Genomic DNA, 72,089 nt, shown 5'->3' on the forward strand with positions numbered 1-72,089 from the left:
CCAGAACAGTATCTGGCCTATAGTCAGGACTCAAAATTATTTGAGGTTTTCTTTTTTTCTTTTTTTTTTTTTATGTTGTAAGGATTTCCTTTCCCTTTTCATTTTGAACAAATGTTAGTGTTACAGAAAAGTTGAAAACATAATACAGAGTTGCCTTCTATCTGTCACTCCATTTCCTGTAATGTTAACGCCTTAACATTACCTTAGTGCAGATATCAAGAATATAAAATTAACATTGGTACGGTCTTATTAGTTAAACTACAAACCTTACTTGAATTACACCCATTTTTTTCCCCGCTAATGTTCTCTTTCTGTTTTGGGCCCATACTTAGGGTTTCACATTATATTTAGTTATTATGTTTTCTTAGTCTTCTCCAGTTCTGTAAAAATTCCTTGATTTTTCCTGGTGTTTCATGACCTTGACAGTTTTTATTGATCCATTATTCTACAGAATGTCCATCAGTTTGGATTTGTCCAATGTATTCTGCTAATTGGAGTGAGGTATTGCGTTTGGGGCAAGAAAACCAGAAGAATGATGTGCTCTCATCTGTGCACCACATCAGGGTGTTCATGATGTTGATATGTCTTATTGATGGTGATGTTTACCTTGATCACTTGGGTGATGTGATGATTGCTAGGTTTCTCCATTATAAAGTTACTTTTTTATCCCTTCGTCTTACTGAACACCTTTGAGGAGATTTTTTTTGGAGAAGATGCAAATCTAGTCTCCCCTCAAGCTTTGCCCACAAATTTTAGCATCTTTTTCTGCTGTACATTGCCGTATGATCCATTTGGCCAATCGCTACACTGTTGGCCTCAGTTTTTATTCTTCTATGACCCTCTAGGTACTTGCACTGGAGTGTGGATAAGAGACAGTGAAGTGTGCATATATTGTACATCTACTACCTATTTGCTGGTTCAGATAAAGATTATTTTACTGACGTGTAATTAAATTCCCCAACTGGATCTCTCTGGACCTCAATTTGGATATTTTTAAAGTAAGAAACTATGCTCTGAAAAAAATATTGGAAGCAAATTTCAACAGTAATGAACGGAATAGGATCCACCCTCTTCTATCCATTGAAAATTTAAAGAGACATTGTATTTGCAAAAATTTACCCAGTATGTAAACATTAGAAATCATAGGTAATCATAAAGAAAAAAAAACCTCATTAATTCTTCCTTGAACTCTAACCTTTGTTAAGATCATGCCAGTATCCTTTATAATTTTCCTATGTATATATACACATATATTTAAATTTCTGTTTTAAGAAGGCTTATATTGCATATATCATGTTAAACTTGATTTGTGTACTTAAAACATTAAATAATTCTTAAGAGCAGTACAGTATTCATTTACAGGATGCAGCAGGATTTCTATAAATAATTCCTTATTATTGTATATTTTCAGTTGGTTTACTTTTTAAATTTTAAACGTATCAGATGATAGTTTGCGATAATATTTGAGGGCTACTTGCCCTCTTGATGTCTCAGATCCACCTCTAGGCTTTCTGTGTACATCGGCTTCATGAAGAAAGAGAATGCTCTGGGCAGTGAAGGGGTTCCTCAATGGATTTTCTAGTTAATAGCCTTGAAAGTCAAGCTTTTGTTTGCATATGCCTGAATTTGGGAGACCAGGCTTTTTGAATTTCCAAGATTTGGCACTAAAAATGCAGGATGCAAACCATGAGAGAAGCAGAATATGCAGTTAATTTGACACGTGTGTGTGCATTTCTGCTGAGTACGTATATAGTGCTGAAACAGCTTATGCACAGACTTATAATCAGTTTGAGATACTGCCAGAGAGTATCCCAAAGTAGAGTTTGCACCAGCAATGTATGAGAAGTTCTTGTTCAAATCTTTTGCACATTTTTCTATTGGGTTTTCTTTCCTTTTATTACTAATTTGTAGAACACGCTTCATGTATTTGGATAACAGATCTTTGTCATCCAATAATTGGATATTGTCATCCAATATTTTGTATCATCCAATATTGTAATATCATCACAATATTTTTTGCAAATATCTTCTATCAGTTTCTGGCTTATGTTTTCACTCTCTTGAAGGTGTCCCTTTGATGACCAGAAAGTTCTTAATTTTAATGGAATCAGTTTATCAATCTTTTCCTTTACGGCTAATGCTTTTTGTTATCTGTTCAAGAAATTTTTGTCTAAACCTAGTTAACGAAGATATGCCCCATTGTTATCTTCTAGAAGTTTTAGTGTTAAATCATTTCCCTTAAGAACTATAATCCATCTGGAATCTATTTTTGTGAAGGCTGTGAAGCATAGGTCAAACTTCATTTGTTTAAAAGAAGTATGGCTATCCGTATTCCCTCCCTCTTCCCCTACTTAGTGGTGTCTTTGTTTTAAATAAAAATCAAATTGGTTGATCTGTTTCTAGCTTCTCTATTCTGCTCTATTGGCCTGTTAGTCTGTCCTTCCACTAATACCACTCTTAATTTCTATAGCTTTCTAAGTTTGGCATCTCCTAATGGAAGGCTCCAACTTTGTTTTTATATTTCAAGGTTGTCTTCTTTTATGTATATAAATTTTTATATTTGTATATAAATTTTAGAATTAGCCCATCAGTCAAGGGGAATTAAGGAGGACACTTGTGGGGATGAGCACTGGGTGTTATATGTAAGTGATCAATTACTAAATTCTATTCCTGAAATCATTATTACACTACATGTTAACTAACTTGGATATAAATTTTAAAAAAATAATAAAAAAAATATGGGCAGAGGACATGAATAGACATTTTTCCAAAGAAGACATATAGATGGTCAACAGGCACATGAAAAGATGCTCTTTATCACTAATCACCAGGGAAATGGAAATCAAAAGCTCATTGAGATACCACCTCACACCTGTCAGAATAGCTAAAATCAAATACAAAAAAATAACAAGTGTTGGCAAAGATGTGGAGAAAAAGGAAACACATGTACTGTTGGTAGGAATGCTAGCTGGTGCAGTCACTGTGGAAAACAGTATGGACATTCTCCCCAAAATTAAAGATGAAATTACCATATGGTCCAGTAATTCTGCTACTGGGTATTTACCCAAATAAAAGAGATATTATGTGCCCCGTGTTTATTTCAGTATTATTTATAATAACCAAGTTATGGAAGCCATCCAAGTGTCCATCAATAGATAAATGGATAAAAAGATGTGGTTTATATATACACATACATACTATGGAATACTAACTACTCAGCCATTAAGAAAGAATGAAATCTTGCCCTTTGCAACAACATGGATGGAGCTACAAGATATAATGCTAAGTGAAATAAGCCAGAGGAAGACAAATACCACATGATTTCTTTCATTCATATGTGGAATTTAAAAAACAAAACAAATGAATAAAAGAGAGCGAGAGAAACCAAAAACCAGACTCAAATATAAAGAATAAACTGGTGGTTGGTTCCTGAAGGGGAGGCAGGTGGAGGGATGAGTGGAATTGGTAAAAGGACTAAATACACTTATAATGAGCACTAAGTAATATACAGAATTGTTGGAATCATTATATTGTACATATGAAACATACAATACTGTATGTTAATTATACTTGATTTTAAAATGTCTAAAAAATTTAAAAAAAAAATCAGCCCATTAGTTTACAAATACATACACATAAGTTACTGGATTTTGGTTGAATAGCAAAAAAAAATCTATGAAAAAATTTTGAGGAATTGACATATTTCCAATATTTAGTTTTCCATCCATAAGCATAATAAGTCCTGCCATTTAGACTTTCTTTCATGTCTCTCAATTACATTCTTTTAATGTTCTGTGAAGAGGTCTTGACCATTCTTGGATTTTTGGATCCCTTTATAAATGTCATCAATATTCATATTTGCTGATTCAGAAAGGAAAATGTCAGGGCAGACGATGAGATTTAGAGTCATGGACAAGCCTGCTAGGGAAGACTCATTTCTGTGCTGTCCTGTCTCTGTTTTGATTTATTTGTTTTGCTTTTTTTTCTTGTGGTGGTGGTTGTTTTTCAATGCCTTGAGGTAGGTGTGGGATCCTCTGTGGCCAAGTATCCAATCCATTTTTGAGTAGAAGAACCCTGTTTTATTCACCAGTTTGTAACAAAGCCACCCTGGGAATTCACTCTTCGAACACTTTGCCAGTGGTGTCTTGGTGTAACTTCTGGTACCCCTGGTTTTTAAGACCTTTTTTTTTTTCATGAAGTTCCTCACTCTAACATGTCTTCTCATCTCAGGAAATCTCCTTCTAGGGGCTTTCTGCCCTTGTATCCATCTGAATTTCTAGGTTCCACTGGAATGCTGCTTTCCAGTTCCACCAGTCTGCAGCAGCAAAAGAGGGTCCATGTGAAGCCATTCTCCGCTGGTCATGTCACCTGATTCTCTTCCTCCACTTCTTTCTTCTATTTTCATGTCCAGGAGGGGAGTGCAGGGTCCCATCACTTACTCCCTCTGAGTCACTGCTCCTTGTGATAGTGATTTGCAAGTGAACCCTGTTTATCTTTCCCTGGCACTTCTGGTACTTACATAACTCTCTTCCCTGCCATCAATGATGTACTTTTTATCATTACAATTTCTTACAGAATTTCCATTAACATTATATGGGGGATGGGATGCGGGGGTGAGAATTAAATGTATGTTTTCAAATCTCATCTTTTCCCACAGCTTTAACACCGTTGTACTAGTTAATACATTAGAATCTGGAGAGGTGTTATCTTCAAAACTCTTCCACCTGCTTCTGATGTTGAAATCTCTTAAGGGATCGGGGCGCCTGGGTGGCTCAGTCGGTTAAGCGGCTGACTTTGGCTCAGGTCATGATCTCGCGGTCCGTGAGTTCTAGCCCCGCGTCGGGCTCTGTGCTGACAGCTCAGAGCCTGGAGCCTGTTTCAGATTCTGTGTCTCCCTCTCTCTGACCCTCCCTTGTTCATGCTTTGTCTCTCTCTGTCTCAAAAATAAATAAACGTTAAAAAAAAATCTCTTAAGGGAAAAACTCTTTCCTCCAAGATCAGAGGGATATCCAAGTATGGGTTTCTCTGGGAAAGTGATTCTGATAAAGGTTCAGATTAAGAAGTAATGGCAAATATCACTGCTTTTGAGGTAAGAACAGGTTTTGTTACTGGGGAAGGGGTCAAAACCTAAGGGAGATTTGGAAGGCATTGGGCATTTGAATGGGAGGGAATGAGGAAAAGGGATGTACTCATACTTATACCCTAAGTCTAGCCTTGGCAATGGGTCTGACTCTTCCTGTATCCATAGGGGTGAGTGTGTTTGTGGTGAGAGGGTGAGGGGGTACAGGGGATGTTGTTTCTATAAAAGACTAGTGACCTTCAGATAACTTACTGTATTTTGCCATGCTTACCCTTTCTAACCTGGAACTTACCCCATGGACCAGGGCATCCAGTAAGATGGAGACTGGGTATCCCCAGCCCAAATAAATGGAAATAGAGAACAGAAGTGGTTCCATAAATCAGTGATGATGGCTGACTTTATTTAACACAAGCAGGGATGTCTCCTTATTTCAGCACACAGACACGACATCTCCATGTTCCACTGTCACAGGGCCATAGCTGTATTTAACGACAAAAGCAAAGTGACAATAATTTTGCGAGGTGGATAGGATTTTTATTTTCCATATAGATCATGGTGCAATGCAAACATGAAAAGTCTTCTTTCAAAAATAATTTAGGAAATGTGCAGGTGGATATGAAGGATGTTTATAGTCACGGCCAACCAAAAATACTGCTTGGACCACAATTAATTAAGCACATATTTTTCAAATGCTTACCAGGTCTCTTACGTTATATTAAATCTTTGGGATTTTAAAGTAGCATGGCTTGCTTTCTGTGCTCAGGAAAAGATCTTATAGGAGGGACTTAGAACTGACAAGGTAAAATTGTATCTAAAAGGTAGAACATTCAGTAAAATATATGTTGAAAACATATTATCAAGAATGAAAGAAATCAATATGGGTGCATGCTCATATAGAAGATGGTGAAAATGGGGAGACTTGACATGGACCTTGAGTAGTGGGGTAACATGTAGATAGAAGAGTATTATAGGTACAGTTCTCATTATAGATACAGATTTTCCAGGACTGCCTCAATCTGTTATTACATTAATAACACATTTATTAAATGCCTACTATATACTAAGTACTTTGCGTATGCTACCTATAATCCTCTCAACCATTAATTCTCCCTGTTTTTCCCCATTAGTAAAATCCTCCCCATTTTTCAAATAAGCAAAGCAAGACTTAGAGAGCTTGCCAAAGGTCACATGGGTACAAGGTGAGGAGCTGGAATTTCCAGTATACCACACCCTTCTGTATTCTGCCACCAAAAGTGTGCTTCCCAGAAGACATATCCTGATGTCTGGTTCGGAGTATATGGTCTCTGCCGTGTATTGGGTCATCCGTGTTTCTCCAGAGTCGCACATTGCCATCTGTCATTGGCAAAAACCATCCATGTGTTGCAAGCTTATCTTGAGATCTGGGACTTGAGTCGTTTCATCATCCAGGGACACCATTTGAACTCTAGATAGTGAGTGCCCTCGGAATGGTCTCAGTCCTGGGCAGAGGACAGGACTGTCTGAGTCCTGCACCTGGTGCTTGGCCCCTCTTGGCTCTGGCTTACCCTCATGTGCATCCCTTCTTTGTGTTCTATTCTGCTGGCTCTGATTCTTGGCTCTTGACTGATAACCTGCCCAACATCCAGGTACATACAGGTTAGATGGGGATGTTTTCTTTCTGTGGTTTACTTGCTCATGAACAAATAGTAGGATGAATAACAGACACTATGGCACCACCCTAGGCTTCCTGCTGAGCAGGGGGCTGCCGTGTGCCTTCCTGAGCTGGACAGGGAAGCCTAGTTGGTATGCCTCTTTGGTGTCCCCTCCATGATTTTCGTACTAGTGCAGTCTGGGAGGGGGGAGGGACTTCCGTGCATTGCTGTCACTACTGCTGCTGTAGTCACCGGCCTCTCCCTCAGGGGTTGAGCCAGTGGGAATTCTGGAGAACTTTCCCTGGACCTTGGCAGAGGTGAGGTGGGAGGAGTGAGGAGTCAGGAGGGAGGAGGCAGGAGGAACCTGAGCCCATCAGTGCAGGTGGCAGAACTGCAGTGGGAGGAGGTAAGTGGCATTCTTATGCATGCTGGGTTATTCTAGAGTATTCTCAGACACCCTAAAATGGATGGCAACCCCCAGAGCCTGAGGGCTGTCTGTGTGAGCATTTATCTGCCTTCAGAGGAACAGCTTTGCCTCCAGCATCTGGGTTTCTGGAAGCCAGACAATGACTTGCTTGGTAAAACTGTAGCCTTCTCTTGCTTCCCTGAAGGCATTGTAAACTCCCCTGTCCTTCTCTATTCTCTTCAGGGTTGTTGTAGAGTGATTTTGCAATGAGGATGACAGTGAATGGCAGCCTCTATCCCACTGGCCGACATATTGGATATAGGAAAATCAGCTTTGTTCTTTACTGTGTGTGAAAAATGCCTGCCAATTGCAGAACAAAGCCATGCTTATAAAAGATAACTTATGCACCGAATGAATATACGAATGAATATACTTAATGCTTGCATCTGGGCTTTGTATCCCCCAGGCGTAACGACATGAATAAATATGTGTGAATGAATGAATGGATATTTACAAGCTAGTGTTTTCTACTTTTTTTTTAACAGCAAATGATCTAAAACCCTGATGACAAGTTGCATTCCCCCCCAAAAGTCTGCTACGTGTTAGACGCTCCCTGTTGATGATATTTTCATTATTATCAATGATATTTGGCAACTTCTAGCAACAATGGTGAGAGGCTTGAGCTTGTTGTTGTTGTTTTTAGTAATGTTTGGAGCTTTTGAGTACTTGATGAACTTGTTCAGAATCAAAAGTTCTCCAAAAAAAGCCAAAGCTGGGTACAGCTGAGCTTTAGAAGGTCTCTGTACTGTAAATGTTGTCTTCTATAATAATTTATAGCCTGGATATCTCTGCTAGTATTTTTACATTCGATAAAGATGGACTAGGGAGTGGGCTTCTCATGGGGCCCCCAAACGGCATGACACAAGAGGAGAGGAAGGAAAAGGACTTTTTAATTTGTGAGGCCCTGACATCTGCGGTTAGAACAGAACTACAACAGGAAACCTTGCATTTAATCAAAGTTGTAGCTGGAAGATTTTGATCCAAAGTCTATGGTAGAGTTTCAGTGCTAACATATTTGAAGGGAAGCTTATATTTATGTTGATAAATCAAGTTCCATTTATTCCTTGATAGGAATGAAGTAAAACTATTCTGGAAGTTTATCTTAGAAAAGAGATGTGAAGTCTTTTGTAAGGCTGAAAAGTGCTTGGAGATCCATATAGAGCGGACTGAAAACCTCAGTTTCACACTAGGGAAGTGTGCTATTTTATTCATGTTTCGTGACAGAATATGGGGTCTGGGTTTGCTCCAAAGCAAACACAGATTTCCTCCTTTATTCTTTGAGAAATAATCAGATTATGTTTTCCTGTCTGAACTTGGTAGTGTTGCCATAGGTGATGCTACCTGGAACACCAGCAAATAGATAAAAAGCTCTACCTGTGACATTTTCTAGGTACAAGCCCTCTAGTCTTAGAATGTTCCCCAGAGGTGCAAAGATGGGATAAGGCTGGTTGTCCGGGCCATCCAGAGAGAAGCTGGAGCCCCAAGGACCGTAGTGCATGAGATTCTCTGTGCCCAAGCCCTTCCCTCCAGCTCAGTCAACCTCACTGGCTTCTCTCCTTCCTTGTTCCAGAAGGAGTTGGAGCATTGTCTCTCCTGGAAAGCCTCCTGCAGTTAGTTGCTCTGCCTGCCCCAAAGCTCTTTCCAAGTATCTCCAGCCATCACAGAGCATGGACTGTTGGAAGGAGGCAGGGGAAATGTTAGTAATTTCCTAGTGCCCACAGTGTTCAATCTGAAGTGTTGAATTGAGGTGGCATTTCAGGCCATAGCTAGAGGCTTCCTGGTTTTTTTTTTTTTTTTTTCCTATTTCTGACATGAAGAAAAACAATTTTTCTATAGTTCTTTTCTTCTCATTTCCCCTCCTCTCCCCCACCTTTTTCCCCCCAATTTTTCTTTTCCTATGAGAAGTTGAGAAATTTTGGGGTTAGAGGAGGCATGAATAGGGACAAAAATCAGGGATAAGATGAGAAGGACCCTGATTTCTTTCTACTGGTCCCCTTGGCATTACAATTAGTCTATTTTAATGGCAGACACTGGAGTTTGCAGGTTGACTGAACAGAATTCACTTACAACAGTATCATTTTAAAGGTGAGTTAGTGAGGCAAACTTGAAGAATTTTAAAAATCTTTATTCAACTATGGACAAGAATTGTATCACATCACCAGTAAAAAGTCTACAGTTCTCTATATAAAGATCATTGTAATGGTTGACCAGTATGTTATTACCTGTCACCAAAGGTGGGAACAAATAGCAATAACATTTATTGAGATAAATATTAGGGATTTATACATGAGCCTTTGAAGTTTAAAAGTAGGAAGGTACTCATCTCAGGGCACATGATGTTATGTAATGAGAGCATGCCGTAGGGGATACAAAGTAAAGACCAGAGCTGTTTTCTCACACCTGTTGCTACCTGTTTTCAGGCTCAGATTATGAACTTTGCTGTGTGCCAGGTCTCATAAAATCATTACGCGTAGTGGGTTTATGAAATGTTTCAGCAAAGTGGTTGGGAATGTGTGTTCCTGCACATGGACAGTGACTGGCCATTTCTGTCCGTGGGGCACAGAGCATCCATTTATGAGTGGTTTGCTGCCAGCCACACCCACAGGACCCGCAGAAGGATCCACTGACAACACCACAATCTAACAGCAGTCCCAGCCCGGTCTCTTGTTAAAGGTTGTGAAAGCCAGGCAAGCCATTCATCTCGTATGACAAAGTGGGTCTGGACCTCCGCTCCATCACAGTTGAAATCAGGGTGGAGGATAAACAGAGGTTCCTGCTCAGTATTTTGGGGGGAGCTGGTGAAGGAGATTCTGTGAGATTAGAAGGCATCAATTACCTAGGGTGGTTAGGCTTGGCACTCCAAGACTTCCTGGCAGCTTCCTCCAAGACTCCTGTCCTACATTTTAGATTTTGCCAGTTATTTCCAGAGTTTTGGGGGGACTCAGAGTGTGTGTGTGTGTGTGTGTGTGTGTGTGTGTGTGAGAGAGAGAGAGAGAGAGAGAGAGAGAGAGATAAGGAGGAGAAAGAGAGATGTGAGGAAATGGAAACACAAGGACTCTGATTTCTTTGTAGTTGTCATAACAGTGAATTAAGTCTTTCTTTTCTCAAATTCTCTACTGCTTCCCAGGTTAGTCACCATTACCATTTTGAAAGTTTCTGTTCCGTGTTTTGAGTTAGAAACATAGAAAGTTTATCTTCCTTGCCTAGGAAATTTGGTTAGCTACAAAACAAAAATTTGGATTCTGGATTTTCTGATTCTTATGGAGTCAAATGATTGTGCATAAATTCTATTTATTATAGCATGTGTACCCTTGGAAAATCAATTGAATCGCTTGAAATTTTCAGCTGAAAAATAGGAATACCAATAGTGACAATAATAAAATAACGATATTGAGGGATATGCTTGTGAGGGTCAAGAGAGAGGCTAATTTGCTGTTGCCTTTTTATAGTTTTAGTTGGTGTAATAGTTTTAAGTTATAAAGTTGGATAGAGGTCTGTCAAGAATCAATTGTGTGGTTTGCCAAAGTCTTTAATCTCATTGATTTCCAGAGGGCCATTTAATGCTTTAGGGTAGGAGTTGGCAGACTTTAGCTCTCAGTCCAAACCTGATTCTGTAAATCAAGTTTTAGTGGAACATAGTCATGTCCTGTCTGCTTTCACGCTACAGCTGAAAAATTGAGCTGTGAAAGATGGCCATACGGCACACAGACCCAAAATATTTACTGTCTGGTCGCTCGCAGAAAAAGTTTGCCAACCTCTGCTCCCAGGAGTTCCTGATGAAATAAACGGTCTCGAAATTTCTGCACTGCAATACTCAGTCTTTCATATAATTGTCAACACTGGACACCACGCTTAGCAAAATATCAACAGAGCTCCCCTTCGAGTTCACAGTCTAGTTTGCCTCTCTGGTAAGTTTTAGTTTCTGAGGGGTGCTTTCCTGTTCGCTTGTTTGTCCCTCAACTGCAAGTGGCTTTACCAGGAGGGTGTGTTGCCCACATATTCTAGTAATTACTTCTTCAAACCTTCAGTGTCACATTGCCACATTCTCATAGCACCTGGCCCCGCCCCTGTCATGCACACACTTTGTACAACTGCCATCGCTAACTTTGGCCTACGTGGCAGGCAACAAATGGCACGATTGGTGTGACTTTAAAATATTTACAGATATAAAGCCCCAGAAATCTTTATTAGTATCATGACCACAACTTAGCCCAACTGCCTACCTGTGCCCAGAGCCTGACACCATCCGCGGAGATGAATTCTTTTTCCTCAGATATTTGTGCATGTCCTGGCTGATGAAGAGTGGCACATGGGACTTAAATTTTATAATAAATGTTCACTGCCTAGAACGGATTAGTTAATGTAAAGTGAAGCAAAAAGTCATGAACTCCTTTCTTAAAGATGCTACCTGATTCACCGAAGCCCTCAGAAATAGAACCACTGTCTAGAAACTGGCTCTAAACACCAATGACTTGGCTCTTATCATCCAGTCTCAAGTCTTCTGTGTCTGGCCCCTGGAGACACAGTGGTTGACTGTAGAGAGAAGTTTCTGGGACAGTTACAGGGAAAAGATGCTTTAGTGCATGGGCACGTTTAAACAACCAGATCCTCCTAGCATCTGGATTTTTGGTATATGTGACATACACAAGACTGTCATGGAAACCCTGGTGGCAGTGTGTGATAGGCTTCCCTCCCTGACCCTCCCTCCAAGGTGAACGACCACTATGAGGCCCCTCCTCCCCACCTTTGGCACAGAGCCCAGCTCTTCAAAGGCATTCTCCCAGCGTCCAAGTTCACTTAACAGCAAAGAGCAAGAATTTTACCTTTTGGCCAGGGTCCAGGAGCTTTAGTAAGCCCTAAATATTTAAGAAAGATTTCAAAGGGATGCCAAGACTTGATTGGAATCGTCACTGGACCCACTTCTTGGTGGGTGGCTATCAAGCAGTTGTAATTGATCACATGCATGGGTACCCATGAAATAATACTTGCCCTTCCTGTGAGCAGTGCTTTATGATCTATTCTATTTGTTTGTTCTCATGTGTCCTATACTATTCTGTCTTATCATGTACCAATGTATTTCTTTTTTTTTTTAATGTTGATGTCCATCCACTAAATTTATTTCATTTTCCCCAGTGGATTATAATCTGCAGTTTGAAAAGCAACGTTCTAGGTACATTACTGACTCTTGCCTACTAAAATTGATGGCTAGGAAACAATATATATTTTCTTTCACACATGACACAGCATGACACAGGGACCTAATGGAGCACTCAGGTCTCTCTGGACATACACAACTTTTTTCCTTCTACAACTGGATGGGTTAATTTAAAATCCTGATTGTCTTTTTAATTTCATTATCTAGCTTTTTCTCTTCCTCTCTTATTTCCCCTAGTCTTTTTTTTTTTTTCTTTTTTCTTTCTGCCTTTGACCAGTAGTTCCATCAGCCACTTAAAGGGTTGCCATGTTCCCTACTGTCCCTGAACACTTGCATGTGTGGCTCTGGCTTCCTTTCTTCCCCTCCAGACTGGATCAAGTCCACTTGTCTCTGCTGGGTTTCCCTGCTCCCTCTAGTTCTCAATGAACTCTATTTCTTGGTTGTTCAGACAACACCCCCCTGTGGCACTTTTCATGCTGCCTTGTAATTGCTCATCAGCTGTCTCCTTTACCAAACTTTGGGCCCATTGAAGGCTGGGACGGTGTTTTAATTTACCTACCACAGCATCCCCACGGTGTGGTGCAAGCCTAACATCCAGTTGGCTGGCCCTTGATGAAAATTTGTTGGATCAATGAGTAGATAATTTGGAACTGCTGACTGGAGGGGGAAGAACCACTAGATGAAGGATTTGAATGGGCAACCATATTAAAATAGTTCTATGGGGCGCCTGGGTGGCTCCATTGGTTGTGGCTCAGGTCATGATCTCACGGCTTATAGGTTCCATCTCCACGTCTGGCTCTGTGGTGACAGCTCAGAGCCTGGAGCCTGCCTCAGATTCTGTCTCGGTCTCTCTGCCCTTCCCCTGCTCATGCTCATGTTCTGTCTCTCTCTCTCAAATATAAATAAACATTAAAAAAAATTGGTTCTGTTAATAGTCTTCTTTGGTTTTGTGAATGATGCCAAAATGTCCATGGAATTTCCTCCCAAAATAAGACTGTGCAGTTTTTTCCCTCTTATCTCTGGTGTACAGTCTTTGCATCTTCATTCAGGTCATACTTGCCCAAGACATTCTACTACTGCTGAGTCTGACTTAAAGATTGTTATGTGCATTAGTATGTGGATCAGATGGTAGGAGACACAGTGGCCTCCTAGACATGTTTGTGGGCTGCAAGGAAGTGGGAAGAGATTATGTGCATATTAAGGATCCTAGCTTCAGGCACATTCATGAAAGACTGCGTGTGCCAAGGATCTGATCTGCATGGTTTTCATTGGCATGGTTGTGGATTGGGTATCGTGGCTGTCTCAGCCAGTGCACATGGGGGTTGGTGCATGCAAGCAACTGGGCTTGTTCTCCAGCAGATCAGATATCTAAGAGGAAGTATTTTCCCTTGCAGTGGCATTTTCATCTCAAATTTTGTATCGATTCAATTGAATTAATCCTATATCTATGGAATATAAGAATATAATTCATTTTATCAATATTTAGTTAAAACTTAACTTTAATATGGTTGATGGCTTTCAACTAATTCAACATGGGAAACGCCACTTCTCAGAAAACTCACCAACAAAAGGAGATTGTTTAGTCCTCTCTTCTTTCTGTAATTTCATTTATGGAAGGACTATTGTTAGTTTCTACTAAGATAGAAGTTATTGTAGTGATACAACAGACACAGGCATTGCCTTCATGGGGCCTAAAGTATAAAGGAGAGACAGACATTAAACAAATACACATATACATAGTTTTAAGCTCTTATAGCTTAAGAGCTATAGTTGTCAGCTCTAAAGGCATATAAGCAATGATGGTGGTTTGGACTAAGGTAGTCCAGGAAGAGATGATAAGAAGTGGATAGACCTGGGATAGGTTTTGAAGTAGGAGTTCACTGTAGGACTTGGCAATGGATTGCATAAGTATGGGGGAGATGGAGAATTCAAAGGTTACCCTCAAAATTGTGTGCTGAACAACTGGACTAATAGAAGTTCCATTTACATAGAAAGAAGGGCTGAAAAGGAAGAACAGGTTTGGGGAAAGATCATGAGGGAAGATCATGAGATGCTTGTGAGATGTCCAGTAGACATTAGAATATAGGAATTAAAGGAGATCTTGGGTCTGGAGATGCAATTTTGGGAGTCCTCGGTGGTGGGTGACCATGGAAGTAATGGGAGTGGCTGAGATCTTCCAGAGAGAGGGTGGGAAGAGAGGACCAGCATTTACAGCAGGAAGCAAACAGGAGGATCCAGCAGAGGAGACTGAGGATGGGTAGAGGCTCCACTAGACTTTCATCCACCTCTGAAGATGTCCAAGGGGCAGGGGCACGTGCAGGAGACAGAGTGAGAGGCCTGAGTTTTGTTGATCCATTTGACCCTCACTTGTTCTGTGGTTTTGAGCATTTTCTCTCTTCACAACCAACTGCTATGAACACTTAACTTTTTAAAACAGATAGGTAAAATAAGGGCTCTATTAAACGTGGCCTCTCCAGGTATGAATATTTAGGAAGAGAAGAGTCACTTAACATAATGACACATTTCACTATATTCAGTGGCACATTCTAGATTTATTTTTATGTATTTCACCATAAAACAAGAACTATATAAATATCATAACATTTTAAATTAAACATTGAATTACTCTCATGCCTATAATATTAGCAGATAATTGTGAATTAGGAGGCTGATAAGATATGTTTGAGGTTAGGTCAGATCCTTACTTTCAGACTCCATCAGAAATAAAGGGAGGGGGGCCCAGCTACTATGGTCTAGTGTTAAACATATTCTATAACCTTGGGAAGTGGGTGGATGAGGTTAGCCACAGACTTACTTTGTAATTATGGAAAGGAATAAAAGGATGGATGAAAGTCCAACTCCAGAAAGAGATTGAGCACCCTAACCAATATCACACAAATCTCTGCTTTTCATTATCAAAATATAGACATCATTTTTCTGAACTGCTACAGGGAATTGTTGAAATCTTTATGTCTTCTCTATGTAGCTTTGTGCTACAAACTTTCTTGCTGCTTATGTTTGAGATAGTCTAGTTTCAATATTGAAAAAACTGGTAACTAATCCACTTCAAATTTATTAGTGGGTCTAAAAAAGGCCCACTCATAAATAATTTTATTTTAAAATAATCCTGGGGAAGTTACAGCCAAAACTAAATTTGGTAATGTTCCAATTCATCAGCTGCTTGACCTAAAGGATTATTACTTGTCCACATTTTAAGTAGTTGTTGTTAAGGTGTTAAGGGAATATAAAGCATTTATGTAGAGTACTTTAAATAACAGAAAGTCAGAGAAAGGTTAGGGGCTGGAGCTAGGAGAGTTGCAGGTGTTAGTGATAGCTTTGATTTGGGTTTAGTGAGACAGAAATTAGTGGCCATTGGGCAAAGAAGACTATAACTAGCTTCCTTTGTTAAAAATCGTGTCCTTGGAACATGCACTAAGTTATTTTACTAACATGCACTAAGTTATTTTACTAATTTTTGGCAACTTGAATTCTATCATCTCACCATGCCATGCTTTGGGACTTGGGAACATATTCCAGGCCAAGGAACCCAGAAAAGAACAAGTTTGACCTGTGTTTCTAAATGGGTCACTATAAAGAATTGCATTACAAAACAATTACAGTTGTGTAGTATTTCCCAAGTTATGAAAACAGAAACTGCATGCCATTTACGTGGTATGAGCTGAATTGAAGGCAGGCCCAACAGTGAAACTTACCCAACCTTAAGGGTAAAAGAAAATTCTCCCAAGACTTGGACTCTTATGAGTGATGGATGATCTGACACGTTTGGGTGAGTTGTTCTCCGTCACTTACAGCCTTGGCCCCAGGATCTGGAGTAGAATAATGTGAAAGCAGATGGGATTTGGTTATCTAACCTACGAAGATGCCACCTCTGTTCTTCTGCAGACTGTACCCCAGTGACACTGTTTTTGGATGTTTCACGAGACCAAATTTGTTTTCTGTCTGATTCATATTCAGGTAAACGTGGAGTGACTGAATAGTCTGGCCCTTTGAAGGAAGTCAGGTCTCTGCTTGTTTGAGTTCTGTCTCTATCTCTTTCTACATCCCGTGTATGTTCTTTCCTGCTCCTTCCAAGCTGCTGATGGAAGTGGCCTGAGGAGCCTTCATACTAGTCTTCCAGGAGTGGCTGTCATCAGAGAAACAAGGCTAGTCTCCTTAAGGAACACATGACTCAATGTATTTTTAAAATCACAGACATTAATTCCACTATACTCTGTAATGGGATGTTTTTCTTGACAAATAAATCTAAAATTCTGTAGAAAATTTAAGTGAATTGAAAATAGTCAAGACTGTTTTGAAAGCGAGGAGCAATTGGAGGGACTTGCCTTAGCAAATACTGAAACACACTTTCATGAAACAGTTTTAATTCACTGCAAAGAAATGGACAGATGAATGGCATGGAATAGAATGCAGAAATAGACTTACATAGTTAAAACTTAGCTTGTGATGAATGGGACTCACCCAGATTTGGAGGGAAGAGAGTTTAAAGGAATACTAGTAGGATAATTGATTATTATTATTATTAAATATGTAGATCTTCATTTCATACCAAAAAATAACAGAAAGAAACAAAACAAACTAGCAGAAGACATGGGCAAGTAGATATTGAATCTCAGAGCACAGAGGGAATTTTTAAACATAAGAGCAGTAGAAGAAATCCCGTATTTTTAATTGCATAAACATTTAAAATAGGAGTGGGGAGGAGGGGAGGAGGGATGTGTAGGCAGAGCACAGAGGATTTTTAGGGCAGTGAAACTGCTCCGTGTAATACTGTATACTGGTGGCTATGTGTCATTATACATTTGTCCAACCCACAGAATATATAATAAGAGTGAACTCTAATATCGACTATAAACGTTGGGTGATTATGACGTGTCATTGTAGGTTCATCAGATGTAACAAATGTACCACTTAGGCGGGAGACATTGTTTATGTGGGAGGCTAGCTATGAATGGGGGCAGGGTGTATACGGGAAATCTGGTTACCTGCCACTCAGTTTTGCCGTGAACCTAAAATTTCTCTTAAAGAAAAGTCCATTAAAAAAATTTCTTTTGTGTATGAATTGCCTGGTCACGACTTTTCTACATTTTTTCCATCAAGTTTTTGGTCCTTTGCCCTTCACATTTAAGACTTCTTTACATATTCGAAGTATAGACCTTTTGTCTGTGGTGTATGTTGTTAATGTTCCTATAGCTTGACTTGGTTTTTGGTTATTTTCTGACACGCATTAATTTTAATTTTTTAGTCACATTTATTAATCTTTTCTTTTACTGTCCCTGGATTTTTACAAAGCCTTTTTCTTCACAGAAGTTAAAGAGGAATTGACCAGTATTTTTTTTTCTAGTACTTCCATGATTCAGTTTTTTACATTGAGATCCCTATCCATTTGGAGTTTATTCCTATAGATGGGGTGAGATATGGATCTAATTTTATCTTTTTCTACATGACTACCCAGTTGTCCCAGAGTTGCTTATTTAAATGTCCATCTTTATTCCATTGATTTGAGATGCTGCCTTTATCATATTCTGATTTTCCATAGGTATTTGGATGTAACTGTGGACTTTCTTTAATGTTTCTTTTATGCCTGCTACTTCATTGAATTCTTTAATTGTTTGATTTGCTCTTATTACTGATTATCTGTGGCTGTCCAGCTATACTATTATAGCATCTAGAAAATACAGGTGATTTAACTTATTTTTTTCATCCACTCTTATTCTTCTGATTGAGTTCTCTTGTCTAAGGGAATTTGCTCCTACCTTCAGTGCAAAGCTGAGTAGTAGCAGAGATAGTGGACATCTTTTTTCTTCAGCATTTAAATTATTTTTTTTTAATCACGAATGGATATTAAGTTTTGTCAGTGGATTTTTCATCATACGTCCGGATAATCATAATATTTTTTCCTTAGATTTATTAATATGGTATATTACAGCAGTAAAGTTCCTAATATTGAGCTAACCTTGCCTTTCTGTAATAAATTCCACAAGGTATTGGCGTATTGTTTTCTTAATGTCGTATTGGATTCTATTTGCTAATATTTTGTTTAGAATTTCTGCATCAATATTTGTGATGTGTGGTATGTGTCCCCTCCCTGCCCTACTGTCTTCCTCTGGTTTAGGTATCAATGTTACACTTGCTTCAGGGAAGGAATTGGGATGTTTTCTTTCCTTTCAGTGTTCTAGAATAATGAGCACTGGAACTCTGGTCTTTGGAAGTTTGGTAGAATTCTACTGTCAAACCATCTGTACCTGATATTTTTTTGTGGAGTCGTTCCTTAATAATGCTATTTCTCTAATGGAAATTGGTCTGTTTAAATTTCTCAGCTCTAATCTGGTTTTAGTAATCTGTATTTCTTTAGGGAATTATCCAATTCATCTGGATTTTCCAGTGTATCTGCATTTATTTGTTTGTGTGTTTTCTATTTCTTACAAAAGTGTTTGAAACTGCTAGTTGTAGCATTTTCTAATAGCTGTTTCAAAATCCTCATTTGGGGCACCTGGGTGGCTCAGTCGGTTAAGCATCCGACTTCGACTCAGGTCATGATCTCACAGCTCGTGAGTTGGAGCCTCACGTCGGGCTCTGTGCTGATAGCTCAGAGCCTGGAGCCTGCTTTGGATTTGTGTCTCCCTCTCTCTCTGTCCCTCCCCACTCACACACACTCTCTCTCTCTGTCTCTCAAAAATAAATAAATGTAAAAAATATTTAAAAAAAATAAATAAAAATAAAATCCTCGTTAGATAATTCCAACACCTGTATCATCTTGATGTTGAAATCTATTAATTATCCTCTGTCATGTGAATTGGGATTTTCGTGGATTTTGGTATGATGATTAATTTTGAATTGTATCCTAAACATTTTGAGTATTTTGTAAGGAGACTCTGGTTTCATTTCAATCTTCTCTTTGGTAGGATTTAACACATTTATTATTACAAAGCACGTCCTGGCTCCCTTTGGTAGGCTGTGGTTTTAGTGTCAGTTTAGTTGCCACAATCTTTGCAGTACTATTCTGGTCTGCCCCACTTCTGCATTATCCAGAGGCCTGTGTGAAACTGCACCACAATTCCCTTCTCTCAGTGTTTGCTTTATTGATTCTGTTTGGTTTTACAGATGAGTGGAACAGGGGTGTGTGCCTGGGGCTTCATATACAAATTTGAAGGATCTTTTTTTTCCATCTCTTGCCTTTGTGTGATCCTTCTCAAACTCTCTAGTTGGGAGAGGAGGGGGCTACTTGTTTGTTGGTTATTGTATTCTTCATTTTCCTTCCTTCAGGGTGGTCAGAGTGGACAAGATCCCACCTCAAAGACTGTGTTCTCAGTGTAAATGGGAGGGAGTAGGGTTCTATTTTCTGTGGCTGCAGCCACCACCAGTGGCCAGACGTGTGACACTTTGCTTGAGGTAGGGTGGGGGCGCTCACCGTGGTTTCACCCCACTGTCTCTGCCGCAACCAGGCCAAGGTGAGGGGGAGTTGGGGCATTGCTTCCTTCATGACAGCTGCCTATAATTGTTTGGGTGCGGTCTAAAGAGCTCTGTCCTGCCGGGCTACCCTCTTCCTAGACCTCTGGCTGGAGAGAACAGGCTTTCCTTCAAGATTTCTTTCCTGTCCCTGGTAGTACTTCCAAAGTATGGAACACAGGCTGGAATGTATAGGAAGATAAAGACCCAGCTGTGCCTCTAGTCCTGAGGTTCTAGCCTTTCTTCCTCCTTTTTTTCCCACCATTCACAGTCGTCTCATGGCTTTTGTCCAGAGATTTTAGTTGTAATTCATAGGAAAAAATGGGGTGGGATATGTTTTTCCTATTCTGACTAGAACTGGAAACCAGTGTCATTATTATTATTATTATTATTATTATTATTATTGTAATTTCAGTTTCTATTTTCCCTTTCCCCTAGGAGTTAACAGGATGTTTACTATCTATGTGGAAGGGTCTTTTTGTGCTCTGTTTTTGTTCGTAAACTCTAGTTTTGCTGTGATGGGATCAGAAGGTGTTGTTTGCAGTACTCCCTTTGTTGAAGCCACTGATGGATGCTTTCTTTGTGAGCCAGTATATGGTCAAGTTCTATGAATTAGCCATGGCATTTGAGAAGAGTGTATTCTCTGTTCTCAGGATATAAAATTCATATAGGTCCATTAGATTTACTCTGATGACTATGCTGTGTAAATATGTTAGCATCTTACCTTATTTTATTGCCATTTCTTTCTCTGTCTCACACACACACACACACGCCAAAGAATGTTACCACCCTTCACCAGAATAAAGGGGGATGATAGTCTCATGAAATGTAATCAGAGTGGGAGAGAAGCTGAACTTCCAAAAGATGTGCATGCACTTCGCATGGTGGGGAGGAGCGGTGGGTCCCCGCCGTTAGGTGTTACTTAGGCGGGGATACTGCAATCTTGAGTAAAACAGGAAGGGGTGAATGGAAAGTGGGGCATAATTGTGGTGAGGAAATATGTATTTGTGATACAGGGAAGGATATTTAGCTGCTGCTGTGAGTGAAAGTTTGGGGGTGGGAAGAGAGATCTAAAAAGGATCTGGGAGGGACTTTTTGTGTGGCAGGCTTTGCGAAGTCCTTAGAATGGTCTCTTTAAGGAAGCTAATAAATGGAGTGGGATATGTGTTTTCTTTGAATGTGACTTTTTTTAGAGTTTATTTATTTTGAGAAAGAGAGGGAGAGAGAGAGCAGGAGCAGGGGAAGGGCATGGAGAGAGGGAAAGAGAGAGAATTGGGGCCCAATGTCACAACCGTGACATCATGACCTGAGCCAAAATCAAGCGTTGGATGCTTAACCTACAGAGCCGCCCTGGCGCCCCCAGAACCATGATGCTAAAGGATGAGGAAATAAAAGGTTATAGAAAAACTAAATACAAAGGTTTCCCCTGCTATCCTTTTGTAAGCTGAAATGGCCTCAAGCGAAGAAGAAGAAGAAGAAGCGATTACTATTAATTTACATGGCAAATATTTGAGTATTCCCTGACCCCAAAATAACCCCTGTTAGGCTTTCCTGGTACCTCAGGACACAGATGCACCAGTAAATGGAGTCAAAGCCCAGATGCTCACACACACAGTTCAAAGGTCTGGGGCTTGCTGCTGAGACGCCTTGTGCGGTTCCCCGGAAGGAGCTGGGCAAGTACCACTCTCGCTGCTAGGTTAGCGCTGCCTCTACAGTGGCTCCTGCAAAACTCATTTTGTACCTTTTCTCATAAAAGAGAAACTCCTCTTTGGAATTATTTCGGTTCGACCTACTGATGCAGGTCTTTCCTTAGAAGCCAAGTGGCTTAACTTGGAGAAGTGGGGGATGTCTGTACATCACTTATGTTCAGCTTGACCACCAAAGTTGTTCAAAGCTTAATGAGTCTGCGGATTTAAATCTTTATTTTTCATGAAAGATAGGTGATATTCCAGTTGGGGTGAAAATATAATTCAGGAAGTCAAATGGGGCCGATTATTGCATTTATTTGGGAAATTGACATTCTGAGATGGAAAAGTGGACTCTAATTTGCTTCTTAAGCTAGAACTAAAAGAGTTCAAATAGGAAAGGTTACTAAGAAGCAACAGTGATGACTCAATTCTTTGGGAACTTACCGTTTATTATTCTGTTGTTTGTGACCATGACCCCAGTGCAAAATGACATGACAGAAATAAGTGGAAACCAATAAGGCCTCCAATATTTGAAATTCTCATGGGAAAAGATTGTAGGACGTTCCAATGACTGCATTCATTGAAATGTCGGAGGAGAATGCTCCAGCACGGTATTTATGGCCAGGTGAGAGCTAAGCTCATTCATTTCATAAATAAAAGGGGGAAGAAGAAAGTAGAGGAGGAAGAGCAAGAAAGGAAGATTGGGTAAATACATGTAAATAAGAGATGTAGACTAATGGAATTCTTTTGTGCCCTGCCCATCTCGCAACAACAGAGAATACAAGAAATAAAAATAGACCTAGCATTCAAAGCATTTAGGATGAATTAACCATGACGCAATATGATATTAAGCCATGGAACTTGCTGCTGCAAGGTTTTACTCAAATAGATAACTTAGATTAGAGGATTAGATAGGGTACACACAGTTTATAATAAAATTTCAGTGTCTGCAATTCAGAACAAACGAACGAAACACCAAACAAAACAAAACGCAAATGACTTCAGCTTCCAGGGAGGGAGTGTTGTAATCTATTTTAAGATGTGTAGGAAATTTCCCTCAAGTAATGTTTTATTGCTATGCTTTTTGATGGATTTTAATAATAACCTCCAAAACTAGTGCTGCTGAAGAAGAGGCAGAAGCGATGCAGTATGAATTCGTTGCTTTTCAAAGGAAGTGGCCATAACTGTATTGTACCAGTTAAAAATTGTGTAAAGAGAAACTTCAGGGAGAAAAGGTGAAAACATCGTTACGTCAGTAAACAGTTTAGTGTAGTGAGAGGAATAAGCATTTTGGAGGTCTGCAAACTTCCTCCCAGTTTTCCTCCTACTCTCTCGCCTCTTGCTTCTGCCTTGAATACTTATTCGATTGAACTGAAACCTACCTAGCCCACCAACGAGAATTCAGCAAGCCCGTGGATTGCAAAACATAAACCTGAAATGACAGGTAGATCTTGATTAGACTATTTGCATACCTCAGAGTGTTCCCTGCCAACTCTAGGAGCTCACAGAGGAATATTTGATGCTGAAGAGGGTGACGATGATGGTTGTAGTAGAGGAAACAGTCAAAATACGGCAGCCTAGTCCTCAGGGGTCTCCTACAGGTCTCTGTCCCAGCTCTCAAACTTGACCTACACATGAATGCTATAAGGGACCCAAACTGGTCTCTTTCCCCTTCAAGCAGTGAGGACATGAAATGTGTATTTTATCCTTTTTTTTTTTTTTAACTTGATTTAATGGTGTACTATTGTTCTCTTCCTAGACTGTCGTTCCAGTAGACATTTTAAATTGTCGTTGTTGTTGTTTTTAATATTTAAGAGAGACAGAGACAGAATGTGAGTGGTTTAGGGGCAGAGAGAGAGAGAGACACTGAATCCGAAGCAGGCTCCAGGCTCCGAGCTGTCAGCATGGAGCCCGACGCGGGGCTCAAACTCACAAGCTGTGAGATCACGACCTGAGTCGAAGTCGGATGCTCAACCGACTGAGCCACCCAGGCACCCCTCCAATAGACATTTTAAAATCACATTTTATTGTTTCTGAAGCACATGCAGAGACAGAGAGAGAGAAAGTAGTCTAAAGCAAACCCTGTATCCACCAACCAGATTCAACAGATTCAACACGTGGCCAGTCTTGTTTCCTCCCCACGTCATTCTGCCACATCGTGGGGTTATTTTGAAACAAATCCTTAATAAGGTGTCAATTTTAATGCTCAGGTCAGGTCTTTCCGATGCGAACATCCTCTCCCGGAGTAGCCTTCCTGCTTCTCTTCATTCTAAACACACAAGTTCAAAACCGGCATCGTCCATGCCGCAATCATGACAACTTCAGACTGCGAGGATCTCAGCCTCTGTCCACTTAGACTCTAAACTCTATACACTTAGACTGTGTATTATTTGTCAATGCCACTCTGTATCTCTCCTTCTTTGTATGCATTTTAATGTCCTTTCACCCTAAGTATACTGAAAAGTCCATGAGGACAGGGACTTCTTTTTTCACTCCCTGTATGTGCTTTTATCATGCCCCTTTTAGAATCTTACTATGGAAGGCACGTAATAAAGAGTTTTTGTTCTGTTCCTTGGGAAAGTCAGCACTAAGCCGTAGGCCAGTCCCCTTTCAGAGCACCCTTCTAGATTTGCACCCTCCAGTATGCCCTCCCCGTTAGTATTCTTTCACCACAGAAACTGTGTATTCTCAGCCCAACTACAGAGCTCTCTAATCAGAGTTCACAGCCTCCTCAACCCATACCTCATATAATCCTGAATTTATTCTGAGTACTTGCTACAAATTCTTCTCAATGGAAGCTGTTTACTCCCTATGAACTCCTTATCTGAGGCCAGGAGAAGAAGGTAGGAGGTTTACTCTGGCTCCTCACCATCATTTTCAGAGAATTTTTCTATCTTCTTGTATTGCCCTTTCGCCTTTCTCCCATCTGCCAGATTCTTAGTTACCCCCTTAGAACTCTAGAGGACTTTGGCATCTTAGTTACTGTTTTTGATTTTGCTTCCAAGCGTTCCTGGCTTGAACATTCACGTTGGTATGCCATCTAATATCTAGCCTCCTGTCTTCCTCAGCTGCCCATTTCTCTGAGCACATGTGGACCTTGTTATCTGCTGAAGAGGGTCCACTTCTGAAGTTTTGAGCCCTTTACCCCAGTCACATGTACTGACCTTTGTGTGGCCCACATTCCCAATAAACATGCTTAGTAACATCTTGTCTTCCAACATAGTGATGTGCATAATCTTATGTTCCATCATTTTTTAATAAACATTTTTTAAAATGTTTATTTATTTGTGTATTTATTTATTTATTTTGAGAGAGGGAGAGAGCACACCCATGAGTGGGGGAAGAACAGAGACAGAGGGACAGAGAGACAAGGAGAGAATCCTAAGCAGGCTCCACTCTGTCACTGCAGAGCACAACACAGGGCTTGATCCCATGAACTGTGAGATCATGACCGGTGCCTTAACCAAGAGTTGGATACTTAACTGACTGAGCCACCCAGGTGCCCCACATTCCATCTTCTCTGTAGCCCGCCAAGGCTCACCATGCTCAGGGCAGTTACAGGAATTTCGGGTGGGAGCCCCATGTGTTGATGTCCATGGTTCTGAAACAGTCTCTGCTCTGGGATATTGTGAAGATGGTCATGCTCTCTCTTTACTACGCTATGTCTAACCTGAACTCTGTGCTCCACCATTTCAACCACACTTTCATCAACACTAACTTTGAATCCACCTCATCTGCATTTAAAATTCAAAACCCAACCATTTTTTTTCTCTGTGCTGCTCTTGGACTTCCTGCTGCTACTGCGGAGAAGTCACGCGACCTTGCTACTTTGCTCCTCTTCGGGTATTTAATTTCTAGCCACAGCTGGTTGCCTGGACTTTGTAAGTCTCATTAGGGGTCTAGATCCTTGCTGTGCTTATCTTGTAAATGGAGAAATGTCTCAGGGATCCTTCCCAATGAGGTTTTAGTCTTCTTGCTCTGGACCCTTTGTCTGGTAATCTCAGTCATGGTTTTAGTTACCATCCCAGTGTCAAAGATTCCTAAATTCGCATCTGCATCGCCAACTGCCTCTTTCATAGACAGACCTGAATTTCCAAGTACTTTTTTTTTTTCCAGCTGGATGTCCTCTAGGCATCTCAAATTCAACATATCAAAAGCAGACCTTGTTACCTCTTCTTCTCCTGTCCCGCATACTCTTCCTGCTGGGTTCTTTGTCTCTGTTCATGACATCGTCCGTCACCTATCCAGGCCACAGAGCCTACGGGGCCTCCAGCCCTCCATGCCACCTCACTAGGTACTTGCCGGGCTATTCTGAGAGCACACTGTGTACAGCACTTCCCAAGGGCTTGCACTCCTGCTGTTCTGTCTCCCTGGAATGCCTCTCACTTCCTCCATTTCCCAAGATCCAGCTCAAATGCTTGCTCACTTCTGAGGCCTACTTAAGAGTCCCACTTCCAATTAATTATTCCTTCCGTAGAGCTCTCACTTGTTTGCTTTTCTGTCATAACATTAATGTTACCCTAAGCTCTTTCATTAATTCAATAGTATTTATTAAGGCGGAATGAAATACCAGACGCTATCATAAACATGAGGGAAGAAAGAGAGATGCCTTTGGGTCTAGATAGACTACTTTGTTTTATTCCCCAGACTTCTGTTGGAAAGAGTGGGCATTTTATTCACTTTATATTATGCCTTTAAAGAGAATATATGCCTAGTGGGCCATTTGAGGATAGTAACAGAAAAACATGCTTCAGATAAAGCCTTTGTATTAAATGTTAAAGATAGAAAGTGCAGTAGTTACTTTAAAGAAAATGCAGACATATTTGGGTCATATGATGGCTCGGTAGTCCCCCAAAGTGCTTACTTATTATTGTTTAATTGAGGCAAGGAGCCTATCCAAAGGATGTTCATGCATAGGCATTTATGGGCACCATGGGCGAGTGAGAAAACAAGAACAGAGGAACCTCTGTTATTCGTCTGGTCCTAAGGATAAGCATCAGCCAAAGAAACTGTTAAGATGACAAATCCTGGGAGATGCATCCCTGCTAGCTGCCTGGCAATACAGTATAATATGAGCAGGGAAGGGACCTTCTTCCCATTTCTTCATGGGGCCAAGTGAAGATGTTGAAAACCCCTCCATGACAGTTGTGAGGGCACCAGGAAGGTATTCTTGGTAGGGACACCACTGCTCCCTCATTGAGCACCAGCAGCAGTAACAAGGGTGAGGGAGCCTCAAGGATCCTGGAGGTTGAGGATGTTGATGAAGGTACCAGAACAGACAAGAAATATGGAAGGCTTATGTGGTGGTTCCAGCTGATGAGCAAATTTGTTTCCTTGGGAACCCTCAAGCATCATAGCAGGCTTCAGTCCTGGGTAAATAAGTGAGGGCAAGAGACAGTCAAATTTAGCTTATTACAATTTATGAAACCTCATCTGTACTCATGAACTGGTGAGGCCTTTGGAAACTGGGGTTGTTGACGTGTGGCAAAGGAGAAGAATTGACGTGACACACCAGTTCCCATGGCTGAACTTCCTTCCCAGACTTACGTCACTTTGGGATTGGTTAGTTCTAAATAGCCTATTGCAAATACGGTAGTAAGAGAGTTGCCTGGGTTAAAGTGGAGAAGGAAACAATGATGAGAACTTTAATTATGATTGACTCTTGGTAATTCCAGGAGGATTGGCCAGTTTATGTGTCACTCGAATCTCTTACCTTTTACCTATTGGCTGTTTCACCACTTGGAAGTACTTTCTGCCTACAACAGGTAGATAGATGGTAGGAAGAATTTGGAATTCAGCGTATTTCAGCTCTGTGCAATGAGAATACAGAGAACAGGAAATCCATCTGTAACCCTGTCTTCCGTATTAACAACAGCCTTCTCCATCAGAAAATTTATTGAAACTGCTAAGTCAAAATCAAGTTTCCCGGATTCATTGTGACTTTATTTTTCTCTACTGTTATATTACTCATAGACCGTCATGGAAATAAATGATCCATTTGATTTTGGATAAGCTAGTTGGATCTCCTTCTTCCTGGGAAAGAAACAAGACTAGACAAAATTGACAAGCCACTGTAAGATTATGGCCCCTTCAGATTCCAATAGCTCTTTACAGTAGAGGATCCAGTAATTTGGGTAAGCGTTGGCGACTCTTTGGAAAACATTCAGCGAGAAGAACTAGGCTTGTAGTTCCTTTTGTGCACGGCAGACGCGGGTGGATACAGCAAGGAGCTCAACCATGTGATGTTAGCACAGACACTGGAATGTATGCCCCAGTATGGTATGTTCTGATGGTAAAGGTGTCAGCACCCAGTTGGTCCCAACCTACCTTTGTCTACACGTGGCCACTTAAGCAAGGGGCAAACCCATTTCGATGAACTCTAGCCAGTATTCTAGGAGGGAGAATCTAGGTGTTGTAGATGTGGCTTTCCATTGCCAGATCAGAAGGGTGGAGAAGAGTCTGGCTGAGTGACAAGAATGAACTAACACCCCAAGTTTCAGCTTCTTCCTGAGGCTGCTGCATTCAGGTGTGCATCTAGAGAAGCCAGGTGGGATTACAAACCCAACAGATATGTTTCTGGAAAATTCCAGGCCAGAAAAAAACTGGGATAAAGGGAAAGTAGGGGAAGGATGGAGGACAGGACAAAAAGAAACCAGTGAAAATAGTCTGAGGTCCAGATGAACATCTGAGTCTGAGGAATGATGAAAATATTGTATTAAATTCTATTTTAGGCCCTTAAACTAAGCACATTTACACAGGATAGGGTTGAAAGAAATTAGAGGATAAAACTTTGTAGAAAACTCAGAGTCTCTGCTGTCTTTTTTTAATCTGTTGATGATCCTTCTCACAAAGGATATGTTTTGAGACAGGCTGATAAATACAGTAGATCCTGAATTTCTTTTTTCATGTTTACATTAAAACCATTGGCATTGTAAAGAACAGAGATGGGCAAGTTACACCTTTACATTTTGGGGCACCAGAGTGGCTCAGTAGGTTAGGCGTCCGACTTCAGCTCAGGCCATGATCTCGTGGTCTGTAAGTTTAAGCCCTGTGTTGGGCTCTGTGCTGACAGCTCAGAGCCTGGAGCCTGCTTCAGATTCTGTGTCTCCCTCTCTCTCTCTGCCCCTCCCCTCCCCCACTCACACTTTCTCTCCCCCCCAAAGACAAATAAAAATTAAAAACAATTTTTTAATTTGACTCACATACAAACTGAGTGAATCCCATAATGACCGTCTTTATCCAAAGACTATTCTGAAACCTGGGGCGAAGGTCTAAATGCTTGTTAGCTTCTTTAGAGACAGTGCTTGCTCTGAGTCACAGGGAATCCATCCCAGAAGGTAAGTCTACACATCAATAAGCAGGTGCTTGGGCCAGGAGGGTGTAGACTGCACCCGCAGACAGCCTTTAACACCTAATCCTAAGGTTTTTAGAAAAAAATCTACTTAGGGACGCTTGTTTCTTTTTATTGGCGGGTGGTGACTCAGGCTTTCTTTCAGCTTGCCTCTTTCAGCTTTTGTCCTCTTCCTAAGTGCGCAGGGAGCACATGGAGGCTGAACAGTCCAGAGCAGCATGGAAATATTTCCTTTGTGAGAATGCATCACTTTGAGAAAGGAGATCAGATTCTCATCACTGCATTTGTGCACTGGGGATGTGGGTATGAATATGCATTATTGATTTGCATATTCAAAAGACTTCTCCCATTTCTGCTGCAGTAGGGAAGAGGAAAGCTCCCTGCTGAATCTCCAGAAAGATGTAGAAAAATGGCCAATGATCTCATGCAGAGGCCTGAAATCTCTCCAGGTCACTTCTCCGGAGGGATTGCTAGGTTTGGGGTTGCTGGCGGGAACACGGGGACCCCTCGTCTCCATCATGCACTGTGTTGGTCTGGTCTCTTGGCCTTCTCTGACATCCTACTCTTTACCTCATTGCCACTCTGTTTATCTTGGGCTCAGGGTCCCCAGCCCATCCTCCATCAAAATCTGCACTCAGGAATGGACCAATTATCAGTTAATGTACAATGCACTTGCTCCTATTTCGGAGATATTTTATTTCCTTATGTATTTTGACCGACTTTTTAGGGGCGCCTGGGTGGCGCAGTCGGTTAAGCGTCCGACTTCAGCCAGGTCACGATCTTGCGGTCCGTGAGTTCGAGCCCCGCGTCGGGCTCTGGGCTGATGGCTCAGAGCCTGGAGCCTGTTTCCGATTCTGTGTCTCCCTCTCTCTCTGCCCCTCCCCCGTTCATGCTCTGTCTCTCTCTGTCCCAAAAAAATAAATAAACGTTGAAAAAAAAATTAAAAAAAATAAAATTATGAAATATAACTTGGATACATACAAGTACATACATACGTTTTATGTATGCATATTTACATATGCAGTTGTATATGTACACAGTTTAACAAATAGAACATTTTCAGAACCTCTGACACTCCCTCCTCGTTCTTTTACCAACAAAAACTTCCCTCCCCCAAGAGGTAAGTAGAGCTAAGTAAAGGGAATCATTCCCTTAACATACATAGTCTGCCCATCTATGTAGGCATCGTTAAAAATGCAATTTTTCTTGGCCGGATCTTTTCATAAAGGGAGTCATAATGTGTGTAGTCTTTTGTGCCTTACTTCTGACTGTGGCTTGGGACCCCACCAGTCACGGTGATTTCAGGCATCAGTGAGCAGATGAGGACATATTCTGAGCGTCAGGAATACATGTGTGTCTGAAGATAGTTTGAGTTGAATGACCATGACCTGCTGTGGAGCACAGTTTTGGGGTGTGCTAGATGAACAACGGTCTGGGAACTGTCCTTGCATCCAACCAGGACTGAGGGGGTCCCAGGATGTGGGACTTTCAGGCAAACTGGAACCAATTGAATACTCAGTTCTTTTGCCCACATATCAAGCTCCATGCCAACAGTGGTCCCTTCCCTCACTCTTAACTCTCAGCTTTCACTCCCAACTGCCCACTAGTCCTAAAAGCCTTCCCCATTCCTCCTATGAAGGAGGATGAAAATCTCTCAAATATTTTGAGAGAGAGAGAGAGAGCGAGAGCAGGGGAGGGGCAGAAGGAGAGGGAGAAAGAGAATCCCAAGCAGGCTCCAGGCCCAGCAGAGCCTGACTTGGGGCTTGTTCCCACGAGACCATGAAATCATGACCTGAGCTGAAATCAAGAGTCGGATGCTTAACTGACTTAGCCACCCAGGTGCCCCCCCAAATCTCCATATATTATGTATCACTGTATTATTTCAGAGGGATGGAACTATAACACTAGAGGGATAGTAGCGGTAAAACTCCAGATTCTGGAAGGCAGAATGCTACATAAAAACAGTTGAAGTGATCCAACTTCTTATACTGTGTGTAATCACAGGTAATATGATATCGCAAAGGCAAAGTGAGCATTGAGGAGGATTAACATTTTCGAGGGCCCATCCTGCAGCCAACGCTGTGCTGGTGTATGTAGTATCTACGTATGTGCACATGCATTCATATGTTTTCAAATAAAAATAAAAATAGAACTGATCTGAATTCTTATTTTACAGACGGGAAAATGGGGGGCTCAAAGAAATGAAGTTATTTGCTCAAGGTCACACAGCTAGTTGAGTTGCCTGGCTGGACTGTATTCCTAGATCTAGTATTTTATCCATCTATTTGCCAAGTTCATATAGGATCTAAGCAGTGAATGGTCTCTAAAGGAGACCAAGGAGACCTCAGAGCTGATGGAGTAGACCAGCAGTGCCCTCCTCCCTCCCCCTCTCACCCTGCTTCTCCCATAACAGGAAAAACAACTCTCAATGCTTCTGTTTTTAAAACCACTTCATTAAAGTATGATTGATTGTGGTGGTGATTTCATGGGTGTATACTTATCTCCAATCTCAAGTGCTTGTATCTTTCTCCAGACATCTCAATACCATGCTAATGTTGCTTGGTTTTTTGTTTTTTGTTTTTGGTTTTTTGGGTTTGTTGTTGTTTTATTTTGTTTTACATTTCACTCTTATGGATTATCTGTAGACTTCGTTTTATGGAAGGAAGATATGCTTCCTGGATTCCCCATTCCCCTCCCACCCCCTACAATTTCCTCCCAGCATCCTTAGAAATCATGAGTCTTGTTTAGATCAGTACTTGGTTGTTTAAATCATTACAACTAAGAGAATATTATCCACAGCTGAACTATAAAGTGCAGTGGGGGGGGCGGGGGGCGGTGCCTGGGTGGCTCAGTTGGTTAAGCATCTGACTTCAGCTCAGGTCATGATCTCACTGTTTGTGAGTTTGAACCCCATGTCGGGCTCTGTGCTGACAGCTCAGGGCCTTGAGCCTGCTTCAGATTCTGTGTCTCCCTCTCTCTCTGCCCCTCCCCCACTCACACTGTCTCTGTCTCTCTCTCTCTAAAAAATAAATAAACATTAAAAAAAAGTGTAGTGGGATATATGTTTCATTGTGGAATCTATGCTTTCTCACTAATTAACAATTATATTCCCCCCCACCCTTTTTTGTTATTTGTTTAGTTTCCAGGGTTCCTATCACCAGCTCATTCCTCTCTGGTGGAGATAGGTATTACGCCATGTTTTATATACGTTCTAACACATCTATCCCTCTGATGGGATATTCACCTTAGAGAACTTTCAACTTTCAATGATCAGGAGATCAGGATATTCCCTTTTAGCATTAAAACATACAACTAAATGAAGGCAGGGTGGGCGAACGCTTGTAGGAATAGCGTGTAAGGCAAAATGAGAAACACTATCTATGTGAAGTAAAACCTGACGACTCCTGAAAGACTGAGCTCCCCTGCTCTCCCAAAAACAGAAATCCCCAGTCTTGGGGCCAGAGCAGTGCCTCCCCGCACTCTGTCCCCCAGCTCTTTGCTCTCTGCCCTCCTCTAGGGAGGAAGCCTTTCCATATGGAAAAATACCAGGTGTCCCACGATACATGAATATTTACATATACTACATAAAAATACGATGTGATGTTAATATCAAATTAGATAAAATTCCATGCTAAAATTTGACTATTAAAACCTATCTGTTTTGACTACTTTGAATTGGATCTGTAGGACATATGTGACACATTTCTCTTCATTTGCTTTATAAAGAGCCTTAACATAATTGCATTTTAATGCCATTATTTAAAATTTCCATGGTCATCACAAAAGGAAGCAGGGAGTGTCTGAGTCAGAGGCTTTATATTTCAGAGTAACGCAAGGAACTCTTTCAGACTCACCCAACCAGCTGCTAACTTCCTCTATGAAGAGAGTAAGGTAAATATTTCTGAAGCCCACAACTTAAAGTCTGGCAGACACTTTGAATGAGAGTCAAAGAGGTTAAGAGAGAAAGGTAGAGAGAGAGAGTGCGAGAGAGAACAGTGGCTGTTTCACTGTACCTGAGGGTCTGAACTCATCAAACAACATCAAAGTCATTGTCTAGTTCTGTCGTCAGCTTCTCTGTCTTCTGGCTTGTCTATGGCTGAGTGTATGTGGTGTCGTGGGGAGGATGGCAGGCACCATCATGCAGGGGATCAGCGACAGGTTGAATACCTCATATTCCATTTTGGAATAGAGAAACAAATAGCAGGTGGGGAATTCTGTACAAATCTAGATTCTGTATTTCCATTGTTTTTCTCCAAGGCATTATGGGTTGGAATATACTAAGTTTTGAGATGAGAACTGAACTTTAAAAATCACTCAGCAAGGTTTTTGATGACAGAGTTATCAAAATTTGAAACCATATTCTGAAAGAAATAGATTTGAAAATACTTGGGTAGAAAAGTAACTACTGATAGCCTTACATCTGATTCATATGATAGGAATAAAAATTAAGCATGCTCAATAGTAGTTTTTACCTACTGCTTCCCCCCCCCCCCAGTATGTGTATTCTAATTCAGTAACTATAGGAGTTTTTATTTTCTTCAACAATGTACCATGAAGTAAGATTGCTTTTCCTTGTATAAACAAAATTATCCTGAGATTAGGTAATATTTTGATCAATCATTTAAGGCACATTATTTATCAATCAAGTATAGTAAGTTTGGGTCCATAAAATATCACTATAATTTCATGGGGTTTTTTAGTGTGTTTTGTCCCTAGTTTTTCCTATGCTTTATTTAAAAATTATTTTTCTTGCCTTTTATTAGGCTTAAAAAACTTCAGTGAGAACATATGTATCCTTTTGTTTTGACATGAAAAATGTAGTTAAGAAGGATAGCACATCTCTTGGATTGAAATATACTATTAAGTAAGCGAATGGGCTTTGGGCTCCCGTGGACTTTTAGATCCTGAAGTTGGATGTTTGGGATTGAAAAACCATCATGAGTCTTTGTTAGTTTGTGTTAACCTGTAAATTGTAAATTTCATGTCTGTACATTAAACTAAAATGTTTGTGTAAAGAATGTAAGAATACAGTATATCTTTAGTGGAATGAAAAATTAATCTGAAGCCAGATTCTGTCATGATTTGGAAAGAATATTCCTTCGTTGCTATGTCTGGACCATGGCCTAATGGGTAGAGTCATGCTGACATTTTCTGTGGCTTCACGTAACTTATTTTCTTCTTCAACTTCCTTCAGTTATTTAACTGGGACCCAAATCACTGGATACTTGTGCGTATTAACTTATTTCTGTTGGTGCTTGTTTATTTCTTTAAAACTTGCTATGCAAAGTAATTATAGGAGAAAGGAAAATCACACTTTTCCTTATAATAATAAGGAAATAATACTCCAATAAATACTAATGCTAGTATTTATTCATGTCACCAGATGGAATCTGGGGAGTGTATAAAAAGTAATTTGACCTTAAATATAGTTATCTATTTGCCAATGGGATTTAGACTTTATATCAAAAGAGAAGGAAAGAATCTTGCTTTCATTCCTGGAAACTAACCGTGCACCTGTGTAGAGAAAGATAAAAACAAGTATGTGAAGTGGAAACATACTATTGGCATTTATTTTCAAAATGCATAAACATGTCTGTACAGGAATGTTTAAGGATAAGCGATCTGGTACCATTAATTAATTAATTAATTTTGAAGTTTATATATATTTGAGAGAGAGAGAGAGAGAGAGAGAATGAGTGGGGTAAGGGCAGAAACAGAGGGAGACACAGAATCCAAAGCAGGCTCCAGGCTCTGAGCTGTCAGCACAAAGCCTGATGAGGGGCTTGAACACACAAACTGTGAGATCATGACCTGAGCCGAAGTCAGTCGCTTAACCGACTGAGCCACTCAGGTGCCCCACCGTTTATCATTTTAAAAGTCATTGCTTGAAAATTTAGAACTCGGAAAGTCTGAATTCATTTTTAAACATTTATCTAGGATGGTTTTTCTCTGCCATAAAATTTATCTAATTCATAAAAATGTGTACTCAGTTGCCTCAGTGAACACATTCCTTGTAGCTTCTCTTCAATATAGTGATAGCTTTGTGAAAAGTCACCAGGATGATTAAAAAATCAGAAAATGAATATTCATGGTTATTGCTTAGAAAATAATTTAAGAAATGATTTTTAAAAACACGAAAAGTTCTCCCCTCACCCCCTCACCCTTTACTTTTATAAAGCATCGAGAAGAATCGGGGCTTGACCAAAGAAAAGAGCACTGAAATTTTGTTCTACGTTAGTATATACCACCAAGTAGCTTCCAGACCCCATTTGGACACACAGGCGGGTCCCCAAACAGGGCCATTTTTAAATCTTTTAATTTATCAGGTCTTAAAGATTCAAATTATATTGAATATACCAAATATATTCTTTAGAATATATCAAAATGAACCCACAATCCTCTAATTTTCACTGTGAATATTTGGAAATGATTATTATAATTTTGCTTTTAAAATTACTTTCCTAAGAGTAAATAATTTCATTTACTGTGCTTTTCAGCAATCGACCTGAAGTCTTGGAAATTGTTTAAAGAGACAGAGTCCAGCACACCATTTCTCTCTAACTTTAAAGAACTTCTTATGAGTAAAAAATTTAATATAGAAACCAACTTATGTTTCAATTTAAGGATATTTACCTGTATATTCATTAATTTCAATTTTGTCATTTTTAAAACTATTTTAGAAGCAATACTTACCTTTCGATGTAAAATGTGACTTTGAGTCCCTGAAAAGTCGGGGGGCTTAGTCCCTGCCAGTACTGCTCATTAGATAAAGCTGTCTGACATGTCTCATCCCGTGTCCTCTCCTTTTTCTGGTTCCTTCTCTCTTTTGCTAGAAGGAAGGGGTTTCTTCTGTTCTTAAAATCACAGCGGCCACTGCTCTTCTCCCTAGTTTACATGGATGTGATGTGAAATCATTACATTTTCTGGGTAGCTATTAAAAAACATAGATGTTCTTTCTTGGAGTGAAGAGTGTTTGAGTGTGAATGATTTTTTCACCCTGTATTTCTGGGGGCATAACTGAGGAGTGGAGACCTATTATGAAAGCTGAAGTTGACCTTGCAAAACAGCATCATATATGGCCTTGTGCCTCAGTGATGTTCTCTTGAAATTACGAAGTGTTGAATATGGGTTCCTCAGGAACATTCTGGAAATGTCCAATTTGTGGTCGTTTAGGAAGAAAAAAAAAATCATTTATTGATTTATTTAAAAAAATTTTTTTTAAATGTGTATTCTGAGAGAGAGAGAGAGAGACAGAGCACAAGCAGGGAACAGGGAGAAAGAGAGAGAGATAGAGAGACAGAATCCAAAGCAGGCTCCAGGCTCTGAGCTGTCAGCACAGAGCCCAACACGGGGCTCGAACTCACGAACCGCGAGATCATGACCTGAGCCGAAGTTGGACACTTAACTGACGGAGCCACCCAGGCAACCCTGAATAAGATGAAATTTAGAAGGTTACGGAAGTGAAAGACTTGACCCAGGTCATACAACTGTTAGTAACAAGTTTGGGATTAGCAGTGGGTCCCTTAAGGGACTCTTGGAACCTGCCACACCATTAGGTGTAATGTCACAGAATATTCAAGGAGAATAATTTGGAGGATCCATGTTAATTCATTTAGTCAGGACAACCCCACCTGTGGGACTGGGGATCAGTTTTTGAGCATTGTGGAAAAAGTCTGCAAAGAAATACCAGAGCAGATATCTGAAGAATTCCATGCTGGTGGCAGCCTTCCGTATTTCGGAAACATTATCAAGAATTTGAAGACAGCCTCATTTTCATCCTAGATTCTAAATTAGCTGTTATACCTTAGGTTCTCCGGTAAGAGATAGACCTCTGTGTTGGAAGGTCATGTGAGTGTTTGCGATTCATAATATGGTTAATAGCACTTCCATTCCCCCTAAATTAGAAAAAGGTGTGAAAATAACAACTACAGGATTAAGGATGCATAATATTTGAAATTGGGGAAGTCCTGAAAAGAGTTAGGATATGGGATCACTCTAAGCACATGTATGGTGGCTATACTGGAGAGTAAGAAATTATGTGTTCAATCTCCAAATGTTAACCTTTTTTAAAACTACAGATTTAGAAAGCAAGGACTATAGCTTCTTTACTAGACTGTCTAATGTCCTAATATTTGTTTTACTGCAAAGAGCACTTTTGCTCTATTTCAGCTTAGGAAGTTGAGGTGATTCACTAAACGGCCCCAGGAGGGGGTCTGCTTAGGAGGTGAGAACAGAACTGTCTGAGGCCACCGGTGCTAGAGATGCCCCATCAAGGACAAGTGGGAATCCGTCCTGGATGTGAGTAGGAGAGCAGAGGCAGAGACATGGAGACACTGCACTAACGTGTGTCCGTGTAAAAAAGATGAATGTATCATGATGTTGCCAGGAGGGATCGTTTTAGAGTTGTTGGTAACAAGGACACTGGACCAGAGGAAGTCGTTTTCTTTTTGTTCTAAGTTATTTGATGGATACCTCCAAGGCTGAAGAAATGAAGCTTCAGATCTAAAACAACAGATGAATATAAAAACCTTCTTACGTCCAGAGGGTGTACTTGGAACTCATCCCGTTTCTCTGCGTTCTCTAGGCTGCGCACCGTTCCGCAATGGCCTCCCTTGCTGCAGCAAATGCAGAGTTTTGCATCAACCTGTTCAGAGAGGTGGATAACAGTCAAGGGAATGGAAATGTGTTCTTTTCTTCTCTGAGCATCTTCACTGCCCTGGCCCTGGTCCGTTTGGGTGCACGAGGTGACTGTGCTTCTCAGATTGATAAGGTCAGTCTCGGGTTGTGCCACTGCCCATGGTTCCGGCAATGAATCTTTTAGGGCAGATTGTTTTCTGCAAGAGCATATTCTACTGCAATGGTCCCATGTAAATGAGGCCATCTCAAGGAGGCGAAGGACACACACTGCTCCTAGCGCTTGGGTTTGAGATGAGAGACAACAGGAATATTCTCAGAACTGTCGCTTTGATTCTTTACCTTGGTCAAGTGGTTCTCGAAGTGTGTTTCCTAGACCAGCTGCATCAGCATCACCTGGAGAACTTGTTAGTGTTTATTTATTTTTGAGAGAGAGAGAGAGACAGACAGAGACAGAGCGCGAGCAGGGGAGGGGCAGAGAGAGAGGGAGACACAGAATCCGAAGCAGGCTCCAGGCTCTGAGCCGTCAGCACGGAGCCCGACGCGGGGCTCGAACTCACGAACCGCGAGATCATGACCCGAGCCGAAGTCGGATGCCTAACCGACGGAGCCACCCAGGTGCCCCCTGGAGAGTTTGTTAGGAATGCAAATGCTTGGACCCCACCTGAGACCTAGTGAATCAGAGATTCTGGGGATGGAGCCCAGCAGTCTGTGGTTTCATAGACTCTGCAGGTGCACGCGAAGGCTTGGGAGCCTGTGCCTGAGTAGAAGTAGATGAGAAAGGAGCACAACCGGAAGATGCCAGAGTCCCAACTTAAACATGAACGACCTGGGCACAATTGATGCAATAGCACATTCCAGGTAACAGCAGCCTACCTGAGTGGTTTTCACATTGTCACCAACAGCCGTAGAAAGCGCTTTTTACGTGACCCTTCGTACACTACCCCGAACCAGGCTGGACGGGGAAGTGAAACGATCATGGTTTCCCTCTCCTTCGGGAGTTGTAGGAGCGTGATGGCAGGTGAGACAGCAGGTCCACGCTGCACATGGAGGTCTTTGTCATCCCTTTCTGCCCCCTCGTTCAAAAATTGGAGCTAGAGGAAGCTGGTCCGTGTTGTAACCTTTCACAACTAAGCACTTGTTAAAGAGTGTTTGTGCAGGTAATTTAGAATTACTCATTAGAATATTGTTAGAATAATTCATTTCTCTCTCCTGATAGCTCAGTGAATATTTGCTGCTAGGGAATAACCACAGGCCTCAGGGTGCCATTTTTTTTCCAAGAGCCAGAGTGAGTCCCAGCCAAGTACACTGAGCACCTTTAATGCGATGACAGCAGCTATAACTGCTGAGAACTTCGTCAGTGTCAGGCTCTGGGCTAAGCTCTACAGATATCTTATTTGCAGCTCGCAATGACATCAGAGTAGGTAACGTTACCTTGATTTTGTGTGTTCCCGTGCCATCTTGACTAGCAAGTGGCAGAGCTATGATTCAAATTCAGGGTGACCTTCTAAATCAGGGTTTCAAAACCTTGGACGTTTTGGGCCAGATAGTTCTTCATTGTGAGGGGCTTTACGCCACTAGATACCCTTCGGGTACCTCTTTCCAGTAGTGAGAAGCAAAAATGTCTCCAGATATTGCCAGATATCCCCCAGGAGGCAGAATCAAAAGAGTCGAGAACCATTCTCCCTAAAGTCACCGAACTGAAATGCAGCCCGAAGTCCATTATTACAAAGCCTCAGTTTTTATGAAGTTAGTGCTTTGATAAATATAAAGCCTTTGGCGGGGTGGGGGTGGGGGAACCTAGCCACTAATAAAAATGTATTCATTCATTAGTATAAGTGCATAATGCTTTAGAACCAAGGAAGGCAACTTGGTTTTGGAGTTAGAAAATTAGATCCAAATTCTGGTTTGGGAAAATTAGTTCATCTGTGTTAGCCTCAGTATCCTTAACCTGTAAACTATAGGGTGGTGGGGGGGAGGGGGGACTTGTTGGTACCCACTTAAAAAATAGCTTAAAAGGTGTTTCTATTCCAAAGACGTGGAGACTTCACACCTATGATGAAACACCATGCCTTTAACATGACAGAAGACACAGTTACTTGTTATTGTATGATGTCAGGTTAGGAACTTTCTTGGGCTATTGCCTGATTCATTTCCTGAGGTCTCTTTGTGAGCCCCTCTCCTGCCCCCCTCCCAAGCTGCCTGGCGGGACCAGTCAACCCTTGGGAGGTGGGTCACAGTGAATTCAAAGAGCCTGTATTGCTGGGGTCTGCTCTTTTATAGTCACTGACTGGGTCAGTGCCTTTCCTGAATCACTTTTTATAGCCCCTGCTCTTACAACCTCTTATAAGAAACAGGTAAGAGGACCCTCTCTCCCTCTCTGCCCTTCCCCTGCTCTCTCTCTCTCTGTCAAAATAAATTTAAAAAATAAAAAAAAAGAAGTATGTAACAGGAAAAAAATGACAACTGTAGGCACAAAACCATTCACATAACTCATTTGTACAAATATTTAGTCCTCTGCAGTATACCTGCTTGGAAATCTATTGTTTAGCTTCCCTCTCTCACCCCCACAACCCTGGCCCAGTTAGTTTCTTGTCGCAGTGCCCGACACTTGGTACTGTGTGTCACATATGTATATTTGATCAGTTTAGTCTCTGTGGAATCCATCTATCTGTCTCTCTTAAGCATTGCCATGGACCAGTGGTCATTCTTATTTTTTATTTTTGATGCTCGGATGGTCACAGTCGGGCCAGGAGAAATCCCTTTAAACTTGTCCCTTTTTTTGTCTTAAAATTTATTTTTATTTGAGAGACAGCGAGCGAGCAGGGGAGTGGCAGAGAGAGAGAGAGAGAGAGAGAGAGAGAGAGAGAGAATCCCAAGCACGCTCCTCACTGTCAGCACAGAGCCCAACATGGGACTCAATCCCGGGAACTGTGAGATCATGACCCGAGCCAAAATCAAGAGTCAGACACTAAACCGACTGAGCCACCCAGGTGCCCCCTAAACTTGTCCTTTTTAAACAGTCCTTTCAGATGACTCTAAATCTTTGCTACCTGACCTGGTGTTCTGGGCCTGTCCTGAATTTCCTTGGTTCAAGATAGGTCAGCTACTCTCAGCAAAGATGTGATTCCTTTACTGGATAACAGTACTGAAATGCAGAATCGGCATGAATCTGCATTCAATTCAGTGGAGTTCAGGTGACATAGCAGGCTGATTCCCATTTGAGTGAAAAAGCAGAAAAGTACATTTATTTACAAGATCATGTGTTCAGGTTCATATTTTTTCATTTAGCTCTAATATCACTGTGCTTTTTAAATACAATGGGTTCTAGGGGCGCCTGGGTGGCTCAGTCGGTTGAGCGTCCGACTTCGGCTCAGGTCACGATCTCACGGTCCGTGAGTTCGAGCCCCGCGTCGGGCTCTGGGCTGATGGCTCGGAGCCTGGAGCCTGCTTCCGATTCTGTGTCTCCCTCTCTCTCTGCCCCTCCCCCGTTCATGCTCTGTCTCTCTCTGTCTCAAAAATAAATAAACGTTAAATAAATAAATAAATAAATAAATAAATAAATACAACGGGTTCTAAAATTTAGTTTTGTTTTCTTTGAGATGCCTACTTCCTCTCTTTTCTCTCACGTAACATTTCATTGAAATAAAGTATGTCATAAATTTTTGTCTTAAATCATGTCTTTATATCACAGTGTTTTTTAAAAGTTAGGCAAATTTGAATTTTCTAAAACAATTGGGTTTTACCAAAAACATTTCAAAAATAATCACTGTAATATGTTACTTATTCTGCCACTTCTGTGAGAAGACATAATAGTTTTATCATTTGGCAAGAGTACACAGGTAGAAGGAAGTCCGTTGGGATGCAGATAATTCATAGTCTTTTTGTTTGTTTGTTTGTTTGTTTGGGAAAAAAAATTTTTAATGTTTATTTATTTTTGAGAGACAGAGTGTGAGGTGGGGGAAGGGCAGAGAGAGAAGGAGACACAGAACCTGAAGCAGCCTTCAGGCTCTGAGCTGTCAACACAGAGCCCAAAGCAGGGCCCGAACTCCCGAACTGCGAGATAAGGACCTGAGCTGAAGTCAGATGCTTAACTGACTGAGCCACCCAGGTGCCCCAGTCTTTTTTTTTTTTTTTTTTTTTTTTTTTTTTACCCTCAATCCAAAGATCCTGAAATATCTTGCATGGTGTAGATCCAGGATTTTCCTTGTTTGTCATCATCTGAATATGTTACCAGTTATGAACAAGAAAAAGAAATTCTGATTTTCCTACATGGGTCAATCAGGGAATATGAGACCACAGGACTGCTAGCATTTTGGATTGTGATATCTATGCCCTTTGATATTTTATTTCATATTTATTACATTTGACTATTTACTAGTGTCCCTGTTCATCTTTAGTCATGGTAGTTTTATTGTTGAATGTACAATTTCTTAGAGTTTTTGAAAATGTAAAAACATGTATGTATCACCTCAATATTGTACCAGTCAGGTTTACTAAAAGCCAATTGGGAATATCAGAAGAGATGGCCAGATCATTATCAAAATAGATTAAAATTAGAAATGATCAAAGAATGATGTTAAATGTTTGTGCTTGTGAAAGCTTTATTCAAAAACTTAACAACGATGACTTCTAGGGATTCAGACACCTTTTATAATATTGCTTGGGTTCCACAAAAGTTAGTTCAGGAAAGACGTTTGCATTTTTGAGTCCTGACCCTGTCCCACGATAGTTTATGTTTCTGGTACATCCATATATTCACAGATACCCGTCTATCCAATGTCAAGGCAAAATGAGAAAGGAGGCTGATAGTTTTCATGCTCCACAATGGCACAGTCCTGGGGGGTGGGGGACGGCGGGATGACCCCCTCGTTGCCAGGCATGGTGAATTTTAAACTGACTACCAATTTGTGTATCGAACGTGCCTTGTTACCTGTGCCTTATCTCTCACTCCATCTCATTAATTATTATTCCAGATTAAGAGAATGTAGAAATTGAGGTAGGCTCCAATTCTCCATGACCTGTTGAGACTAACAGTGACACTCATAGCCTTCATACGTTTTCATATATTTTACTGAGCTGTTCCATTTTCTCCTACCCAGTAAGATGGTGCTATTGATTAGGGTTCTGAAGCCTTGAAGTTGAAAGCCTGCACAGAGGCACTGATAGCAGCACTGACTTAATTAAATTCCCATGCGTAATTTCTAATGGACTTCACCCCTTCTCCCTCCCTCCACCTCCCACTAGGGATATTGTTCAAATGTAGCACATACGAGCCCTTCAGGAAAACCTACATCTTTCTTACAGAAAATCTTAGCTGTTTCTGTGTATCATCCACCCACGCCTGGGAGGCAGAACACATTCGATTTGCTCCCGACAGTTGCATAAATGAGTATCATATGCGTAGAACACTTTATGAGAAGCTGTTTTGCATTTCAGATCCTGTGGACATAAGGGCCTGGGGAAATTCAGATAAAGTGCAACAGAACATTAAAGCTTGGGCAGAATAGCAATTATGAGAGCAATGGGATTATAAGAGCCACACTGGAAAAGCAAACACGTAAAATGATTTAATTCCAAATAATTGCAGAAGCTGAAATTACATCTCTCAAGTCCCAATTTCGCTTCACATTTAGGATTTCCTAGATATTCAGTAAGTACTTCTCCCTTTTCCGTCTTGGTGCCTACGTAATTAGCCCAAATCTTGGCCGCCACGTAGGTAAATAAAGTTTCCATTTTTTTTAATGTCTATTTATTTTTGAGAGAGAGAGAGAGGGAGGGAGAAGGAGAGCATGAGGAGGGTAAGGGCGGAGAGAGAGAGAGGGAGACACAGGCTTCAGACTTTGAGTTGTCAGCACAGAGCCCGACGCGGGGCTCAAACTCGTGAACCACGAGATCGTGACCTGAGCCGAAGTCAGACGCTTAACACACTGAGCCACCCAGGCGCCCCAGAGTTTTTTATTTGATTTCAGTTTTTTATGTGATTCGTTTTGATCCTTGTCTACGTTTAGTCAGTGAGTAATTGTAAGATTATTCCACCAGAATGAGCAAACCAAAATAGTTATCAAACACATTTCATTTTGTAGCCATCAATTTATTACCTCTGCCGGCTGGTAGCACTTGCCCCGAGTAATCTGTGTTCTAACCATGTCAGTAGGGTGGCTGCACCTGTCCCTGCTGCCCGGTGTGCTAATAAGCACACACACAGATACAGCCATTAGCAATGAAGTATCTTCCTTGCTTGGTTCTGTGGGGTCTCTTCTCGTTCATCAGGACCTGGTAACTGCTTTTCTCCTTTCCTGTCTGCAGATACTTCACTTCCACAGGGTCTCAGGATGGGGAAACTCTTCTAACACTCAGGTAAAGACAATATGTTCTTCTAGGGAAGGGGAATGTGGGGCTAAAATTCGAGAAATTACTGTCTCACCGATGTATTTAATTATGCTCGCTGTCTCCTCAAAGCAGAAGAGTATGTCTCACTCGGATTGCCGTATTGTGGTATCTCAGGAACAAGCTTTGATAATTTACTTGTTAATTGTTAATTTCCCAATATTTCACCATGTGTTGGCTGGATTTTGGCAAGACAGTATGGAACTAAATGTTTTGCTTTTATCCTTCGATATCCATGGCCAACTTAGAGAGGTAAAATGAATTATTTAGCACACATATGAGGCAGATTCATTATCTGCTGTTAAGAATTTTATTCTGAGGTTAATTATTTTAGCAAAACTTTTAATTAACTTTGATCACAGATACTATTCTGAGAAGGACAAGAAATCGTAAATTTCTGTGGCATTGCTGCTTTTATGAGCATCATTCTTTTTCAGTTCTTTTATAGCACAATATACATGTTTTATTTCATGTGTAAATGAGAGTGTGGATATATTTGCCATCCCATAACACATTTTTTTATAAATCTTTTCAATAACAGCCAGGACTTCAGTCTCAACTGAAGAGAGTTCTCTCCGACATAAACACACCCCATAGGGACTATGAGCTCAGCATTGCCAATGGTCTTTTTGCAGAAAAAGTGTTTGACTTTCACAAGGTAAGTGCGGCCTCCCATGTCACAAGGTTATTTCCACTCTGGATCCTAGTCTTGTTCGATCCATCATCTGTAAAAAGGCTTGTGTCTTTCTACAGAGCCAGACAGTGGTGATTTTTTTGTTTCTTATAGCTGCTAATCATGTTCCCAGATATCTTTGAAATATCATCACTGTGTTTCCAGAGTACAGCTTTACTTCTTTAGCTGAGGGATCCCCACGTTCAGGGTCACCAGACTGAGAGGCTCCAAAACCAGAAGAGACAGTGCTCTCTGGCAGTGAGGCAGAGCTATAATCGGGTGGGAGGAGAAGGCAGCTCATTTAGGGTTGTCCGTGAGCAGCAGAAAAAGTCTACCCATTTTTCCTCTAAGCTCTGTGATCCTGGGATCGCTGTGCATCCCCAGAGCTGAGTTCACCTCCTCTGTTCTCAGCTGTGCCCCGTGATCTCTCCTGCCAGCAGTAACTTTGCAGGGCGATCACTTACAAGAGCCCCTTGTGGGGGACGTAGGCAGGTAAGGACCCTGGCAGGGGGGCAGATTGGGCTGGATAGAGGCAGGGATATGGTTCACTCGAGGTCAGCAGGTGAATTGCTCATACTGCTCGTGAAGTCTGAGCAGTTGCTGTGGCATCCCACTCACCCAAGGACCAGGGAGACCCACACTGTGTTCTCCGTGCCACTGTGCTCGATCCATGCATTCGAGCCATCGCTGCTGTGACCACCGGAAGCTGGTTAGTAGATGCATTCAAGCAGATGCCGTGCCCATGATTTTCAGGGCATGTGTGTTCTCCCTTTTAATTCTCCACTTGTCAGACAACCGTAAAGCTTTGCTTCCATGCCCTCTCCGGGCTAATCTCCACTTGTATCTTTGCCAGCATTCTGTGTTCCACCCAACCATCATCGTCTCCTCTGTCACCCACACGGATTCTTTGCCCCCTTCTGACGCCACTCCCAACCCTTTGGCAGCCTGCCAATTATGAGGCGTGAAGCCACTTTGTTTTTTAATCTTTCCAAGAAGAATCCCACACAAGCTTTACAGGGGCCACCCTGTATGTTCAGATGCACATTTTGTGTCTCTTTTCCCACACATACTGCCGAGTCCCTGAGGGACTGCCAACTCTGTTGAACAGGAAGTTGAGGTGTCTATCATGTTACTATTCACAGCACACATCCGGGTTCCCTTATCCAGCACTTAGTGTGTGTGGGGAGCAGGGCACCCAGAAGCACTGTGAACGCGAGATCTGACCACGAACATGGAAAATAGACACACTGCCATCTTTTCCCCCCCAGACATTTACAAGTAGAGGTAGTTATTCTAAAGAGTCCCTTTTGGGGGTGCCTGGATGGCTTAGTTGGTTAAGTGTCCGGCTCTTGATTTCGGCTCAGGTCATGATCTCACGGTTCAGGAGACTGAGTCCCAAACTGGGCTCCTCGCAGAGTGTGGAGCCTGCTTAAGATTCTCTCTCTCTCTCTCTCTCTCTCTCTCTCTCTCTCTCTCTCTCCTCTCTCTCTCCCTCTGACCTTCCCTTGCTTGTGTTCACGCTCTCTCTCAAAAATAAAAAATAAAATGAGAGCTTTTAAAAAGTTTCTCTATTTTGAGAGAGGGACAGAGCATGAGTAGGGGAGGGGCAGAGAGAGAGAATTCCAAGAAGGCTCGATGCTGTCAGCACAGAGCCCAATGCAGGGCTTGAGCTCACAAACCATGCATGAGATGACCTGAGCCGATATCAAGAATCGGATGCTTAATTGACTGAGCCATCCAGGCGCCCCATAAAAACTAGTTTTGATTAAAGATGTAACTATTGTTAACTTTCAGTTGTCCGATCAGTACAAAGATAGATCATCTCCAATTTTTTTACATTTTGTTTTACAACAGTTTTTTTTTTTTACTCATATCTGAATATGGATGAGTCTATGAGAATTGACGAAGATAATAATAACGTATAAATTATCTTTACAAAAAGTAAGGTAGCATAGAAGACCTAACCACCATCTCTAATACTTTCTCCCTCCTCCCCAAATCCGTGCTAAATCTCTCTTGGTCAGACCTCTGAGGATGTCATTCCAAACTCTGCTATCATTTTGGGTAAGTTCAGTGTCCTGTGACACCCAGCTGTGAGGTCACCTTCCCTCCTTATTGTCTCCTGACCCTCTCTCTCTCCCATTACAGTAACAAATGCTCAAGCCACACCCTGAAACTCATCAACGCCCAGAACGTTGCACTCCTGAAATCTACAACTTGAGTTTCCCCTTAGTGGCCACATCATCCCGTACTTCTCAGTCTTTCATTATTTCATGCGCACTCTACCTGTTCTTCAACTTGCACTGACTGAGTTCTGCAATTTTTCCCCCTCTGCATTGGCTCTCAACGTATCAGCTCTCTCTTTCCCCCAACAGAACCCCACCTGGATCAACGCCATGACTTCTCTCAGCAGGTGCGCCTCAGCTCCTACGTGACACTTGTGCCACGCCTGGATATGTGGTCACCACCGCAACACCCTGGGCTCCCAGCCTAGCTAGGTGTTCTCAGTGCTGACCGACAGTCAGCTGTGTGCTCATGGTCATTTCTTGCTCCCATTCCTCACAACAGTTATTGAAATCTCTTCTGCTTCTCTCAATTTCCCAACAACCTCTTATTGCCACCATCAGTTTCAACTAGGTCTGTGCCATGAGCTCCAGATCTCTGATGCCTTAGATTTTTCTAGTTGGCCCTGGAGCAGGAGAAGGGCCCAGTGCTGTGGGAGCCCATGTGAGGACAGGAAGTCGTGGGATTTAGTGGAAAAAAGCCTGGGCTTTCTTCAGTATACTTGCTGCCTCCCCTGGTCAGAGAATCACCACAGTAACAGGATTTCAACCACTGCTTTTGGGTGGGTGGATGTCTGGATCATGAGGGGTTGCCCGAGACCTCAGGGTGACACCCCTTTGCTCCTTAGAGCTGCCGCTCTGGGCTCCTGGAATGACCAGCCAGAGGGAAGGGATGGCTCTGCTCGCCCCCCCTCTCACCCCTACCACCCCACTGCTCTCCACCTGGTCATGACCATAGACTGGGACTTGATCCTAAATCTTCCAGTCGTTTGCCATGTACCCAAAAATAGTTTCCATACCTGGCACAAGCACTTTCAACTTTCAAATGTCTTTTTCTTTAAGAGAAAATTAATTTAATACTGAAATGAAATATATGTTGTAATATACACAGGATGAATATTTTGTCCTAGATAGGCAATTTGATCTTAAAGTTAATGGAGGAATTTTCAAGAGACAAAGCAACAGTATGACTCTTTCTTAAAGATGAACACATTATATACGTTCATGGAACAAACTGTATATGGAGACAAAGGATTGGACATGAGTTGTCTTACGTTTCAGCTTCTCCTACAGGTAGAAGCACATCCACCTCAGAATAATATGTTTTCATTTTTAAGCAATAAATTCCCATCTCCACTTGTCTTTTACTTGACAAAGAAAATAGAGGCCATCGGGGGGATCCACATCTAACTCACACCCTGCCCCCTTTCCCCTTCCCTTCATTTTCAGAGGGGATACTTTGTTTAATGGATAATTCATCCATTTCTTTTTGCCTCTTCACCCCCAGTTGCTTGGTGACACGTTTCTAGCAGTATTTTTCTGGAATCTCTTCACTCTACTGTCTTCTTCCTCGTAGCATATAAATGTGCTCCAGGTACACATCTTCTAAATTTTTCTCTCCTTTTTTTTTTTTTTTTAAAGCTACCCCATGATTCTCTTCCCTTTTCTGTACATCTCACTCTGTCAATCTAAGCTTGAAAAATCAAGCTTCTCCAATCAAGCTTCCGTATAGGCAGAATCCGTTTTCCACCCTCTCTCACTGCTCTCTCTATTGCAATACACCTTCTACCTTCTACTTCTCCTGAAGCTTCTCTTACCAAGGTGACTAATGGCTTCCAATGGACACCGGGCTGTGGGCTCTTGGCAAAGTTTTGATCTTATCTGCCTCCTTAGTGTTCCACACTACTGTAGCAACCCCGAAAACTTTCCCCTTTCGTGGTTTCTGTGGCATTGATTTCTCCTGTTTTTCTATCTTCTCCTTTATCTCCATTTCCTCTGTTTATCTTTATTCGTCTACTCATCTCTGAAATAGGGGTGTTCTTTAGAGTTTTGCCCTCAGGCAACTTCCAATTTGAGTCTACTCGCTGCCTCAATTCAGTACCTTTCTATATCCCTCGGGATAAACTCTAAGGACATTTTAAGAGGTTCCTCTATCTCCAATCCATTGTTTTTCCTAGGCTGATTTCAGAGTCACCTTTACAAAATGCACGTTTAATTACATTACTCTCCTCTTTACATCCTTTCAATAACTCTCCCTAAAATAAAACGAAAGCTCCTTATCCAAGGAGACAAGACATGCTCTTCCTCTGTCCTGGCTTGTGCCTCCACCTGCCCCATTCACCATAGGCTTCAGGCATCACAAACTCCTGCTGGGCTCCTGAGTGTGCAGAGATCCTCTTACTCCCCTGAGGGCACTGCTGCCTGGAGGGCTCGCCTTTTCTGCTCTTCCTCCTCAACTTCATGTCTTCCTTCCTTCCTTCCTTCCTTCCTTTCTTTCTTTTTTTCAGTTTTATTTATTTAAATAAGCTCTATACCCAATGTGGGGCTCAAGAGTCACATGCTCCTCTGACTAAGCCAGCCAGGCGCTCCGACTTCATTTCTTTCAAGTACAGGCAAGTCTAGGGGCTTGGGCTGTATCTTAAGTGCAGGAAGTAGCCCAGAAGCCTTCCTACTGCTTTCAGTATGAAGGGGGTGATGCAAGCAAGGGAGGCAAGCTAGGAGGCTGTTGAGGTGTTTGTGATGAGAAAGCAGCGGTAAAGCCAAGGGAATGGGCTTTAGTCCTAGTCGCTGTTAGCCTCCCCTAATCCATTTCAGATAAACTTACGTTCAAATAGCGTGCTTGCTGTGCAAATTCAGTTGCAGGCTTTCCAGCTCCCCTTCCAGCCATATTTTCATATTTCTAGCCATATTTCCTCATCTTTGAGTGAGGAATGAGTCCTCGAGTAAGATGGTGGAAATAAAGAGACAAGTTCAAAAACAGATTTGTTATATGCTTAGTTAATGGTGTAAATACAAGAACTGTGTATTGCTTATAGACTTACTTATTACTGTAATTATTTATGTTTTTTAGAACTATATTGAGTGTGCTGAAAAATTATACAATGCCAAAGTAGAACGAGTTGACTTTACAAATGATGTAGAAGATACCAGATATAAAATTAATAAATGGATTGAAAATGAGACACATGGTGAGTGCAACCCAATTTTTCTAAAAGATTTGTCAGTGATATGTGAATCCTGAGAATGGTCAACTTTAGAGCTGGAAGTCTTTTGTAAGACGTGAAAGGAAACAGTTCCTCCTAATCCAATGTAATGATTGCTGTTATTGAAAATTGCTCGTGCACTGTTGGTGGGAAGGCAAATTGGTGCAGCCACTGTGGAAAACAGCATGGAGGTTCTTCAAAAAGTTAAAAACAGAATTATCGATATGACCCAGTAATTCCACTCCTGGGTATTTACCCAAAGAAAACAAAAACACTAATTTGAAAAGATATATGCACGCCTGTGGTTACTGCAGTATTATTAACAGTAGCCAAGTTATGGCCCATGTGCCCATCAGGAGATTAATAAAGAATATGTGGTATATGTATCTATATTTAGATAGGTAAATATATAGATAGATAGATAGATAGATAGATAGATAAGAGTATTACTAAGCTATAAAAAAGAATGAGATCTTACCATTTGCACCAATGTGGGTGGACCTAGCGGGTATTATGCTAACTGAAATAAGTGAGACAGAGAAAGACAAATATTATGATTTCACTCATATGTTGAATTTAAAAAAGAAAACAAATAAAGAAAAAAGATACAAACAAACGACCAGACTTTTAAATACAGAGAACAAACTAATGGTTGCCAGAGGGGAGGCAGGTGTGAGTATGAAATAGATGGAGGGAGTTAAGATACACTTATCTTGATGAGCACCGAGTAATGCGTAGACTTGTTGAATCATTATATTGTATACCTGAAAGGAATATAACACTGTATGTTAGTTATACTTCAATTAAAAAAAAAAATAGAATGGTGGTTACCAAGGGCTGGGGGTTGGTGCTTAAAGGGGAGTTGTTCGGTGCATTTAGAGTTTCAGTTTTGTGAGATGAGTTCTGAATATGTGATATACAACAAAATGTTTACCATTAATGCCACTGACCTGTTAGATGATAAATTTTATGTTTTTTCACTCACGTTAAAAAATGGGGAGCAAAAATTCCTCACAATCCTAGCACCTCAACAAATCACTGACTTCATTTTCCCATGTTCTATTCTAGTCCTTGGCCTTATGCATAAGGAATAAGTTGACCTAGTTATGTTCATAGTTTATGTTCACATCTGTGTCTAGATTTTCTTCTTCACATTCTATCTCTGACATTTTTACAGGCGACTTTGCAATTTTTCATAACCATTTAATTGCATAGACCAAGTATGAAATAAAGAATGTAAACATAACCCTTAATAACTTTTCTACTTCTTATATGGTGGAATGATAATATTTGAGACATACTGGTTAAATAAAATATATTATTAAATAAAAAAGAAAGAAAATTGCTGTAGTATTTGTCCACAATATGGTTTTGAGTAATTTTAATAATGGGAATGCTTTATACTTTTCAGAAATCTTATCTATTATTACATTATTTCATTGGATTGAGAAAAAATCCTGTGAGACAAATACTGATTTTATTATGACCATTTCATAAATCAGTGGCAAGCTGAATTAATATACTCAGTTATCCTCATTATCTTACACCTGGTTAGTGAACAAAGACTAAAAGTGGTTTATAGGATATTATTTTCAATGACCACAGCATTATATTTCATTCTAATGATTAATCCAATATCTTTCTGTTTTCTTCTTGGGTTGAAGAATCGCATTAAAATTATGACATCCTACTGTGAAATGTATTTTTATATGATTGCTTCTCCTACAAGATGCGTAGTTTATCTTTCATTTTAAAATTCTCTTCATTTATCAAAATAATATATGTGTCAAAGGTAGTATCTTCCCAAAAAAGTACATTGCTTAATTGGTTGGTAAGTGTCTTGCACAGCTAAAAACTGAATTCCCGCAAATGTTCTGGTTTAGTTCAAAACAAATAAGGAAATGTATTCACTGCTATTTTGCTAATCAGTTGATTCCAAACCGAGTCATTTCTTTACCAAAGGCTGACCTTGGTTTATACTCTGAAAAACACACATGTATTTGCTGAGTCTGGTTCTGTTTGAAAAATATGAGACATGACTTGCATTCTTCAATGCAAACATACTATAATTAGCCCTGGGAATAAGAGTGCGGTGTCTCAATTTGCTTTTTGTTCATTGCTCATTACCTCAGTAGAGGGTTACTTTGACCATTAGCCATCACATGTTTCAAATATACTACTCTCAAACCAAGAAAAAATATGCAATTGCTTTTTCTTTCTTTTATGTTTATTTCTTTATTTTTGAGAGAGAGAGAGGGAGACAGAGGATCTGAAGTGTCTCTGTGCTGACAGCAGAGAGCCTGATGCGAGCTCAAACTCATGAACCATAAGACCATGACCTGAGCTGAAGTCAGAAGCTTAACTGACTGGGCCACCCAGGCGCCCCTGCAATTGCTTTTTCTAATAACCGAGTGGGACTCTATTTAGTGTTTAGTGTTTAAGGGTATCAGATTGCTAATACGTTTTTCCATCTGGACCAATGATTAATTTCTCTTCCTTTTTTATTCAAATCTATCCGAAAATTATTCTCATTTTGGTAAGCATTGGTTCTTAATGCTGAATACTTCAGAATGCTGCCAACATTTCACCAAACTCACCCAAGTCTTGTTGCCCCTTGCCCATCCTCCGCACACTACCAGAGCACCCCTTTTGGAAGGTAAATCTGACCCATCATGACCTTGTCCTTTCTTATCTTCCAATGGATCCTCAGCAATCATTTTCCATTGCCTTCAGGATAATCCAGAATTACTGCCAGACATTCAAGGCTCTTCATTAGTTGGCCCCTCCCTCTAACCTTTCCAACCCTCCTTTCCCTAATGCATCAGAATGTGCTAGGCTTTCCCCAAACACACCGTGCTTTTCCAGACTTTCATGTCTTCGAATGAAGAGCTTCTGCTATACGCAATTTCTCTCCGCCTCGCGCCTCACCCTCAGCTCAAGCAGAGGGCCAAGCCAGAGAGGGCAGCCCTTGTCTGTGCTCCCACAGCACACTGAGCACATGACTATGGTACCAGTGTGGGCAGCTCCCTGAACTGGACTGTGAGTCCAATGTTGGCAAAGACTATGTCTTTCATGGTTGTGATTCAAGCATCAAGAATAGGGTTGACGTCGAGCAAAAATCTTGTTATGTGGAATGAAGGAAGTAATTAGCCCTCTCAACAGAATGGAGTTCAGTTATATCTGGAATGCTGTGGCCTCGTCCAGGTGGTAAAGGTAGTTTGGGCTTACCAGCAAGGAGGGGCTTCAGGAATCCTCTTTCTGGGTTGGAATCCTGTTGCCGTAACTTTCTTGTTGTGTGGTGAAAAAATTACTTACTCTCTCTGTGCTCCAGCATCCTCAACAGCAAATGGAAACAATCATAGTGCCTACCCCACAGAGACTTTTGTGAGAATTAAACCAAATCTTGCACACAAAGTATTTAGAGAGTACTGGACAGAGTGATTGATTGCTCATAGGCTATGACAAATATCATTGTTATTATTCTAATTATGTCATAAGGAAGAATATCATGTTCATCTTGTCTTTTTAGACAAATTACATTAAAACTTAACATTTTTTCCTCCACTTATTTTTCAAAAGGCAAAATCAAGAACATCTTTCAAGAAGGTAGCATAAGTTCTTCCGCTGTCATGGTGCTGGTGAACGCTGTGTACTTCAAGGGCAAGTGGGAGTCGGCCTTCTCCAAGAACGAAACCCTAAATTGCCGTTTCAGATCTCCCAAGGTATGGAAATCTATTCAGTTAAGATTCTTTTGCCGAGAGTATTCCTACACTTGATCTTAGCCAAAAGGCCGAGAAGCGATTGCCAATAGTATTCCTTTGCAGAAATTATGATATTTGCATAGACAAAGGATGGACTCATCATTTCTTTGTTCCTTTCTTCCACTGCTCACCAATGCTTTGTGGTGGATTGCTTATAAAACACACTTTCTATTCTCCTGATAATGCAGGTTATGGATCACAATTGGAGGTATCCCAGAAATTGATATTTCTTAAGATACATTCAAAATTGAGGAAGGTAATAAAGTACGAATTCATTTTTAAGGTATTCTAGTTGGATGCCTGTAAGAAGAAAATGGGACAAAAGTGTGTCCTGTATTTTTCTTCTGATTCTAACTGTGGGTGGGGTGTACGGTTCTAGTCATTTAGTACCAATGATTTTTCCCGAGTCAAAGTGAGGGTGCATTTGTTTCCTTTTACAGAGGAAGAAGTTATGTTTAGTAACGTTATGCATTTCCAAGTGTCAGTCCTAATCAACTTTTGTAAAATATATATTCTTGTGTTTTTTGTTTGTTTTTTGTTTTTACCAATTTGTACACAATAATCTTAGAGTATAGTAGAAGCATCAAGGCTTTGGAGTCGGAAGTACTGTGTTGGGGTCCCTGCCTCGTGTCACAGAATCTGCGTTGTCCTAGGCAAGTCAGCTTAACCACCGTAGACCTTCCTACCCTCACAAATAAGGCGATTCCACTAACTGACCTGTAAAGTTTCTTTCAATCATTCAGCCTTTTATATTCATGCAGAGAAGGCCAAACTTGATAAATATTGCTATGAATACTGAAGATGTTTTCTTTCATTGGAGGTAAAATACAGACCAGTACTATCAAAATCACACAATTTTAGATGAGGTCTTATTAAAAAATCTATAGCATTCATTTTAAATTATAATTCTATTTAATAATTATTCATTACTTGTTATATAGACATTTTCAGGTAAAACACTAGGTGCAAGGCCATGTACCAAGTTCTAGGTATATCAAGTCACATCATCTCTACAATGGTCCTATGCAGTAGAGACTATTTTTACCTGCATTATATGGATGAGGAAATGGAAGCACACAGAGGTGCTAGCCCAAAGCTATACATCTGGGAGTTTTAAACCCAGGCAGTTAATCCCAAAGCTGGGAACCAATGCAATGCAATCACTATTGGCAACAGGTCAGGAAGAATCTACTGAATCGACTGGACAAAGACTAAAGACTATTCTTATTTTATTGTGAAATAAGGTGGGCTTATAAAATGTTTTTTGTGACTTGACTTTCAGTGTCCTGGGAAAGCAATCACCATGATGCACCAAGAACGGAAGTTCAATTTGTCTGTCATTAGGGACCCGCCCATGCAAGTTGTTGAGCTCAAGTATCATGGCGGCATAAGCATGTACATAATGTTGCCCGAGAATGACCTGTCCCAAGTAAGTTACTACTGCCACTTTCACTACTGGGGACTTAGAAGATTTTTAAGATATTATTGATTGTGTTTTTATGCATCCACTTGATGATTTCAGGCTGTAAGAATCAGAGATTTGCCTGCTGATTCCTTTATTTGACAGATATTTAAGGAGTACCTACTCTGTGCCTGACACCATTATAGATAGATGCTGAGATTGACTTACTTCAGTTTAGCCTAAATTTTAGTTGAATAGCTATGAAATTGGCACCCTCTCAAACCTCAGCGTTGGAGGGAAAAGGGTATGAGTTTAGGTCTTTGCACTTGACCATCAAAACAGTCTTGCATGTGTTATTAGAACTTTGATAGACTGACCATTTTAGGCAGGAATGATACAGTGGGGTTTTGGGCCTTTGAGCATCAAAATGTACGGTCTCACCGAGTTTCTGTGTCTCTGCGAAAAGCGTAGGTTAGGGACTGCCCTGTGACTGATGTAGCCAGGGCAACAGACCAGCACAGTGCAAGGGACAAAAAGAGGCATCCCAGGGGCCCCACAAGGCCACATGGCATCACCATGTCTCAGATCCTGATTTTCTTCCTGTCCTTCTTTCTCGTTTCCTCCCTGTGAATTTGGCCTCCTAAGCCTGTGACCTGAAATCCCAGAAGCCTGGATCTTTGGTTGCTCTCTGTACTTCCAATCAGAAGGAATAATAGACGCCATTCAGTGAGCACCTACTGTGTGCCGGGCCATGTGCTCTGAGCCTCATTCATGTTGTCTTATTTGGTCCACACAGCAACCATGTGGGATAGGGAAAGGAGGCTCATGGGATTTGGTCAATTTGTCTGATAAATACCTATGTACAAATGTGTGTGTGTGTGTGTGCGCATATATCAACTACCCTAAAAAGTTACATCTAAAGTTTAAAATATTTTTGTGTTTTGATTCGTAAAATAATGAATGTTGCTAGTAAAATAACTGGGAAGTAAAAAGAATATGAAGAAATGCTCCTCCTACCCAGAGGCATTATTTTCCATTCCATCTTTTTCCTATGATTTAGAAACTTTGGACTTTAAAACTTGGGACATGTAATTTCTACAGGGACAAAACCACCCAATCATTTTAATGATTTTCATTTAGCTTCATTTTTATTACCTTTTTGGACATGGACAGCAAGAAGAATGTCATAAAGTTGCTATTATTAAATCTAAAGTTGACAATATAAAATACTGGTATTCCTATGAAATCAATAATTCACTCGATAATCTTTATCAACATTTTAGCACACATCAATTATTTTATTATTAATTATTATTATTTATTATTTATTATTTATTATATTATTTATTATTATTATAATTATTTATTATTTCAAATAATCTACAGTAATAGAGAAAGTAGCCCATATAAAACAAACAGTAGATAACTCGAAAGATAGATTTGTTCTTACACTTATTGTCTGAGTTTTTCTTTTCTGTCATGGATTTTCCTAATGATGTTTCAATCAGATTAATATAAATCCACTATATACCTACATTATCCTACTTAATGGAATAATGAGGAAGTTGGCTTTACAGTGAGCCATCAAATGAGGAAAAAATTCTAAGTCAGAATGAGACGTTATTACCGACTAACCATGAACTGGATAATTTACACACATAAAATTTTAATTAGGCTAAATTTGATTATATAAGTTTAGGTTCTTGATAAGGATAGCTGTGAAAGGCTCTTTAGGGTTCTAGTGAGCCTGAATTTGAGAACAAATGTCTATATATAAGATTTGTAATCAGTGTGCGTGTGACTAGTCTCTGATCAGTTCTCAGTATTCAGGAGTTGGTGAATTCCACTCATGAATCATCTGGGGCAACAGTGGCGCTGGAGAGAGAGCCGTGGGCTCCTAGCTGTGTAACTGAGGTGCCCACCTATGCAGTTCAGCACATTTCCTTACAATGTCTTGAACTTCAGTTGTCAAGTTGGGTAGGAGAGTGGGTTTGGATCCAAGCCGCCCAGATGGTGTAGGTGATGGTGCTGGAAGGTAGTGATCACCTAAACCCTCGAAGCTAGAGCTCTGGGCTCCTTGCCTTGGGCCACCTGGGGTCCATTGGTTCTTCCCGCAAGCTGTGCAAACATTACCATTTTCTATGTCTTTAGTGATGGGAAATGGTCGAGAAATGCTGACTTAAATGACCACTGACTTCCTTTCTCCCTCTGATGATCTCTGATACCCTAATTGCTTCACTTGCCCGTTGTTCCACTTTGGCTATATTTGTGGCTATATTTGTTTGTATGGGGGCAGAGAACAGAAATGCCTGGAAATACAAGTCACACCTTGTCACAGCAGAGCAAATTAAACAAGTGATTTAATAGAGTGCTTGAACTGTTTATGTTGATAGTTTCCCATTTTCAGACTCTCCAAAATCCATTCACATACTTACATGCAAATACCTAGGAGAGGATAATTATGGAAAACTGTCTTTGTAGTTGATGATGTTTTATCTCTCTCTTAAGCATATGGTTCTTTTTTTTGAGAGAGAGAGAGTGTGTGTGTGGGAGAGCAGGGGAGGGGCAGAGAGAGGGGGAGAGCACTAGCAGGCGAGAGGGGCAGAGGGAAAGAGAGAGAGAGAAAGAGAGAGAGAGAGAGAGAGAGAGAGAGAGAGAGAGAGAGAGTGAATATCAAGCAGGCTCCATGCTCAGTGCAGAGCCTGATGTCGGGCTCAATCCCACAACCCTGGGATCATGACCTGAGTCAAAATCAAGATTCCCATGCTCAGCCAGCTGGGCCACCCAGATGTGCCTTAAGCATATGATTCTAAATTGCCTTTTCAACATTCCTACAGATTGAAAACAAGCTGACCTTTCGGAATCTAATGCAGTGGACCGATCCGAGAAAAATGAGCTCTCAGTATGTCGAGGTGTTTCTCCCTCGGTTCAAGATAGAGAAGAATTATGAAATCAAGCATCATTTAAGAGCCCTGGGGCTGAAGGACATCTTTGATGAATCCAGAGCTGATCTCTCCGGTGTAGCTGCTGGAGGTCGTCTGTATGTGTCCAAAATGATGCACAAGTCATACATAGAGGTTGCTGAGGAGGGCACGGAGGCGGCCGCCGCCACAGGGAATAACATAGTAGAAAAGCAGCTCCCTGAGTCCAGGGTGTTCAGAGCTGATCACCCGTTCCTCTTTGTCATCAGGAAGGATGACATCATCTTGTTTAGCGGCAAAGTCTCTTGCCCTTGAAAATCCTATTGGTTTCTATTACAGTAGTTCCCTGCAACATCAAGGAACCACCACAAGGGAATAGATTTGAGTGTGAGGGAAGCACGTGGTGTTTCCCTTGCATTTGCTTCCTTCTAATATTGGTCGGGCAGATGATTTGGGTGTCTTGACCCTTCGCAGACACCTGGTTGCTTGTCCTGATCCCGCTTTAGCCTTTCTACTACCGTGTGCCTCGCCCATTTCTAAGTTCACTCTCTTTTTACCCCCACTCATTCCCGCCATTCTCCCCTGGAGCCCCTTGCACCCAGAGCTGGGCCCCGTCTGGGAACTGTGGAGTTGCTCTGCTGGCAGTGACGATGCAGAAGTGGCCCTCGGATCTTGTCTGAAACTCTGTAGTTATCCCAGCTACTGGATATGGATATCCCAGCTACTCCGGTTTCATGGTTAACGAGCTCGGAAGGAAGCCCGGCTACTGAACCTGGGTGTGAGGGATAACCTTTCCTTGCCGACCTAAGAAGACAGTAGAGCTTACTTTCACACATCTGATTTGAAATCAGTGTCTAATTTAGATGCTAAAAACTATAGATTTGGGATTAGGGGACAACGAAAATATTTCGTCAATAACTTCAAGTTGATGTCTTTCGGTCTTTTTCTTGATACAGACTTTTTTTTTTCCTTGATAGAGACTTAATATGTACATAGTTTTTCAAATATTAAATATCTTTTCACTACTGCCATTTGTTATTTACAGTAGATATCTCATGTGCTGTGTAGTTTACAAGTTTTTCCTCTTATTTATCAGAATAAATAAATACAACAGAGCTGGACAGTGTGATTGTTCTCCTCTAACCAATGGTGAGACTACCAGCACTTTCTTTATCTGGTAGGCCAAGCAAACAAGCAACAAGCGGAAAGAATGCTTTTTAAGTATAAATCTGATTTGGTTCAATGTTGCTAATTTATTACACACGAAAGTTACTTTTACAGACACATAGGCTGATAAGGTAATTTTAAATACTAAGATTGAAGTTCATTAGGAAAAGCATTTGCATATGTGAATATTTATAATAAGACATAAGTAACTTTACAAAACAGATCAAAAATAAGTTGAGAATGAGTAGACCAAGCTGAACTCATTTAGAATTTTATAAACAGGAACAGCCTATTGACTTATGTTTTTATCACAGAAGACTTTCACCTGAATAGAAACTAAATAAATCGGGATAGTCTATAGCATGGCATTGTGGTGCATAAAACTAGCCCTGGCAGCTATTTGATTTTCAACCATTATTTTGGAGTCCGTGAATACAGCACGAATGAGTTAATGTGACATGATTTGACAGATGTAGAAAAACCTCCGACCGAATAATCACTAACCTGCCACACCTGAAATAACTATTGTGTCTTTTTTTTTAAATTTTTTTTTTTTTTCAACGTTTATTTATTTTTGGGACAGAGAGAGACAGAGCATGAACGGGGGAGGGGCAGAGAGAGAGGGAGACACAGAATCGGAAACAGGCTCCAGGCTCTGAGCCATCAGCCCAGAGCCTGACGCGGGGCTCGAACTCCCGGACCGCGAGATCGTGACCTGGATGAAGTCGGACGCTTAACCGACTGCGCCACCCAGGCGCCCCTAACTATTGTGTCTTTAAGAGATATTTATGGTGGGGGGTGGGGGGAGTGAAATTAACTGGTATGCATCAGTATCTTTTTTTTTCAGGAACTAATTTTTCTGATTAACCCCATTCCCACCTATTGCCGTTCAAAAATGACATACTTCTAGATTCTGCTCTTAGATGATAAAGATACAGGATGAGGGTACAGGAGCATGAGTGGTGACAGTAGCCATAATGTTCAGAAGCATGGACGCTCCTCTCTGCTGATAGCATTTTCTGTGGGACTCGCAGCTACTGAGGTTTGAAGCAAGCATCAGGAAGACTTTGGTCAGGTCTGTAAGGTGATAGTTTGGAAAAACTCGTAGAAGCTTGCCCTGCAATTTCGGTTGGTTGGTCCTGCCCATATGGCCACCTCATGGTTAAGGACCCTAGCTCACGCAGAGAAGGTCTACCTTGTCTAGTCATGATCTAGGCTTAGTTTGGTGTTACTTTCACAAGTCTGTAACTGTTGTCAGTACACCCCTGGCTCGGTGACAGCAAAGGTAACAGCTGTTGAATTTCGTGTTAGCATTGAACTTCATGCTTCTTGAGGCAGGAGCCATGCCTGACTTGTTTCTATAACCAACACCTCTAGAACAATGCTTAATGTATAACAGGCACTCATTGTGTCTTTAAAATAAGTGTAGTTGCGAGTCCTAAGGGTGTGATTTGAGACGGAAATGAGACCTCAGGGACCACTTTGGTATAAGATCAAGTCATTGATCTTGTAATTGATTTCTTTTTATACAAAGACTACTTTTTATCTTTTAGGGTCATATTTTTTTTCAATCTGCTTATTTATCCATAAGTATTTCCAAATCTCTTCTTCACTTACTCAAAATTCTCTCTCTGTATGATCCCATTTAAACATGTGGCTTCTGTAATAGCTGATGACACCTATCTCTATGTGTAACTTCACCCAAATTCAGTACTGCCTCCTGAAACGTCCACCTGAATTTCCTAGAGTAAAACTAAACATGTCTCAGCTAAAACACATCACCATCCTCCACATGATCTTCTTGGGGGCCCACCTTTAGTTAAGGACAAATGTTTTCTAAAACTCCAAGCTCAAAACATCAAGATTATCTTTGCGTATTCCTTCTTTTTCACACTGGAACTGTTCGCTGGTCTTACTACTAAAACGTCTCTTGAATTTATCTCTTTTTCTTTCTTCCCATGAGCACTGCTTGAGTTTAGGCAAATTCAAACTACTTCTGTAGTTTGTTGCTTATCTTTTCTTCCTGCTTCTTGTGACTTGTATTTCCTTTTCACTCTTAAGCCCAAGGTTGTGAAGATTTCTGTTTCCTTCTTAAGAACAAAATTTTAATGTTTATTTATTTTTGAGAGAGAGAGAGAGAGAGAGAGAGAGAGAATGAACGGGGGAGGGGCAGAGAGATAGGGAGTCACAGAATCCAAAGCAGGCTCCAGACTCTGACCTGTCAGCACAGAGCCCAATGCGGGGCTCAAACCCATGAACCTCAAGATCATGACCTGAGCCAAAGTTGGACCCTTAACTGACTGAGCCACCCAGGTGCCCCAGAGATTTCTGTTTTCATCCGTAGATGCCAGTTATCTTCCTGAAACACAGATGGGAAGAAGCCACTGTCTTATAAAAGACTTGATTCGTCTTCACCACCTAAAGACAGAGTGTAAACTCCTGCATGGCCCTGCAGGCCTTCCCCAATTTTCCTTATCCTCTTCTTTACCTCGTTTAGCCACGTAGCCACTCTCCGACAAGACTCTGAACTCAACACACCTTGGACTAATTGAAAACCAAATCCAATATTTCATGTTGTTCAACCTGTCCCTTCTGAGTCACATACTCTCCCCATCTTCGCTTAATATCCATCCAATTGTTCAAACATCTGACCACGTTCACATTCCCTGGGGAGATCTCTATTCGAGTAGACCCACAAAACACATCGTGCCTCCTTTTACGAGAGCTACGCTCACATTTCTTGCTATGTTCTGTTAGTGGGTGTGTGTGCACGCACGTGGCTAGGTTATAAGCTCTTTAAAGGCAGGGTATGGCATATGGTTGGTATGGTGAGTGTCCCTTCCTCATCTCAAATCAATAGGTCCTCTAAAGGACCCAAGAAAAGACAAAACTCAGAGAGTGTGGTATAGATGGAGGCTCTGGCCAGATAGTGGGGACCCTTGCCAGCACCTTGTCAGTGCCTCCTTGAGGGCGTGCCGCGCGAGTCAGGTGCCAAAGCCAATCTAAAGGCAAGCTCTCAAAGGTGGGTGAGAGCACTGTTGGATCTTCTATGTTTGCAGGAATGGGAAGAAGCTGTTTTCCACCCATTCTTCAATGAAGAGGAAGAGCAACATTGTCGTCGTCCTTACCCACTGTCACTGCTTCATCATTTCCAAAATGTTTTCACGGACCCCATCTCGATTCTGCTTCCAGTCCTGTAAGGTGGAACCTATTATGATTCTTAATGTTATTTATTTTTATTTCATCAGGAAAATTGGGGTCAGAGAAGCTGGGCAATTGCCTGACATCACGTGTGCTCTTTCCATCGTAACACGCTGCCTCGGACGTCCTTCCGAATCTCACTTGCACCTTGGTTCTGCTCAGGATCCTCCCATCTTGTGCTCCAACACCTCACATGGCTCACTCCTTTGGCATGCCTACTGACTGACACCACATGTCTCGGATGACCTCAGGCTTTCCTAAAACACCGCACCTCTTATAAATTTGGGCAAATCCAAAATTACACGACTCTGTGTTCTTACATTTGGGCCATTTACACTTTTATGATTTAGGTGATTAACTTGACTCTGTATCATTTGTCTTACTAATACACTTTTTGAGAGTCTATATAGGAATTATAATGATACTACAGACTTCCAATCGTAAACCCTCCTAAGTATAAACTCTCTGAGACAAGAGACAATTATCTTCTGCTTGCTTTGTAATTTCTCTTCTGCACGTTCTACACCCCTTCACTGACTGACGGGTTCTAGTCATCAACAGAGAAAGGCAGCATATGTGTCTGTAATCTGGTTATCATTTGACACTAACATTTCATTTCTGTCCTGACCGACAAACCTAGAATTTGTAAAGAGCCATGACTAGAACAGCCTTCATAAGCTTAATCTTCCCTATAGATGCCAGCAGCACCTTGAAGAAGAGAAAGCCACAGTGAGTTTACCTCCAAGTGGTAAATGTCGGCTGTTAGAACTTAATTGTGTTATGAGACATTTCTCTGATATTCTCTGTACTTCTTGTTTCTTGCCTGTGGCACGGCGAACCAAAAACAAGAATGCCATTGTACTTGAAACTTGAAAGTCATTTAGTGAAACTAAGGTGACTAATCTTTTCTAAATATTAAGTTTTATGATTGGCTTGTAATTTGAACGACAAAAAATAATGTGCTTGGGTATACTCAGTGCGTTGGGAGGGAGAGAAAAGGGAGCAGAATGGAAAGAGAGTGTGGAGGAAAGAGAAGACAGACAAATACTTTCTAGATATTTTTAAAACATTTCATTTTTAAATGTAAAATTTCTCTCCAAGTGTGTCTCTTCAGAAAGGACTTGTTGACGCTGCTATGAGTTTGAGTCTTAGGCCGGACAGAACTATCACAATTTTTGCAAACCGTAGCAGTGTGATGAGTTCTGTGAATGAGGCAGAGATGCTGTGGAAGCGTGCGGCAGGGGCTTCTCAACCAGCCTTTGAAGAACAGGAGGGCTTCCTGGAGGAAGGAACCTTGTAGCTCAAACCAGATGGAGGAGTAGGTAAAGGGACAAGGAGGAGAGGGGAGGAGGGGTCCAGTAGAGGCGCCAGGATGTTCAAGGCCCACCAGCGAAAGACCCCGGGCTCCTCTGATCGCTGCAGGGGTGACCGCGGAATGTGAGGGCAGAGGGCTGTGAAAAGTAGACTGGTAGGAGCTGGAGCAGGGCCCTGGGCACTACTATGTGGGGTTTGCGTTATTCTAAGTTTGGTGCAAAGGCAGCAAAGGCTTCAAGGAGGAGAGCGACGGCTTTCAAGTCTGCATTTTGAATGATTGTGTTTGCTGCGTGGACGCTGATATGGTGCTACAAGACTATTAGCAGGGAGAAGTGGGAAGTGGTCCAGCTGGGAGGCAATGATGGTCTGGACCAGAATGCAGGTCTTAAGGGTAGTCAGGTGACAGGTGTCGTACGTAGCCTTTGGTTGAATGAATGTGGGGTCAGGACTTCATGACTGAGCGAATTTGGAGGCAAAAGATAAGGACTTCTCAAGATTCAATTTAGCACTCTTTAAATGACGGTGACATCAGGCAGCCAGAGCACAGAGGGTGGACACCAGAGATGGGGAAGGCTGAAGCACAGGGGCACCAGTGTGAGGCCACTAGGAGCTTTGGTTGTCATGCTCCTTTATTTTTTAAGTAAATGCTCCCTTTAAGAATCAGATTAAAATATCAAAACAAGCACATATATAAGAATTTACATGTACAAATTTAAGTTCAAAGACTGCTTGACTCTCATCTGCTGGATTAAAAATCATTGTTACGTATACCTCAGGGGTGCCTGGGTGGCTTACGTGGTTAAGCGTCCAACTTCGGCTCAGGTCACAATCTCATGGTTCATGGGTTTGTACCCTGCATTGGGCTCTGTGCTGACAGCTCAGAGCCTGGAGCCTGCTTCAGATTCTGTGTCTCCCTCTCTCTCTGCCCCTCCCTTGCTCATGCTGTACGTCTCTCAAAAATGAATAAATGTTAAAAAAAATTTAAGGAAAATCGCTGTTATATATATACGTCAGTTAATGAATTCTGGGTGGAAGCCATCCATTGTAACACAGAGAAAATTAAATGCAAGAGCCATGGTCCACTAAATGCATACAGTTTCTATGAAATTAGGGCTCCAGGGGTGACTGTATACAATTATCTGTCCATTTAACCATCTAGGACAATAGGCAGGAACACACAGCCTCACTCCTATCTGTTAATCAGACTCTTTATAGAGAAGAGGCTTTATATGCAAGAGAAACCAGTACATGCCCTTTTGTTAGTAGTATTTATAGCTAACAACAGCACAGGAAGTCATTGAACACGCCCAGCCAACTCTTTGCAAAGAGCCCCATGGTTCTGTGACTACCCAACCAGTGAATAATTTACTTTTTCTTTTAAAGTATCTGTTCAGCAGATACTTTATCTGAACATCATCTATAGATGATGAAAGTCTTGTGAAGTTGATAGACTTCTTTATTCACTGGGACCCCTTCTCCTTCTTGAATCCAAATCCTCCTACATGAGAGAAGTCAAGTTCTCTGTATTGGCAGACAAAATATTTCAAGATGTATTTCTTTGAGAGACTGAGGAAGATTTTAAGAGTCATTTGGAAGTTCATTTCTCTCCAGAGCATGAATATTGACCCTTTTCTCTTTCTCAAGAGTCCCTGTGTCCTTCTCCACTCCTCAACAAGGGACACCACGTCTCCTGCATCCCTTTTAAACGAGTCTTTACCCCGAAGGGAGGATTGCAGCCTGGAGTGCTTCGGGGAGGTGAGTGGACTCGAGAATACGATCTGAGCATCCAGGATGCCTCATCTGTCATAAGTCATGAAGTTGCTTCATTTCTCCCCTTTACCTTCTGAGAATCTGAGAACCCAAGGGAACAAAGGGGTGTTTCCTACTGGCTTGTGTGCCATTTTCTTTCCCCACTCATTAGGGTGAAGCCAAACACTGACACTAATCTAATATGGTGGGTGTTTGACAATTCGGTTTTGTGAAGACACGAATCCAAGTTTTTATTCCTGGATGTGCCATAATTTTATAAAATTTTCTATCAGTTCACTATAAAGTTGTATAAAGGGAACTATTGGATTTGTTTCCTGTTACAACTCTAATTTGTGTCTATTTTTATGTTACCTGCACAAATCAGGGGGTCATGTGATGGAAATACAAAGGACCTAAATCCTGCTCCCCATCCCCCCACTTTTTTTCTTTTTCTTTTTTTTTTTTCTTTTACTTTTTCTTTTTCGTTGCCTTGAACTTGAATCTTTTTCTTCCATGAGTTATATTCTTCTTCCTCTGGACATATTTGTAGTTTGGATATCATTTTTAAAAAGCAGAAGCTTTTCTATGTATGTATATATGTGTGTGATTTGATAAAAGGAATTGGTACAAATGGCTGGATCTGACTCTAATTGCACCTAATTAGTGTGAGATAATAATTTATTGCGGTGATTCTTTATGAAAAAGGCAAAAATGTATGCCTTATTTTTAGCAAAGAATGCATTTATACTATAGTGGTTTAATTTGTAGGGGTAAAATCAAAGCCAAAAGGTGTTAGGGAATTTAGATGAAATGAACGAACTCAACCGGGAAGCCTAGTACCAGTATATAGGTAAAATCTGCAGTTGAACGCAAACACCCAGAATTATCATCTTTTATTTAAGTTACTTCCCTCTACTAAACAATTTGAAAACACTAATCCATTCTAGTCTAAGCACTGTATTAAATGCATACTTAGTTATATTAAACTTATCTAGGGCTTTATTTCCTCTTGTGCAAGATGAGACAGTTGGGCTAGATCAGCATTTTCCAACTGTGGGATGGGACCAATTAGTGGGTTGCAAAAACAATTTAGTGAATTGCTACCAGTGTTTAAAACATCAAAAAGGAGAGGATAGAAAAGAAAATATCAGAATGAGTCATTAGTCCTAAGGGGAAGTATTTTTTGCGCAATTCTTGTTTCCATTTTGAATACCTATTCTGGATCACAGTGTAAGGAGTATTTCTTCATTGGGGTTTAAAAGTCTCTGAAGAAACCCTGCTTAAGTTCCCTTCATGTCTCACATTCTGATTTTACACCATATTGGTCTTCCTCTGAGTTGGAGCTATAGTTGATCTGTAACTTTCTCCCTGTGGGAATCCTGGCTACATTTGCCATGAGAAGTCTGAAATACTCAACAAGGGTTACTTCATCCTTGGATGCCTCTGTTTCAGAGAGAACAACATTTCCTTCATCATGTCTCATCTTAGGAGTCAAGGAAAGAAATGTGCTTCCAGTTCCCAAGACAAAAATGCCTCCACTCTGCCTTTTAAACATCAATAATTTATTGTCGTAGCCAGAGGGTGCTATGTAATAAATATACGCACATTATATTTAATTTTTGAACATCTAATATATTCTGTAATTATAAAATAGCACCCAATTTATTGTATAAAATCCATGGCATTAAATGTTTCATTAAGATTTTCCAGATCTTGGGGCACCTGGGTGACTCAGTCAGTTGAACATTTGACTTCAGCTCAGGTCATGATCTCATGGTTCGTGAGTTCAAGCCCCGCATTGGGCTCCGTGCTGACAGCTCAGAGCCTGGAGCCTGCTTCAGATTCTGTGTCTCCTTCTCTCTCTTCCCCTCCTCCTCCTCCTTCTCTCTCTCTCTCTCTCTCTCTCTCTGTCTCTCTCTCTCTCCCTCTCTCAAAAATAAATAAACATTAAAAATGTTTTTTTAAATAATAAAAAAAGATTTTCAATATCTCTTGAGTCACTACATTGACCAGAGAAGCAGTGTGTTTTACATTGCATACATCAGCTGGCTTATTCTCTACTCCTTCGCATAAATACTTTAAATCACTTCACAATGCAAAGAAAAATGACTTGTGCAACCAAATTCTGAGAAGACTTTGGGTGGTGAGTACTGGAGTACTGTGTTTGTCTCTGTGTTGTAGACACAGCTGTGGGCACACAGAATTTCAGCCCACCTGAAGACAAGGTATAAATGCAAAGTAAACCGTAGCTTCTTTGACACGATGTTTATAACTGCTGATGAGTCGTCTGAGAAACTACAGGAGAATGTATTTGGTTGTAATCAAAGGACAGTGAGAAGCACCATGGTTTGAGGGGCGGGGGGGGGGGGCAGGTGGAAGGGAGGCACAAATGTAAAACAAGGCATTGTGGTTCTGTTTTCCACTATTCACACTCACTGAGGGAGCTTTTTGATGTCATGTTTTCCAACACTGGAGAGAGCCATTCCTGTCACCCATCTTTATTCCCAGGTTACGGTAAGGACTTTCATGGTGACTGAACTCAGGCTGAGTGAGGAATTTGCTCATAGATGGCTACAACACCTACGAAGAAACTGTGCCCTGTGGTGCCAACGTTAGATCTTCTTTTTCTACGTTGTGTATCTCTCTGGTAAATTAGAGGGTAAGATGCTGGCCAGTGTGTCGGGAAAACTGGGTGTTCCTGGTGAATTGGATGTTTTCTAGCTGTGTAGACTTGAGTAAATTATGCAGCCCCGCTAGGCTCACTTCAGTTTCCCCATTTGTAGAATTAATTTGGGGACCTGATACTTTCCTTCTCAAATCTATGACTCTTCCTTGAGTTAAATCCATAATCCTTAGAAGGGGGGAGGGAGATAAGAGTATTGAATAATGTTTCTATTCAGAGGCTTTATCTATATTTCACACTCACCACAACCTGGTCAGGTGACTCCTGTTTTACACTCAAAGATTTATTTTATGGGTAGGTTCAGAGAAGTTAAGTAAGTTACTCACATGTGTAGCAGAAGGCAAAGTTCATATTAGAACTCAAGTTTGTCAGATTTAAAGGCTCTCTGTTATCAAGACCCGTGATTGGCCATTTCAGCTAATTGTCCCTTCAGCAATCATATTTCTCAGTTTCTGTGGATCCAGTTAGAATTAACTGGTATAGCCAGAGGACTGTTTTTGCTTGTAGGGTGGCCATGAAAGGTTACCAGGAGGTAGATTTCTCAAACAGTTGAATGAGGGAGGAAAAAAACCCAATGGGTCAGTGTCTCACAAACTCTGAGAAACAGATCTTAGCCTGTACATCTGTTTCTATTTTCTTGTAAACTTGAACCCCATCTGACCCATATTTTTCTCCCTGTACTCGATCCCCAGAATATACAGAAATATAAGGGTGTCTTAGAGGATTTTACATCCCTGTTGATGGGAAGAGAGTGGTAGCTTTTAAGCAAGTCGTAACATTTCTGGTCCCTATGAAATGTCAGCTTCCTAGCTAGCCAAATTGTTTAAACTTGATCCTCTCTGTGTAGGAACTCTTAAGGCTGTTTTATTGGAACCACACCCCTGGGTTGGGAAAATTGCTTCTGGGCCCCCGGATATTGGCAAGACGATGTTGTATAAGTTAAATACTTCGGTGGAAAATATAAAGATATTTATATCTTTACTCAAACTCAGCAACTATATTTTTCTTTTTCAGATGTTTTTTAAGGAAATGTACCATGTTGAGTTTTTTCGCCTTTAAAATGTGCAGGAAAAAGAAGGCATTTTCCTAAAACACTTTGACTTTCCTAAGGGTAAGATACTCCATTGACATCAACAGCAGACAACGGGAGAATTTCACTCTGATTCCGATATCTTAATGGAAACCCTTTAAGGTGTCTGTAGTATAATAGAACAGTACAGCCACCAGAAACACAGACCTGCAGCCTCCTGTATCCAAAACCCTGACCTGGTGTCCCAAGCAGGGCCAGGAGCAAGGACAGGCAAGCAAGGTTCCCAAAGGAGCAAAATTTAAGGAAGCACTCATTCTTAGGTGCAGGCCCTGCGACTTTATGACCCTGAGTGCCTGTGCCTCCTGAAATTTTGCTCAGTGGGTGGCTCATTCTTAAGGACGTACTCACTGCCAGGGACAGGGCCACACAAGCAGAGGGTCAACACAGTAAAGTGAGTGCTTCCTAAAATTTTGCACCCTCAGGTCTTCATTCATCCTTGTCCCAACACTGATCCCAGGGGGCCCAGACTCCAAGTGGTTCTTCAGAATAGCCCCACACAGTACATGGGGTCCCATTATCTGATTCCACCAAGCACCAATAGAAGCAAAACTCCTGAGCCTCCCCATTGTTCTTTAACCTCATTTCTCTAGACATTGCCCAGGGGAAGGGAGAATTTAGTGAATGAAGAAGGAATGACAGACTGTCCTTCATGTAAGAGTGCTCCATTTACTTGACTTTGCATAACTCCCTTGGAGAGATTCAGAGCTTTGAAGCCCTGCTGTGGTTGTGAGTGGCCACATGAAAGCGTCAGGTCAAAGTAAGGTCTTCCAGCCCGACAGCCTAGAGCAGGGAGCTCCGTCTTTCTCAAATATTTGAGGATTGAAAAAACAAATTTTATTATTATTTTTTATTTTAGAGAGAGCGCACGAGCAGGGGAGAGGGTCAAAGAGAGAGAGAGAGACAGAATGAGAAAGAGACAGAATCCTAAGCAGGCTCCACACTCACCACAGAGCCCAACGTGGGGCTTGATCCCACGACCCTGGGATCAGGACCTGAGCTGAAATCCCACTGTGGGAGGTGTGCACTTTGAGATGTTTTTCCAGTGAGGCAAATGGGTTTTTGGTGGTGTGTCCTTACCCTCTCAGTCAGTCCCTTTTGTGAACTTTTGAAACACTCAGTGAGGTCATGTGTCTGCTGGGATCAAAGCTATAACCTTGTCCTGTTTGTCATTACCCTAACCAAATGAACTACACTAAACTAAGGGCAACAACAATAATGACAATAGTCACTGACATATCTGACCACCCACTATCTGCAGGCACAGTCCTGGCTGCTTTACAGCTATTACATAATTTAATCCTCACAAGAATCCTGCGAGAAAGCGGTCGCTTAGCCACTGCCAGAGAGAAAGGAGAGATCAGGAGAACTGAAGTAACTCTCCTAGGGTCATGAGGCTAGATCGTGGCAGAGCTGGAAAGGCATTTTGTTCCAAATCTGTGTTCTTTTTGCTTCCATAAAGCCCCTCTTAGAGCATTTTGATTTCACGAGATAGAAGTAACTCTTTGTCTAACGTGAAACAAACTGCTAAATAGTGCCGGTTGCATGTGCATTTTCGTTGTGTGTGCACTTGTATTCCAGAACTCAGGTGAAGGAATGATCAGTTCTGCTTTGATGTCTTTTTTTTTTTTAAGGTTTATTTATTTATCTTGAGAGAGAGAGTGTGTGTGAGAGAGAGCAGGGGACGGACACACACACAGAGAGAATTCCAGCAGGCTCCGTGGCACCAGTGCAGAACCCGATGCAGGGCTCGAACTCACGAACTGTGAGATCATGACCTGAGCTGAAATTGAGAGTTGGGCACTTAACCGACTGAGCCACCCGGGCCCCCCCTTCTGCTTCGATGTCTTTAACAAGATGAGCTATGACCTCACCATGCGATCGTCTTCTTTTCTCCCTTGAGTCTCCTCTCTATCCTGGCTGCAGTGCTCTTTGGGGCCAGAGGCCATGATGCATGGCAGATGGAAGAGGTTATGTCACAAAGGCACGTTCAGCCATGTCTAGAAGAAAATCATGGGAGGATATCAAGCACTTGTCAGGAGATTTCATAGCTGCCCCACTCTGTAAACATGTCCACCTTCATTTCAGGTTATCTATCAAATTGGCTCTTTCAAAAAGGGTTCAGAAGGTAAGGTTTTCCACAGCTCTGTTCTGAGGGGCCAGGGGTAAGGGAACGCAGCTGAGGCCAAACGGGCACACTGAGCCAGGTAAGCCTGAGCCATTACAGAACCGAGAGTCCCCACCTCCACCCCCACCCACCCAACAGGCCCTTCCTGTTGAGGTTCACATAAAGAATATTTTCAAGGATTTATAATCTATGCCATGAAATTTTCAGAGCGATCACGAGCGCCTTAATTCAACCAATAGTTTGGGGTGACTGGAAGAAACATTTCTTGGTAGGCCTCGGTCAACATGCCTTAATCACCTCTCTGCTTATTACAGAGGGAATGATTACCTCAAATGATTAACAAAGCTTCTCCCCAGTCAGGATTTCAAGTGGAAATGGATGTGAAAAGCTGGAGTCAAATTCTGAATTGAATGAACTTTCAACTCAAGAAAATTACCTGTAAAAGCTCTCGTGTTCAATTTTGTTCTGTTTCTGTGCATTGGAAGACTAGGTCCCAACTGTCTTACCCACCATAGATGTTCAGTCAATACTTGTTTGTGGACAGGGAGAAATAGTCGTGCCTGAGGATGCTGAGGGCTCTTCACAAGTCGTCATGGGATGAGCATGTGCAGAGTCACCTCTTCCTGTCACCCCTCCTTCAACATGAGGGATAGCCTGCTCGCCAGCGGCTTCATCTGCCCTTGTTCTTGCTTCAGGTTTTGCAACCGGAGACGGCCTGGCCCACTGTGCTGAGGGCGCAAGTCAGGCAGAGTCTGGAGCAGAAATAATTCATTGCCTCTTCTGCCAAGCAGCCCGAGTTAGCAGAGAACTAAAGAATTCACATTTTTTTTCTTGCTCCATACAGAATGGAGGAAAATCCCTCATATTTTCTTTTC

At 41.3% G+C, this 72,089-nt stretch overlaps 1 protein-coding gene, 1 long non-coding RNA gene and 1 pseudogene across 3 annotated transcripts; 1 reads left to right on the forward strand and 2 right to left on the reverse strand.

The window, feature by feature from the left end:
• Positions 1-5,446: 5,446 nt before the first annotated feature.
• On the reverse strand, positions 5,447-33,321 carry LOC123587712. Its single transcript, XR_006707471.1, has 4 exons — positions 32,852-33,321; positions 16,046-16,159; positions 13,895-14,023; positions 5,447-5,559 (listed from the first exon to the last, which is right to left on the reverse strand). It is a non-coding gene; the product is annotated as an uncharacterized LOC123587712 (long non-coding RNA).
• On the forward strand, positions 7,026-59,000 carry SERPINB7 (serpin family B member 7). 2 transcript variants are annotated; one of them, XM_045457682.1, is made up of 8 exons: positions 7,026-7,117; positions 37,423-37,608; positions 43,782-43,832; positions 44,404-44,520; positions 49,669-49,786; positions 53,381-53,523; positions 54,845-54,991; positions 57,802-59,000. In XM_045457682.1, exons 2-8 carry the CDS (start codon positions 37,441-37,443, stop codon positions 58,198-58,200), a joined length of 1,143 nt encoding a protein of 380 aa, XP_045313638.1. In that variant the 5' UTR covers positions 7,026-7,117; positions 37,423-37,440; the 3' UTR covers positions 58,201-59,000. The 2 variants fall into 2 exon arrangements, with proteins under 2 accessions (XP_045313638.1, XP_045313637.1); XM_045457681.1 differs by lacking the exon at positions 7,026-7,117 and adding an exon at positions 32,672-32,729.
• On the reverse strand, positions 53,466-53,603 carry LOC123588650 (annotated as a pseudogene).
• Positions 59,001-72,089: the final 13,089 nt, after the last annotated feature.

The sequence above is a fragment of the Leopardus geoffroyi genome, chromosome D3 (assembly GCF_018350155.1).
Source record: "Leopardus geoffroyi isolate Oge1 chromosome D3, O.geoffroyi_Oge1_pat1.0, whole genome shotgun sequence".
In the NCBI taxonomy this organism is placed as follows: Eukaryota; Metazoa; Chordata; class Mammalia; order Carnivora; family Felidae; genus Leopardus; species Leopardus geoffroyi.

Bases quoted from the DNA above. Each gene is read 5' to 3' on its own strand.
- SERPINB7 (XM_045457682.1), top strand. From the start codon at position 37,441: ATGGCCTCCCTTGCTGCAGCAAATGCAGAGTTTTGCATCAACCTGTTC. The intron at 43,833-44,403 runs GTAAAGACAATA...TTTCAATAACAG, and splicing joins GAAACTCTTCTAACACTCAG to CCAGGACTTCAGTCTCAACT. The intron at 54,992-57,801 runs GTAAGTTACTAC...ACATTCCTACAG, and splicing joins CCGAGAATGACCTGTCCCAA to ATTGAAAACAAGCTGACCTT.